General features: G+C 45.5%; 1 protein-coding gene across 1 annotated transcript; it reads left to right on the top strand.

Annotated features, from left to right (window-relative positions):
- Positions 1-24,211: 24,211 nt before the first annotated feature.
- On the top strand, positions 24,212-62,439 carry PMP22 (peripheral myelin protein 22). Its single transcript, XM_064271811.1, has 5 exons — positions 24,212-24,300; positions 26,331-26,441; positions 27,953-28,049; positions 51,613-51,753; positions 61,150-62,439. The coding sequence occupies exons 2-5, from the start codon at positions 26,364-26,366 to the stop codon at positions 61,311-61,313; spliced, it is 480 nt and encodes a 159-aa protein (XP_064127881.1). The 5' UTR covers positions 24,212-24,300; positions 26,331-26,363; the 3' UTR covers positions 61,314-62,439.
- Positions 62,440-71,774: the final 9,335 nt, after the last annotated feature.

Here is a 71,774-nt window from a genome sequence, read left to right as displayed (position 1 = left end):
TTCTTATGTATAACTTCCTAAGAATTTATTAGAAATGCAAATTCTCAGCAGGGGCTCCAACTGGATGAACTGGTTTGAAGAAATTTTCTGTGGTGACATAATCTGTATCATGCTGGGAGTTTGGGTTACGCAGGTGAATATAACTGTCAAAATCCATCAGTGGTACACCTTAGATGTGTGTGTTTTACTGTATGTAAATCTTAACCTCAAAAAACCAAACATATATTGAGCTTTCGTTAATGATTTACAGGGCAAAATATTTAAGAGCAAAATATACTGATGTCTGCAACTTACTTTTAAATGAATAAAAAATGAGATGGGTTGAGAGATGGATAGATATGTGCTAAAGCAAATATTGCAAATAGATAGCAATTATAGACTCTAAGTGGTAGGTATATGGGTGTTCACTGGGCCGCTGTTTCAATTTTTTTGTATGTTTGAAATTTTTTCATAATAAAATGTTGGGAGAAATAATAGTACCTATTTTCCAGGTCACAATTTCAGTACTTAGCACAATACCTGGAACATAGTAAGATGGTTATGATGATTATTATTAATGGTAATTAGATGGTGACAAAATGGTGGTGGAGAGATTATTTTGGTTTTTGCAATAATTCAGACTAGATAAATCAAACTAAACCCACTGCCGTTGAGTTGACTCTGACTCATAATGACCCTATAGGACAGAGTAGAACTGCTCTACAGGGTTTCCGAGGCTGTAAATTTTTACAGAAGCAGACTGCCACATCTTTCTCCCTCGGATTGCAGCCGAGCTCTTTAACCACTGCGCTACCAGGGGTCCTATTGTTGTTAGGTGCTGTTGAGCTGGTTCCAACTTATAGCAACCCCATGCACAACAGAATGAAACACTGCATGGTCCTGTGCCATCTTCACAACTGTTGCTATGCTTGAGCCCATTGTTGCAGCCACTGTGTCAATCTATCTCCTTGAGGGTCTTCCTCTTCTTCATTGACCCTCTACTTTACCAAGCATGATGTCCTTCTCCAGGGACTGACCCCTCCTGATAACATGTCCAAAGTATGTGAGACATAGCCTCACTGTCCTTGCTTCTAAGAAGCATTCTGGTTGTACTTCTTCCAAGAGACATTTGTTCGTTCTTTTGGCAGTCTATGGTATATTTAATATTCTTCAAGAACACCACAATTCAAAGAACACCACAATTCTTCAGTCTTCTGTATTCATTTTCCAGCTTTTGTATGCACATAACGCAATTGAAAACACCATGGCTTAGGTCAGGGGCACCTTAGCACTCAAGGTGACACCTTTGCTTTTTAACACTTTAAAGAGATCTTTTGAAGCATATTTGCCCAATGCAATACGTCTTTTTTGACTTCTTGACTGCTGCTTCCATGGGTGTTAATTGTGGATCCGAGTAAAATGAAAAACTTGACAACATTGATCTTTTCTCCATTTATCATGATGTTGCTTATTGGTCCAGTTGTGAGGATTTTTGTTTTCTTTATGTTGAGGTGTAATCCATACTGAAGGCTGTGGTCTCTGATCTTCATTAGTAAGTGCTTCAAGTCCTCTTCACTTTCAGCAAGCAAGGTTGTGTAATCTGCATAACGCAGGTTTTTAATGAATCTTCCTCCAATCCTGATGTCCCATTCGTCTTCGTACAGTCCAGTTTCTCAGATTATTTGCTCAGCATATAGATTCAATAGGTATGGTGAAAGGATACAACCCTGATGTACCCCTTTCCTGACTTTAAACCATGCAGGTAATACTTGGTTTAAAGTGCCTGCATGATTCAAAGTGCCTCTTGATCCATGTACAGGTTACTCATGAGCACAATTAAGTGTTCCAGAGTTCCCACTCTTTGCAATGTTATCCATAATTTGTTATGATCCACACAGTTGACTGCCTTAGCATAGTCAATAAAACACAGGCAAACATCCTTCTGGTATTCTCTGCTTTCAGCCAGGATCCATCTGACATCAGCAATGATATCCCTGGTTCCACATTCCCTTCTAAATCTGGCCTGAATTTCTGGCGGTTCCCCGTCAATGTACTGCTGCAGCTGCTTTTGAATGATCTTCTGCAAAATTTTGCTTGCGTGTGGTATTAATGATATTGTTTGATAATTTCTGCATTTAGTTGGATCACCTTTTTATTCACCAGGGCTCCTAGACAAGATAAAATCATGCCCCAAATACAGTAGTTGTGGTGAGAGTGGAGGTAAGTGGGAAAATTCCAGCCCTTTTCAGAGATAGGACTATAAACAGTTAGTGATGAATTCGAAATTGGTGTTGAGAGATAGAATCAGGGATAATGCCAAGATTCTGGCTTTGGCGACAGGTAGATGGTGCCATTTAGAGGTGCCTATCCTCTCTGGGGAAACCTGGGTGGCGTAGTGGTTAAGTGCTACAGCTGCTAACCAAAGGGTCGGCAGTTCAAATCCACCAGGCACTCCTTGGAAACTCTATGGGGCAGTTCTACTCTGTCCTATAGGGTCGCTATGAGTCGGAATCGACTCGACAGCAGTGGGTTGTTGTGTTTTTTGTTCTCCTCTCTGGAGCCCTAGTGATGCAGTAGTTAAGCATTCGGCTGCTAACCACAAGGTTGGTAGTTCGAATCCACCAGCCGCTCCTTGGAAACCCTATGGGGCAGCCGTATTCTGTGCCACATGATTGCTATGAGTTGGAATTGACTTGACGGCAATGGGGTATTATCCTCTCTGCATGAAAGAGAGTAGGCTTTAGAATGTACTGGGACCTAACACAGTTTTATTACAAAGGAGCTGCAGGCATATAGGGATGCAAAGCATTTGCATCTATTTTTGCAAACTAATGAAGACTGGAGAGACTGAGTAATGTTGTTTGCTTCTGGCCCATAGTTGCCACTCAATAAATATCTACTGAATGAATACTGGATTGAGAGATCTTCAGTTTTCCTTCTCCTCTCATAGTTGAGGCTAAGTTTTTCAAAATATTCTCCTCCCAGAGTCTGCCTCTGACTCTGGATAGCTTCCGATGCCAAAGACACTTAGTCATCTTCTATTTACACTTGCATCGGGAAGAAGCCAGCAAAGTCCAGCGGCCTTAATAAGAGGAACTGTATGGCCTTTGTCTCCTTTCTTCTTTTTCAGAAGACTTCCAGTTGGGGAAGTCCACGACAACCACGCTCACCCTGGATTCTCTGGAAGAAACTTTCCACTGGGGTTATTTAATGGTGTATGACACCCCTGGACGGTCCATTTCTCCAGAGGACTCCCTGCCCCTCTCTGCATGTACAAATCCTAGGCACATCCCTGGGTTTCTCTCCCACAGCTCTGACGTTTCTCTGTATCCCTCCTTTCTCTGTCCAGACCGGGGTCTGGGGAGTCCTTCCCAAAACCGTGACGGGGCCACTCCTTGAGTAGAAACACAATGTGATTCCTCTCAAAAAGGAGAATGGATGTTTGACAGGGAGGGCCCAAGTAGCTTTTTGGGAATCATGTGGTTCTTTCTCTGAGGTCTCCATGACCTCAGTCCTCCTCAAAAAACAAAACAAAACAAAAGCAGTTACCATGGGGTGGAGTTGACTCCAACTCATGGAGACCCTACGTGTGTCAGAGTAGAACTGTGCTCCATAGGGTTTTCAATGGCTGATTTTTCAGAAGTAGATCTTTAGGCTTTCTTCCAACGTACCTCTAAGTGGACTCAAACCTCCAACCTTTCAGTTAGCAGCCAAGTGTGTTAACAGTTTGTACCACACAGGGACTCCTCAGGCCTTGTCTGTATCCTCAGGCCACATCCACCCAGTTACTCAGGATCACAGCAGCAAGTCTCTTTGGGATTTCTCCTCTGTGTTGGCTTCTAGAGATGTTTTTTGTTCTCTTTCTGGGGAAAGTTCACTGGCCTGGGATCCTTAGCCTATGTCTCCTGCCTTCAAATCTGCTTTTTCATTTTCTGAAATGTCGTTAGTCAGTTTACCTCCCTTGGTAGAAACTAGAACGATAGAGTTGGAGAAGGTCATGTAGCCCAGTGTTTCCGAGAGTGAGTTTCATGGAACTGAAGTCTTGGAAAAAAGTTTTTGTTTTTAATTTTATTGCCCTTTGGGTGAAAGTTTATTGTGCAAATTAGTTTCTCATTCAAAAATGTATACACAAATTGCTTTGTGACATCGGTTGCAATCCCTGTAACGTGTCAGCACTCTTCCCCTTTTCACCCAGTTTTCCTGTCCCCTCCTGCCTTCTCATCTTTGCTTCTGGGCAGGTGTTACCCTTTTGATCTTGTATACTTGATTGAACAAAGAAGCACGTTCCTCATGTGTATTATTGTTTGTTTTATACACCTGTCTTATCTTTGGCTGAAAGGTGAACTTCGAGTGTGGCTTCAGTTCTGAGTTAGCAGGGCAGGAAAAAAGTTTATGCTGCATAAAATTTGGAAAATGCTTTGTAATGTAGTCCCCTCCTAGAGACTGACAAGACACAGTTACGTATTAAGTGAGTTGCATATAGAAGTGAGTCACAGGAATATGTGGAACATTCCCTGAGGAAGACTCTTGAAAATACCTTGCTGGGAAGGAAAATTAAAAAAAAAGACCTGAGGTTTCTCAATAATTCAGGAGCTCATGAGGTAGCAAAATTCAGATGTTAGTGTGCTTTTCACCTCACTACGGTTGCACCGGAGCCCTGGTGGCACAGTGGTTAAGTGCTTGCCTGCTAACCGAAAGGTTGGTGGTACAAACCCACCAGTTGCTCCATGGGAAAAAGATGTGGCAATCTGCTTCTGTAAAGATCACAGCCTTGGAAACCCTATAGGGTAGTTCTACTCTGTCGTATAGGGTCACCATGAGTTGGAATTGACTCAACGGCAGTGGGTTTGAATTTGGGGTATAGTTGCACCTGTCACCTGTCTGTCAGTTTGTTGTACTGTGGTGGCTTGTATGTTGCTCTGATGCTGGAAACTAAGCCACTGGTATTCCAAATACCATGGTAGACAGGTTTCAATGGAGTTTCCAGGCTAAGACAGACTAGGAAGAAAGGCCTGACAACCTAATTCTAAAAATTAGCCAATGAAAACCTTACAAATCATGCTTGCTTTGAACATGTCATCAGGTGGGATCTATTGTTGAAAGAAGACATCATGTTTGGTGAAGTAGTGGGCCATCAAGGGTGAGGGAGGTCTTCAATGAGGAGGATTGGCACTTGAACATGCCAGGCATTGTGAGGATGATGCAGAACCAGGAAATGTTTTATTCTGTTCACATAAGGTGACTATGAGCTGGAGTTGACTCAATGGCAGCTATCTGCTTACCCACCTGTCTGCCTGTGTGTCTATCCATCTAGCCTTCTCTTTATCTATCTGTGGTTGTATTCTATGACGTCTGGGCATATGAGAGAGAGAGAGCGAGACAGTGAGAGACAGAGAGGAACACAGACAGAGACAGAGAAACAAAGAATGAGAGATAAAATGAGAGATAGAAACTGGGAGACTGGTTCTGAAAAGAAGACAGTGTGATAGGTGAGAAACCACTGACTTTTCCTCTCGGTCCAATTGACCATGATTTTCAATACAATTTTATTCATCTGAACCACGTGTCTTGATCACAATTTTGCTTGTGTGTTGCAGGGATTCTCATGTTCAAAGTCACACATCTAAACCACTCAAGAAATGAGCTGTTGGCTCCTTCAGGGTCCCTCAAGGTAAGTGAGGCCCAAACCACTTTTTCTGAGTCTCCTGATATATTTAAAAAATCACAAAATAAGGTTGCCAAACTTTCTGTAGCCATGGAGGGTGGATGAACCCCTGAAGTTATTGCTCTGAGATAATCTTCAAACCTTAAAACAAAAATATCCCCTGAGATCTTCTTAAAGCTGAGTAGTTTTGATTACCTAGTAAAGAATATCTGTCTTGAACATTGTGTTCTTTAAAGATCTACCTGAACCAAAACCAAACCCATTGCTGCTGCATCAATTCCAACTCATAGGGACCCTATAGGACAGAGTAGAACTGCCCCATAGAGTTTCCAAGGAGCAGCTGGTGGATTTGGACTGCTGACCTTTTGGTTAGCAGCCGTAGCTCTTAACCACTATGCCACCAGGGTTTCCAAGATCTATCTATATGGGATTGAATTGACGATAGCAACTCAAAAGATTAGATAGGAAACTTAGGGGGCAGTAAGTTTATGTTAATGGAGGAGGAACAACTCAGAAAAGGAGGGTGAGAATGGTTGCACAACTCGAAGAATGTAATCAATGTCACTGAATTGCACATCTAGAAGCTGTTGAATCAGGGTATGTTCTGCTGTGTATATTCTCAATAACACCAACAAAATAAATAAAAACTTAAAAAAAGCCAAAAGAAAGATATTAAAAAAAAGAATTATATTAAATTGGAGTCAACCTGAACAACAATAAAAAAAGGAGTTAACCAAGCAGGCTTGGAGTGCTCCAACCCTGTATCTTCCAAAGAGAGCACTCACCCTTGACTGGCTCCTGGGAGACAACCTCTGAGCCTTTGGGCTATCCTTGCTGATAAGAATATTTTTGTATACCTGAGACCTTGGACCACCTGATAGTTTATGTTAACAATATGATTTAAGGGGATTACCAGTTTTTGTGTGCCTGGGACTTTGTATCAGTTTGATTTCTGCAGGGGAGGCTGAGGACTAAGCAGCTAAACTCAGTCATGGGTATTCCATGCCTACATGACTGACCCCCAGTATAAAAACCCTGGGCACCAAGGCTTGGGTGAGCGTCCCTGGTTGGCAAACCTTTTGAGTGTTTTGTCACACATCATTGCTGGGGGAATTAAGTGCTATCTACGTAATTCCAGTGAGAGAGGACAACTGGAAGCTTGCACCTGGTTTCTCCTGGACTTCACCCTATGTGCCTTTTCCTCGTTGTTGATTTTAATCTGTAATCTTTGCTGTAATAAATCATAACCATAAATATAAGAAAAATTACAAAATAAGGTTACCAAATTCATGGTCCTTAAAAATGCTTACATTTATTGTCTACTTGGGAAGATGTACAACTTATTTCAATACTGTCATACTTCTGCTCCTGGACTTGCAACTTCACTTGGAGACATTGTAAATGATGAAGCAAGGCCTGGCCAGTGGCCCTCCTGGTGCCACCCTGGCTAGATCCAGTGCCCATTTCCTCTTCTTAAGTCATAAAGTCACAGATTTATTATGATGGAAGCACTAGGACATATGAATCACAATTAGCCCTGTTATACTTTCAGTTCCATACAAACTCATTATTCCCATGCTATTTTAAAACCTGGACACACAGTATTTAAAGAATTCTACTGCATTGTATTAGGCCAGTTTTGCCATCTTTCAGGTTTTCCATTCATTTTTGTCACTGTGGAACTAGGGGCATGTCTGTTGTTGTTGCCATCAGGTTGAATCCAGTTCATGGCGACTTCCTGTACAACAGAATGAAACACTTCCTGGTCCCATGCCATTCTCAATGCCATCCCCTTGCCGTTGGTGGTATATTTGAGTTCATTGTTGTGGCTACTGTGTAGTGCTTCCCAACCTAGGGGCTCATCTCACAGCGCTATATTGGACAATCTTCTGTTGTGATCCATAGGGGTTTCATTGGCTGATTTTCAGAAGTAGATTGCAAGGCCTTTCTTCCTCATCTGTCTTAGTCAGAAAGCTCTGCTGAAATCTGCCCACCATGGGTGATCCTGCCGGTACTTGAAATACCAGTGGCATAACTTCCAGCATCATAGCAACACACAAAAAACACCACAACGTGACAGACCTGCAGATGGGTGGTGGTGGAACTTATCTAAGACTACATTTGATGGAGTCTAGTGGTTAAGAATGTGGGATCTTCATGGTCTCGGGGGATATCGAGTTCAACTGGCATACCGTAGTTTATAAAGAAAATGTTCTACATCCTACTTTGGTGAATAGTGTCTGGGGTCTTAAAAGCTTATGAGCGGCCATCTAAGAAACTCCACTGGTCCCAATCCATCTGGAGCAAGACGGAATGAAGAAAACCAAAGACACAAGGCAAAGATTAAAGGACTAATGGACCACAACTACCACAGCATCCACCAGACTGAGTCCAGCACAGCTAGATGGTGCCTGGCTACCACCGCCAACTGTTCTGACAGGGGTCACAATAGAGGGTCATGGACAGAGCTGGAGAAAAATGTAGAACAAAATTCTAACTCAAAAAAAAGACCAGCCTTACTGGTCTGACAGAGGCTGGAGAAACCTGGAAAGTTTGGCCCCGGACACCCTTTTAACTCAGTACTGAAGGCACTCCTGAAGTTCACCCTTCTGCCAAAGATTAGACAGACCCATAAAACAAAATGAAACTAAATGGGCACACCAACTCAGGGACAAGGACGAGAAGGCAGGAGGGGGCAGGAAAGCTGGTAATGCGGAACCCAAGGTCGAGGAGAGAGTGTGGACATGCTGTGGGGTTGGCAACCAATGTTACAAAACAATGTGTGTGTTAATTGTTTAATGAGAAACTAATACCCTCTATAAACCTTCACCTAAAGCACAATTTTTTTTTAAGAAAGAAGGTAGAAATAGAGATATCATATGATCTGGCAATCCTACGACTAGGCATATATCCTGGAGAAATAAGAGCTATGACACAAATAGACATATGCACACTCATGTTTATTGCAGCATTATTCATAACAGGAAAAAGATGGAAACGACCTAAGCTCCCATCAACGAAGGAACGGATAAACAAACTGTGGTACATACACACAATGGAGTATTACACAATGTTAAAGAATAACAATGAATACATGAAACATCTTACAACATGGACGAACTTGGAGGACATTATGCGGAGTGAAACAAGTCAATCACAAAAGGACAAACACTGTATGAGAACAATATTGTAAAAAGTCAAGAAAAGGCTTATATACAGAAAGAAACATTCTTTGATGGTTACCAGGGATGGGAGGAGGAGAGAAGGAAAATCACTAACTAGATAGTAGACATGTGGTAACATGGGTGAAGGGAAAGGCAACACACAATAAGGTAGATGTCAGCACAACATGACCAAGGCAAAGGAGGACACTGGGAGGTGTGCAACAGTGAAAGGTAACAACGGTAAATACTATTACACACATAATCCTGCAATAACAGTAATGACAAAACAATAATTTACGAGTGGATCCACAGGTAGATATGTAAGCTGAACAGATTTGTGTTGGAGTATGGGAGTATACCCAGAAGGATATACAGGTTTGGCAGACTTGTTTGCATGTGCTCCAAGATATCCATGTATACAGTAGAGCACAAAGTAGAGGGCAAAGTTATGAAAACTCAGCCATAACCAAACACTTTGTGGGACTGAGTCACTGGGCTTGATGGCTTAGGACCACAGTCTCAGGGGACATCTAGGTCAATGGGCATAACCGTCCATAAAGACAGTGTTCTACATCCTACTTTGGTAAGTAATGACTGGGGTCTTAAAAACTTGGGAGTGGCCATCTAAGATACAACTATCAGTCTCTTCCTGTCTGGAGCAAAAAAGAGTGAAGAAAATTAAAGGCTCAAGGAAACAATTAGTCCAAAGAACTAACAGACCACATGAACCACAGCCTCCACTAGCCTGAGACCAGAAGAATGAGACGGTGCCTGGCTACCATTACTGACTTCTTTGATCAGGATCACAAGAGAAGGTCCTGCTGGACAGAATGCGAGAAAAATGTAGAAAAAATTCAAATTCATAAAAAAGGCCAGACTTACTGGTCTGATAGAAACTGGTGGAACGCTTGAGACTATGGCCCTTAACACCCTTCAAACCTGAAACTGAACCCACTTCCAAGATCACCTTCCAGCCAAATAATGGACAAGCTTATAAAGTGAACAGTAAAACCCATGTTCCTCAGAACAATCAAGCATACGAGAGTAGACGTGTGCTAACATGGGTGAAGGGAAAGGCAATACGCAATAAGGTAGATGTCAGCACAGCATGACCAAGGCAAAGGAGGACACTGGGAGGTGTGCAACAGTGAAAGGCAACAACAATAAGTACTATTACACACGCAATCCTGCAATAACAGCAATGACAAAACAATAATTTACGAGTGGATCCACAGGTAGATACGTGAGCTGGGTAGCATTTGCCCAAAAACAAAGTTCAGAAGGCAGGAAGGGGCAGGAAAGATGGGTGAACGGAAGCGGGGACCTCAGGGAGAAAGTAGGTAGAGTGCTGTCACACTGAGGGGACTGCAGCTAATGTCATGAAACAAAATGCATATAAATTGTTGAATGGTTAAAAAAAAAAAAAAAAGAATGTGGGATCTTGGCTTTAGAATGTCGAAGTTTACATTGCGGCCCCACAGTTGGCCAACTAACTGTATGCTCTTGGTGTGGACGTTCTTCGTGGTGCCTCCAGGGTAATAACAGTTCTCCCTACATGTGGGCATTAAATGTATTAACTGCACAGTGCCTGTCACCTAGTAAGTGCTTAATAAATTATAGTTATAATATTTTGTACCTGTTTTTCCCCACTAACTATACATCACAAACTTTCTCTCATTTCATTAAATATTTTTCCTAAACATCGTTTTTAATATCTTTATTTGTTGTTAGTTGCTGTCGGGTCAGTGCTGACTCATGGTGACCCCATGAGCAATAGAACATGTACAGTGTTGTCCAATCCTGCGCCATCTTCACAGTCACTGGTACGCTTGGTTGCAGCCACTGTGTGTTTTGAATGTCTTCCAAGCTGGGGGTCTCATCTCTGAGTACTCCATCAGACAGTATTTTGTTGTGATCCATAGGGTCCTCACTGGCTAATTTTCAGACGTAGATCACCAGGCCTTTCTTCCTAGTCTGTCTTAGTCTGGGAGCTCCACTAAAACAAGTTCATCGCAGATGATCCTGCTGGTATTTGAAATACCAGTGGCATCGCTTCCAGCATCATAGCAACACATAAGCCATCTCAGTACAACAAACTAACAGATGGGTGGTGGATTATTTTTAATATCTACATAATATTTTACCTTACGACTGTACCAAGATTTACGCAATCATTTCCTATTGTTTCAGATTTAGGATGTTCACATTTTTCTTCATTATAAAAGTGATTTTATATATGTATATATATATATATATATATAGTGCTTTAGGTGAAAGTTTACAGCTTAAGGTTGTTTCTCATACAGAAATTTATACACACATTGTTATGTGACCCTAGTTGCTATCCCTATAATGTGACAGCACACTCCTCCTTTCTACCCCAGATTTCCTGTTTCCATTCAACCAGCTGCTGTCCCTTTCTGCTTTTCCATCTTGCCCATTTAGTCTCATATATCTACTTGAACTAAGGAGCACACTCTTCACCAGTATCAATTTATGTCTTACAGTCCAGTCTATTCTTTATCTGAAGAGTTGGCTTCAGGAACGGTTTTAGTTCTGGTTTAACAGCAAGTCCGGGGACCATGTCTTCTGGGGTTCCTTCAGTCTCAGTCAGACCATTAAGTCTGGTCTTTTACTAGAATTTGAGTTCTTTACCCCACTTTTCTCCTGCTCTGTCAGGGACTCTCTGTTGTGTTCCCCGTCAAGGTGGTTATTAGTGGTAGCTAGGCACCATCTAGTTCTTCTGGTCTCAGGCTGATGGAGTCTCTGGTTTATGTGGCCCCTTTCTGTCTCTTGGGCTAATATTCTCCTTGTGTCTTGGTGTTCATTTTCTTTTGCTCCAGGTGGATTGGGACCAATTGATGCATCTTAGATGTCTGCTTGCTAGCTTTTAAGACCCCAGATGCCACTCTCCAAAGTGGGATGCAGAATATTTTCTTAATAAACTTTGTTATGTCAATTGACCTAGATGTCCCCTGAAACCATGGTCCCCAGGCCCCGCACCTGCTACACTGTCCCTCAAAGTGTTTGGTTACATTCAGGAAACTTCTTAGCTTTTGATTTAGTCCAGTGCAATAAATACTTTTATAGTCAAATTTTTTGCATACCCATGACTATTTTAAAATAACTTTCTAGATTACTAATCTCTGTGTAAAAATTTTAAGGTAAACATTCTAACTTATGATTGCTATATGAGGCCCAGGCTTACCACTGAATTCCTCTTGATTAGATATTTCCTAGTCTTTAACAATGAAGAGTAGAAATTCTTACAGCTTTTTGAAGTTTTCCCTTGAACCTCTCAAAAGGATCTGACCTTTGGCTGTGATCTTCCCTGGCTGTAGCTGAGGTTTCACACTTGATAAGTGGCTTGGGACTGGAAGAAGGAAAAACATCTGCTTCTGAGTCCATTTTAAGTACAACTGCTGTTCCTTAAGTTGTGTGCTCCTTAGGCACACACAGAGTGGTGCATCACGGAGATTCTCCTCCCAGGTTGCAAGCCAGGACCATCTGCACTCCCCTTATTCTTCTTGCTGGAGACTTGGCATGGCCTCATCTGCCTCAATCAGGTGTTCCTTTGGGTCACAGTGGTCATTCTTTTCCACCTCCCTCAATAAGGACACCACTGCCCATCTGTCAGTTTGTCATACTGTGGTGGCTGGGGTGTTTATATGATGCTGGATGCAATGCCACCAGTATTTCAAAATCCATCGAGGTCACCAATGGTGGACAGATTTCAGCAGAGCTTCCAGGCTAAAAGTGACTATGAAGAAAGGCCTGGTGATTTATTTCCAAAAATTAGCAAATGAAAACCCTGTGGATCACAATGGAGCATTGTCCAACCCACCTGCTTTGGATTTGTCATCAGGAAGGATAAATTGCTATAGGAGAATATCGTGTTTGGTGAAGCAGAGGGCCAATGAGGGTGTGGGAGACCCCCAGTGAGATGGATTGGCATCATAGGTGCAATAATGGACTTGAACACACTGGTGACCACGAAGATGGTTCAGGGCTGGGTAACGTTTCATTCTGCTGTACATAGAGGTTGGAGTCAACTTGATGGCAGCTAACAGCAATAAGGACAACCTCTGACATCAAGCTCTGTCATGGATTGAATTGCGTCCCCCAAAAATATGTGTATCAATTTGGCTAGGCCATGATTCCTGGTATTGCGTGATTGTCCACCATTTTGTCATCTGATGTGGTTTTCCTGTGTGTTGTAAATCCTAATCTCTGCCTGTGGTTAATGAGGCAAGATTAGATTATGTTAAGAAGGATTAGGGTAGGATATAACGCCCTTGCTCAGGTCCCATACCTGATTCAGTGTATGGGGAGTTTCCCTAGGGTGTGGCCTGCACCACCTTTTATCTTATAAGAGATAAAAGGAGAGGGAAGGAAGCAGAGAGAGGGGGACCTCATACCACCAAAAGAGCAGTGCCTGGAGAAGAGTGCATCCTTTGGCCCCAGGGTTCTTTCACAGAGAAGCTCCTAGTCCAGGGAAAAACTGATGACAGGGACCTTCGTCCAGAGCTGACAGAGAGACAAAGCCTTCCCCTGGAGCTGACATCCTGAGTTTGGACTTCTAGCCTACTAAACTGTGAGAGAAGAAACTTCTGTTTGTTAAAACCATGCACTTGTGATATTTGTTACTGCAGCACTAGGTGACCAAGGCAAGCCTCAAATTGTCTTTCTTGGCATTTTTGTGCCTAGTTGTAGGGTCATAGAAAATTCATTCATTCCTCTTCCATCCCATCCATTCCCCTCCCATCCAACCCATTCCTCTCCAATCCCTCTCCTATACCACCTATCCCTCTCCCATCCCATCGATTCCTTTCTCATCCCATCTATCCCTCTCTCACCCCACCCATTCATCTCCCATCCCTCTCCCATCCCATCCATCCCTCTCCCATCCCATCCATCCTTCTCCCATCCCACCCCATCCAATCCTTTCCCATCACATCCATTTCTCTCCCATCCCATCCATCTCTCTCCCATCCCATCTATCCCTAGGTGGCAAGATTCCTCTGCCTCCCCACCTCAGTGAACCTATTTCCAGCTGGAGCAGAAAATTGCCTCTTAGGATTAAGAGGCTTGGGGAAATTTCAGGGTTTTCAATGCCAAGTACAAATCAGTTTCTGATGCTCTCTCACTCAAACTGCTCCGGAATCGTGTTTCTGCTGGCTCATGAGATGTCGGAGAAAAGGCTGCCTTCTCCCCCTCCACTTGCATTTATGGAATCTGGCTTTTCTAAGCAACAACGCACTGGGGACAAAGAATTCTTTATACTTCGTATTGTTCCGACACCACAGCATTCTGTTCTTTTTCTCTCCCACAGGTGAAGGAGCTAAAGATGTAAAGTATCTTGAGATAAACTAATAAAGATGCAATTTAGCGAATGGCCTATGGCAACTTGAGTTTATCAAGTGTTTATAGACTGCTCTCACTTGTTTCTGCGTTGATAATAGAAAACACCTTCTAGGGGGCTTGCCTATTTACAGAGGGGTCCAGTCACAGGGGTGACCCTGGATGGTGCAGATGGTTAATGTATTCAGCTGCTAATTGAAAGGTTGGAGGTTCAAGTCCACCCAGAGGCACCTTGGAAGAAAGACCTGGTGATCTACTTCCAAAAAAAAATCCTTTACCTGTGGGAGAGAACTGACCCCACAGCAACTGTTTTTTTATTTTTTAAGTCACAGAAGCCAAATTGGTTCCTTCTAATCTTTCATTTGCACCTTCTTCTTCCTCTTCCCTTCTCTCTCCTTTCCTCCATCCTTTGTCCTCCCTACCCTCCTTCCCTTCCCTTCTGCATTCTTTACTCTTTTTGCTTGCTTTTTAAATAAGCTGCTCTTGTCCAAGGTCAGGACAGCCTAGATGAAGCAGCAACTCAACTTCTGAGGACCTTTCAGACTAGCTGTGTCTAAGGCTCACCAACAACTTCTGCACAGACTACTGGCTACAAATAAGTGGGAAAAGCTTTATTTGGAGTTTAAATACTCATCAGATATTTAATGAGTGCCTGATGTAATAGATGCTCCAATGGCAAATTAATCAATCTGACAAATGCTAAATTAAGACTCTCTGTTTTTTCTTTGGGGAATCCCTGTAATGGAAAAACCACGGGTTTGGGAATCAGAAGAATTATGTTTGAGTCCTAGCCCAGGTGTTTGCTGGCTGGGTCACTGGGAGGAAACATGGTAAATTTTCCAAGCCTCAGTTTCTACACACATAAAATGGTCATAACGATGCCCTGTTGACAGGCCTTCCTATGGAAACACACAGTCTCGCCAGCAGGAAAGGACAGGACACTTAAAAGAGAAACCAATGTGACTGGTGCAATTGGTGAAGGTTTTAGGGCATTTTCTTACTTTTGCAATGGAAAAGGAAATGTGTATGTATTAACTTGTATACTGTGTTGGTACCTTTGGTGAGTCCAAGGAAGCAGCAGTGCCTTAGTTATCTAGTGCTGCTGTAACAGAAGTACCACAAGTGGGTGGCTTTACCAAATTTATTTTCTCACAGTTTAGGGTAGAAGTCCAAATTCAGGGTGTCGGCTCTAGGGAAATGCTTTCTCTCTCTGTCAGCTCTGGAGGAAAATTCTTGTCTCTTCTGAGCTGCTCCTGGACAATCTTCAAATGGCTTGGCATCTCTCTTCCCCCATCTCTGCCTTACTCACTTTTTAAATCTCTTTTATATCTCAAAAGAGAGTGGCTCAGGATACACCCTACGCTAATCCTGCGTCACTAATGTAACAAAGACAATCCATTCCAAATGGGATTATAACCACAGGCATAGAGGTTAGGATTTACAACACATTATTTTTTGGAGACACAACTCAATCCATAACACTCCATCCTCCGGTTCTCCAAAATTCATGCCCTTGCCACTTGCAAAACACATTCACTCCATCATATCATCCCAAAAGTCTTAAAGCAACTCCAAAATCTCATCTTCTGAATCATCTAAATCAACTGTGGGTGAAGTGTTAGACATATTCCATCCTGGGGAAGAATTTCTCTTCATCTGAGAACCTGCAAAATCTAGAATACATGTTATCTACTTCCAAAGTACAATGGTGGAAAAGACACAAGGTAGACATTTTCATTACAAATGGGAGAAACTGGATGAAAAGAAGGAATAACAGATACCAAGCAAGTCCAAAATCCACAGAACAATTTATATTAGCTCTCAAGGATTGAAAACAATCCTCTGTTCTTTGGGACCATTTGGGCAATGGCCCTGCCCTCCAGACTCTGGGTGTTGGTAACATGCTCTGGATTCTAGGTGGAGGACCCTCAGCCTTGGGCTTCAGCTCTGCCCTCCATGCCTGCTGGGATGGCAACTCTGCTCCCTCAGCTTTGGGTAGCCCCATTCTCCTTGTTCATCTGAGTGGCAACCCCACACACTTACCCCAGGCAGGCCCCGTTCTTCTGGCCCTTAGGCACAACAGCCCCACATCGTCAGCTTTGGGTGGCAGCCCCATCCCCCTGGCACACCTTAACAGCAGCTCCACACTCTGGAACCCAGTTGGCAAAGATCTGATTCTTTGAAACCTGGAGGCTGTGGCCCCACCCTTTGAGATCCAGGAGACCGTGGCCCCACCCTTTGAAACCAACAAGGCCCAGCTTCCCATGCTCCTTCCAATAGTTCTGCTGATCTCCAAGCTGCTCCAGGAATGACCCTTTTATTTTCTTGAAGGACAGCAGATGTAGCTCCTTTAGTCTGTTTCCTGCCTGTAGAATTCCAAGAGGAAGACAGCATTCTTTCCTTTTGTTCTTTCTCTGTCCCCATCAGTCTAAGCTGATGTGTTCTCTACAGTGGTAGTTGGTTAGTTCCATTAGTCACAGGCTTAATCTCCTTAACAAAAGACTGTGTAGCCATGTCCGTGGTGAACATTCTAGGACATGTGTTTGTACGACAGAATTTCCCAAATCTTTAAGTTTTGTTTTCATTTTGCACAGTTCAGTTTTAAATGTATTTCTTTCATCTCACATTTTACTATGAGCATCATGGAGAAACCATGTGGCCCCTTTAAGGTGTTGCTTAGAAATCTCATTGGCCAGATATCCAAGTTCATCTCTTAGAAGTTCTATCTCCCACCAAACATTGGAACATAATTCAGACAAATTCTTTGTCACTATATAAAAAGCATCACCCTTCCTCCATTGTCCAATCACATGTTCACCATTTTCTTTAAAAGTCTCACCAGAAGCACATTTAACATTACTTTTCTGGCAGCACTCTGTTGCTGATGCCATATATATCCTCTAAGATGATAGAGATCTTCTCTATAGCTCACCTCACTTCCTTCTGAGCCCTCATCAGACTCACCTTTGAGTCCATAATTCTATCAACAGTCTGTTCAAGGCAATCTAGACTTTTACTATTAGGTACCTTAAAACTCTTCCAGCCTCTACCCATTACCCAATTCCACATTTTAAGTATCTGTTAGGGCAGCACCCCACTCCTGGTACTAAATTCTCTTAGTCATCTAGAGGTGCTACAACAGAAATATGTGCCAGGCACCATTCTAAATATTGCACATGAATTGTTATGGATTCAGTTGAGAAAACAAATTTGTTAAAATTACCCACTTGTGATTTTAACAAATTTGGGTGATTTTAACAAATTTGTTTTCTCAACTGAATCCATAACAAGCAGTTAAGAGATCAATTAAATGGCACATTGTATTGGGAAAATCTCCTGCAAAAGATCTCTTTCAAGATTTAAAAAGCAAAGATGTCACTTTAATGACTAAGGTGTGCCTGGCCCAAGCCATGGTCCTTCCAATCGTCTCATATGCATAAGAAAGCTGGAATGAAAAATGAACACAAAAGAACTGATGCATTTTAATTACGGTGATGGTGAAGAATACTGAATATACCATGGACTGCCAGAAGAACTAACAAATCTGTCTTAGGAGAAATACAACCAGGATCCTCCTTAGAAGTGAAGATGGTGAGACTTCAGCTCCCTTACTTTGGGCATGTCATTAAAAAAGACCAGTCACTAGAAAAGCACACCATGTTTGGTAGAGAGTTAGCAAAAATGAGGAAAACTCTCAATGAGATGGATTGATACAATAACCACAACAATAGTCTCAAACACACCAATGATCACAAAGATGGCACACAAAGTCACTATGAACTACAGCTAACTTTATAGCAGCTAATAACAACATCTTGGTGAAAAGGGAAATTAAGTTATATAATGTCTATGAAAGCATAATGAGAAACCTGCTCTGAGCATGCTGGACACGGTGAGGAGCACAGAAAGATGCAGAGCAGTACAATCTTGAGCTCTGCAGGCAGGGTGCTTGGTTTTAGTCCTACCTCTGTTATTTCGTAGCAGCGCGTCCTTGATAAAGCCACTCTAGGTCCTTCTGTGCCTCTGTTTCCCCATTTTAAAAAATAAAGATGGTAGTAGTGCCTATTACTTAGGGTTGTGAGGATGCAATAATTTGATTCATGTGCAACATTTACAATGGTGCCTGGCACATAGTAAGCACCAGGTAAATACAAGCTGCTGTTATTATTAGTGACTTACTGCTACTGAGCAATAAGTATGCTGTGGCAGAAAAGTTCAGATGTTTGAGTTAGCCAGTCTGATGTGATTCAGCTGTGGGAAATAGTAACTAATAATCATACTAATAATGCTGTTGTGTGCTGTTAAGCCTATTCTGACTCATAGTGACCCTATAGGATGGGGTAGAACTACCCCATAGGGTTTCCTGGGCCGTAATCTTTACAGGAGAGGATCACCAGGTCTTATCTACAACAGAGGTTTCAGTTAGCAGGTGAGAGATGACCTGAGCAGTGCTGGAGTTCCTTAAATAATGTTGTTGACAAGGAAACGAAGTCTATCTGCACATCCAGGACACAGGATCCACAAGCTCTTCCCATTGCACCACTAAAAAACCCAAACCCACTGCTATTGAGTTGATTTCAACTCATAGCAACCCCACAGGACAGAGTAGAACTGCCCCATAGAGTTTCCAAGGAGTGCCTGGAGGATTTGAACTGCCGACCTCTTGGTTAGCTCTAAGGAGCCGTAGCACTTAAACACTACAACACCAGGGTTTCCATTGCCCTACTAGGGCTCCTTATATTAATAATAATAAATATGGTTTGGTGAAGGTTCTGTGTGATTGTGTGGCAAATGATCTAATGTGATGTTCTCCGAGGCTCTGTGGGAACATGGCTCCACATGGACGTCTGGATAGGGGTGCCCACTGGGCTGGGGAGAGGGGCATGAGAAGGAGGAATGAGGGGACCAGGAAGACTTGCTCCTCAGTGGACTCTATGGAGAGGTAGACAGCCTGTGCAGGTGGGTGGAGACAAGTGTGTTTGAACCTGTTGGGTAGGGATGGTGGAGTGCAACAGTGACCAGCTCAGGTGCCTTGAAGTCTCAGAGGCCACATCCAACAGCCAGATGAAGACAGGGGCTCTAGGGTGACACACAGCTAGAAGAGCAGGTCTGGGGGTGCTGCTCATGGAGAATGGGTGGGGGCTGCTCAGGGTGGACCTCCCTAGCTGTGGCTCCAGCCCCTTTCTTCCTCTGACTTAGCTCTTGGAGCAGAAATAATCTTCCCAGAGATCTCCTGGCTTACTTCTGTCCTGTGGGACAGCGGCCTCTGTCACATGGCACTCAGAGTCTGACGATGGGGCATCCAGGAAGGGGGTGGTCAGGAGGTAGTGAAAGCCACTCTCACTGACTCCCAGACTCCTTGTGCAGGGTGTGTCAGGGAAGCGTTGAGGGAGGCTCCTCTTTCTTTTCCCTTCTCTCTCTCTTCGTCAAGTACGTGTAGAATGTACTTGGTGAAGATACTGTCTCAGGTACTGTGCAAGATAATGCCTCAGCTCAGTATCTATGTCATCCATAGGTCATTGATTATAATAATAATAATAATAATAATAATAGCAGCTCATATTTACTTGGTGCTTACTACGTCTCAGGTGTCATTCTAAACATAGTACATGAATTTGGTATACGATGTGTGTACACGCACACACACACACACACACACACACTCTTGTTGTGTCTGGCAAGACTAAGACCCACAACACAGTCTCACACCGCAGCACATGGGGCATTTGCCTTCACTGGGTTCTGAGACAGAGGGTGCTGAAGGAAAGGGGGGACAATCTGACTCCATATGACATCCCTGTCTGTATGATGGAATATTAGCGGAATTTTAAAATTTGCTTTCTCCTGAGCTCCATCCCAGGCCCACTGAGGCAGTCTCTCTGGGCAGAGGCCTAGGCCTTGGCCCTCTGAAAAGCTCTCAGGTATTTCTGAGGAGCGGTCAGGGCTGAGAACCACAGCCTGGGAAAATGACAACTTAAACAAGGGGGGAAAGACTAAATTATATCTTCTGAACTGGAAAAGTGCCAGCTGGGAGCAGAACAGGGAAGAGAACCAGCAGGAGCCTCCTCCCCACAAAGGGGGACAACAACAGAAAGATTCCAAGACAGAGAGGGACTTCCCCAAACACTACCTTTGGCTCCAAGCTAGGGACTCTTATACATAGGAGATGGGTAAATCGCCAGAACCCCAGGAAACTTATCCAAAGAAACAAAGCCCTAGCCTCGCAGTTTATACCCAGGAAGATTTGCTAAAGACCGGGGACACTTTCTGAGCCCTTGAAGGGCTACAAACTACCACAAGCCTGAAGAATACCATGCCCTTATTTCGTGGAGGAACCTTGCTGGTGCAGTGGTTAAGCCATTGGCTGCTAGCTGGAGGGTCGGGGGTTCTAACCCACGAGCCGCTCAATGGGAGATCGAGGTGGCAGTCGACTTCCATAAAGATTTACAGCCTTGGAAACTCTACAGGGGCAGTTCTACTCTGTCCTATAGGGTGGCTGAGTAGGAATCCACTTGACAGCAATGGGTTCACTTGTCTGCTTCTCCATAACCTTCCAATTGTTCTTCCAGCCCATCCTGCCTGACAAGTCGGCAAGTTTTCAACAGAGGTTTGTTTACCTGAACTGAATCATCTCATGAAGGTCAACAATTAACAATGACTTGATTAAGGGCACATTCAAGATGGAGCCATAGGAAGAACCCATTTCCCTAGGTTTTATTCCAGGATGCCGCCAGTGTGGTAAGTTGGGGTGGGGACTCAACAGGCTGGGCAGTCAGCAGACACCTTTCATACTATGATGTAGAGCACTGCATGCCTGATTTCCCGGCTTTGAGAGACTGGGTTCCCGGGCGAAGCTGTGAGAGACGACCTGAGCAGTGCTGGAGTTCCTTAAATAATGTTGTTGTTGAGGAAACAAAGTCTATCTGCACACCCACAACACTGGATCCACAGACTCTTCCCACAGTCTAGTGCATCTTTGCAAAATTCACTGGGAGGTGAGGGGAGGGGCCTCTTTGACATTATACAGGCTGGTACTTCCAGAGAGAACAGCCTTGGCATCAAGGCTTCAGGCATACTCGAAGCTCTTTGCCTCTGGATTCCAGTTCTCTACGCCCGGCAGTGCCTCTTGGAATCCCTGTGTTCTCGAAAACACATAAATCTTGGCACTGTCTCTTTAAATAGTAGAGGCTGAGTGCACTCAGGCCACCATGACATATTCCAGCATTGGACCAGCCCCTGAATAAACTGGAAAGGCACCGCCTGATCTCAGTAACAGGGAGCGGCACCAGGGACCAGGGGAGTCTTGTTGGAAGCAGCAGGGCTCAGAGAGGGTCTGCCAGCTGCAGGTCCGCTACTCTGCAGGGAGGGTCACCTTGGCATCCCTTGCCCTAGACTGCACAGAAATTCCTGTGGAGGAAGGGGTTACGCTTGCTGTTTTGTCTGGTGAGTTTTGTTGGCAACATGGGCCTCTAGGTGGTATGCGTTTATGACTTAGAGAGCTGCCCAATCCTCAACATCTGCAAATTGCAAAAAGACTGGGCTGCAGAGAAGATGGCATGTTTGTGTTGAAATAGACTAAAGAATCAGAAGACTTCAGATCCGTTTGTAAAAAACCCTTGGTTAAGCGCTAGATATCTATATACTCTGGCTGGAGAGAAGGGAGCTCTCTGATGAGGCTTCTAGAGACCCTGACACCTCCAGGTTTGAAGGGACAAAGTGGACCAGAAGCTGGGTCAGAGCTCTTTGCACACAGATGCTTTCTTGGCAGACAGGTTGGGGCAAGCTCCCCCTGTAGCAGAGGCCTGGCAGGAGCGCTGGGTGTGGCAGCAAGGCTGTCGGCAGCATTTTGTGTTCCACCATCAGGGCTGAGGTGGGAAGCAGGAGGCAGTGAGGGGTGGACGGTTCACAAGCCCAGCAGCTTACCACGAGGCTGTGACCTGGGTGCTCAGGATCAAAGTTTGGGGTTCAAAAGAAGGGAAGAAACAAGCTGTGCCTTATGATTTTTGCACTTTTCTGTTTGTGTGTCTACTTCATTAAAAAGTTTACTTTAAAAAAAGAAAGAGGAAGAAAGAAGAGAAGGTTCTGAGTTAAACTGCTAACATTTTTGGAAAGCACTTAGGACAGGACCTGGTACCTAGTGATCACATAAATGTTGGCTGAATAATAAGTAAATCTGAATGGCATAAGACAAGGGAAACATTCCTAGGGGAAATCTGACCTATAAAATGACCAGTGGAGGAGAGAAAGCAACTCATTTCTTCAGTTAGTCATTCTACTCAAGTGCGTGCTTTCCGCACACGGTAGTGACATGCTGGTACTCTGTGTGTTAGTGCAGGGGTGGTGCAGCCTGCCTGGGAGGGCTGCTGTCTGGGTTAAAGGTGATGACAATGTAACAATGGCTGCGATTCACTGGACGCTGGGTTCTTATTATGTTCCAGACACTGTGCTAACTGGTAACTTTGCACACATTGTCTACTTTAATTGTCACCACGATCCTTTAAGGTAGGCATTCTTAGCCTTGTTTACACATGAGGAAACTGAGGCATGGCAAACTTAAGAAACTTACCCACATTCACAAGGCTTGTGAGCAGCACAATCAGGTTTGTCTGAGTCCACAGTGCCTAACCATTGTACCGCACTGCCTCTCCTAGACCCCCATGTGGAAAGTACCAAGTAAAAGACGTGGCATATAATGGGCATTTAATAAAATTTGTTCAACTATTTGTCCTTTTAATCTGATCATTTAAGAGTTTTAAAAAGACTGAATTGTGTTTGAACCGTTTTATAGATTTCTTAATTTTTAGCGAGTAAGAATACAATTCTTGAAATTAAAAAAAAATTTTTTTAATTTCAAGAATACAATTAGTTAAAATAGCTGCTACTTTGAAATAGTAAAATATTATGAAACTATCGGAATCATTTAGACTGATCTAGCAGGTGAAGGAGGGAGAGAGCGAGAGACAGAGACAGCCATCCGCATTTTATAGGCAAAGGCTATTAACACCCACATTCCGGCTCCCTGTTGAAGTCTTCCAGGGCCACCGGCCCAGGTGTCTTAGCTAGGCGCACCAGCACCTCCCCAGGAGGGACTAGCCTCTCTCCTTGCAACGCTGGGCGGATCAACTGATTTTCCTGGCTGCTCTCCCTCCACCTCAAATAGCCGACTCCCACCCCATGGCCCGGGAGGCCAGCCACGCCTGGGAGTTAGGTCAGGCTGCAGCCGGCAAACTTCGCCTGGGAGCAAAGTTGGCTGTGGTTTCGCCCAGGCTGCGAGGAGCCAGATTCCAGGGTACTCTGTCTCGGAGTCCGCCAGACTTCCCTCCTTCCCCCACCCCTGCCACCAACGCAGGGCTGCGCTTGATCAGTCCCCATCCATGCCCTGGCACGCACAATTCCTAGGGCAGGCACTGATAGCGCGGGCCGGCGTGGTGCAGGTGCGCCCCGATAAGATGCCAGGGCAGGCCAGAGGCGCCAGGACCCCAGGGGAGAGGGACCCGAGACTTACAGCGGCCCAGTGGCGTGGGGTGGAGGGACACGGCTTCCAGCCCTTAAAAGCCTGCTTCCCTTAACCCGGAGGGGAGGAATCCGTCCTCAGTCCCCCGAGTGGGCGCCTTCCACGTTCTTGTGTCTCGAAACCCAGCGCTGGGCACCCGTGGGGGCGACACCTGAGGGGACTTATCCCACGTGGGCTGAGGAGCGCGGTGGAGGGACCAGTTTATTGGTCATTGCTAGGTTTCTGTGCCCTTTGCAGAGCTGGGGGAGGTGGGAGTTGAGAAGGTTCAGATGCCTTAGTAAGAGTCGCAGCGGTTTTGCTGTGATAGACTTTTTCCTGGGGGCACATTTAAGACCGAGTAATTTAACTGTCTCCAAGCCTCCCTCCCTCCTTCCCTCTCTTCTCCTGGAGTCCCGCCCTCCCGCACACGCTGACCCAGGGACACACCCTACTGCAGCGACGCAAACAGGGCGTTGTTCCCGTTAAAGGGGAACGCCGGGAGCCTCCCCCTCGTCCCTCGCTTCGCGCGCGCGCAGCCCACAGCGCAGCTGTTTTTGGGGACGCCAGCAGCGAGCGAACGCACCCGAGTTTGTGCCTAAGGCCACTCTGCGGATCGGGGACGGCTGTTCCTTTGGGCTGTAAGTGTTTCGGTGGCGGGAGTGGAGGAGAAACGTGGGCATCTTCTGTCTACGGTGCCAGAAGGCACGGAGCGGGCGCCGGCGCTGGGGTGGCCAGGTCTGGAGCGTGCTATCAGGAGCGCGGGAGTCCCCTGTCTGTCTCCTATATTGGTACAGCGAGGAGTGCTTTACGGTTTGTAGACAGTTCAGGGAGCGGGTGGCAGTGCTGGTGGTGTCGGGACAGGGGGCAGAGGCGGAACATTTTCCGCCTCGCTAGAGAGCCGCCGGTTTGAGGGCGCATTGGCAAAGCCGTGCCTACTGTGGAGAACCTGGGTGTGGGGACTGGGCTCCTGTGGTCCCCAGTTCCTAACCACCTGCCCAAGCGCCCTTCTCTTGCCCCTCCTTGGCACTAGGAGTCATCTGATTTAAGTTAAACCCTCTGGGAGACATCAGAAAGCTTTGCTTATTTCTCCTTGTACATTCCAGGGTTTCTTGGATGTAGCGTGTGTGTGTGTGTGTGTGTGTGTGTGTGAAGAGGAACGGAGGGGCATGGGATTGGGTACTTTTAAGATTGACTTATTGAAATGCTGTCTCCCTGGTTCTAAGACTCTAAGCTAAAGTGATCCGCAAAGACTTAGCTGGCCTTTCACAGCCACTCATAGCCTCTAACAGGTCACCCCGGCTTCAGTTCCCTAAAGTCTGCAAAATTAGGGGCTAGGGCCACAGGGCTTCCGACAGAAGACTTCCTGCAGATTCTGATCAGGGTCAGTCCTCCTCGGACTCAGCTCTTCACCTTCTGCCTCCCCTGCCCGCTGGGCATCTGCTCCTCTCCGCCCAGCCCGGAAGGACCGCTGATGTGCTCTCCGTGCCTGGGGAAAACGCGCGGCGCTAGTGGGGAAAGCGGAATGGCCCCACCCGGGGCGCTGCCAGGAGACGCGCGAACGGTGGGCGGGGAGCGCGGGACCGGGCAACCCCCCCGGGCGGTTCCTTCCCCTCCACACTCCCCCAGCTCTGCACCGCCTACCCGGAGCCGGAGCCGTCAGGGTCTACGCCAGCTGAACTGGGCCTAGGACGGTTCCCTTGGCCGGCAAAACTGGGTGGAAATTTGGAGACTAACGCAATGTGGGGCGCGCTGGGGTCTGGGAAACCATCCGCTCAGCCGCGCTCTCGCCCACAGTGCGCCGCTGGGGTCCCCAAGCCTGCTTCGCCTCTCGCCGACATCCGGGTGCCTACCCCCTCACCCATGCCCCATCCCATGGGGAAACTCAGCCCTTGAACCCAGTCTCGGAGAACGTGCGCGCTCCTCCAGCCGCTCCTCCTGATGTCTCCTTCTCAAGTCGGGCTGCCCCGATATGTGCCTGGGCCCTTTGCCGGCCATTCTGGAAATCCCTCTACTCCAGGGTGACTGAGACGTGCGCGCACTGCTTGTTTTGTTCCAAATACGAAGACCTTCAGTCGCCTGCCGGGCGGGCGCAGGGGGCGGCTTGGCCGGTGTCTGCGGTCGGCTACTGCCCCCTGCAGGCGGTGGGGTGGGCAGGCGGGCACCGGGCCCGGGCACTCCTTACGCAGGGACCCTCCCTGAGCGCTGCTTCCGGCCGGCTCGTCCCGCCAGCGGCCGGCAGCCCATGCGCTCGGCCTACCCTCTCCGGGCCGGCTCGTCCCGCCAGCGGCCGGCAGCCCGTGCGCTCCGCCTCCCCTCTCCGGGCCGGCTCGTCCCGCCAGCGGCCGGCAGCCCGTGCGCTCCGCCTCCCCTCTCCGGGCCGGCTCGTCCCGCCAGCGGCCGGCAGCCCGTGCGCTCCGCCTCCCCTCTCCGGGCCGGCTCGTCCCGCCAGCGGCCGGCAGCCCGTGCGCTCCGCCTCCCCTCTCCGGGCCGGCTCGTCCCGCCAGCGGCCCGGCAGCCCGTGCGCTCGGCCTCCCCTCTCCGGGCCGGCTCGTCCCGCCAGCGGCCGGCAGCCCGTGCGCTCGGCCTCCCCTCTCCCGGCCGGCTCGTCCTGCCAGCTGCCGGCAGCCTGTGCGCTCTGCCTCACAGCCGGCCTCCCCTCTCCCGGCAGCACGTCCTCCGCTGAGCACAACTTGCGGACACCATGCTCCTCCTGCTGCTAAGCATTATCGTCCTCCACGTAGCCGTGCTGGTGCTGCTGTTCGTCTCCACCATCGTCAGCGTGAGTGCCGGGCGGGGCGGCGGGGTGGCCGGGCGGCGGGGCGGCGGGGCGGCGGGGCGGTGGGGTGGCCGGGCGAGGCGGGCCGGGCGGCGAGGTGGGCGGGCGAGGTGGGCCGGGCTGGGCCGGGCGAGGTGGGCCGGGCGGGCGACACCCCCATCCCCAGGGTTTTTGCCGGCGCTCCCCCAGCTTCAGGAGTATGTTGTTTTTTTGCCTACAAAGTTGAATTTCCAAAGTCCCAGGACGTTTTGCAGTTTCTGGCAAGCTGTCCATTTTTAGTTTTGGGGAACCAAAGCAGATTCAAGGTGAGAAGAAAGCAAGCTCTGGGCTAGGCTAGGTTCGCGGGTCGGTGTTGTAGCTGGGTAACTGCAGCGCGCCTCCAGGGCACTCCGACTTTATTGGAGAAAGATTGTTCAGCCTTTCCTTGGTGCAGGTTTGTTGAGGAAGTGAAGTATTATTTATGAAGGTTTGGTTTTATTTTCTTCAAGTGTCCAAAGCTAGAAGGGCGGCTTAGTTCATAAAACGCCTGTTTTAGCGCCCTGGTGGGGCTGTGGGAGCCCTGGTGGTGCGGTGGTTAAGAGTTCGGCTGTTAACCGAAAGGTTGGCAGTTCTTCGACTCCACCAACTGCTCCTTGGAAACCCTATGGAGCAGTTCTACTCTGTCCTGTAGGATCGCTATGAGTCGGAATTGACTGGACGGGCAACAGTTTTTTTTTTTTTTTTAGATTTGAAACTGGAAAGTTAAATTTGGCTTTTCAGGAAAGAGTTTAGGGTACCAGGCCTGTTTTGTGAAATTAATATGAACAGGTCACCATAATAACTTTTAATACAAAAGTATCAGATAGCAAACATTCCATTTTAAACTTAATTTTTTGGTGATAGAGATGAGTACAGACTCAGTAACATTGCAGTGGTTTTATGTCTTAGCTTCAGGCAGTCCCAGGCATTACATTCTCATCCATTTTAAAAGGTTGAGGGATAATTGTGTCAGAGTGAGAAATAACTATGTTGGGGATTTATGAGTTGGTCTTCATTTACCAGCCTCTTCACGACATCGTAATTGTACCTGATGGTAATCGGGTCAGATTCATAGGCACTGTCAGTAAGAAAATGGGCTCAGAGGGGTGGCGGATGGGGGAATGACTCCAAGGCAGTAAGAGGAAGAGAAGGCTTGGATGTGGTGTCCTGAGCTGAGACCATAGCTCCTCTGTAGGGCTGGCTTCTGCACACGGCAGCTAGGTGTGTGTGCAGCTGGTACTTTTCCATTTGCAAAGTGCTTTTCTCTTATGCAGTGTCGGCTCTCACCTCAGCCCCATGTCTGGGCCAGGTGGCCACCTTTCTTCTTTCTCTGACATGACTGTGGACTTAGCCAGGGTGTGGCCTCTGGCCTTCCAACCCTGGGCAGGGGCAGGCCAGGTGGACATGTGGATGAGCCCGCCCTTTGCCTTCTTCAGTCTCCTGCCCCCTTCCCTGCTCACTGCCTCCCCTGATTCTGGATGTCTGATTCTTTCTAGCAATGGCTTGTGGGCCATGAATATGCGACTGACCTCTGGCAGAACTGTAGCGCTTCCACAGGCAACGTACGCCACTGTTTCTTGACATCGGCAAACGGTGAGACTGGCTTTTTCCACCACGAGCTTGTCCGTGTATGTCTGTAACATGTTCTCAGTGCAGACCTGGAAGCCCTTGTTCTTGGAAGACACCAGCTAGAAAGTTGTTGCTGGGGTGGAGCGGAATGCAGCAGGGGTCAGTGAATCCAAGCCTCACTGTGGAAGTGAAGATCCAGGTGTCATTGTCCATTCTCCCACCTCGAGAAATGCTCTGCCTGCCTCCTGATAATTCAGTGTAACCTTTTTTGTGAGTAAAGAAATGTGGACGAGGACAAGCAGTAAAACCTTAGGCAGACCCCACTGGAACTTTTGATCCAACCTCTCTTTGTGGTTGGTGGTTGTTATTTTAAAAAGTCCTTCCTCTTCCTGCTGCAATGCAGTGGGATCATTTTGACAATGGCTGGGTTTACTTTTGGTCCTCCAGTGACAGGACGCCTTTGCAGATCCCAGGCCTCAGTGGTGCCATTTAGCATGAAAAGCTTTGAGTGTCTCCTTAGTGCAACATGGAGCCTTGAAGCTATTTGCAAAGCTCCAAATTGAGCCTGGGAGCCCCTAGGTGGTGCAAGGTTGGAGGTTCAGGTCCACCCAGAGGTGCCTCAGAAGAAAGGCCTGGAGACATACTTCTGAAAAGCCAGCTGCGGAAAACCCTATGGAGTGCATTTCTACTCTGACACACATGGGGTCCCCCTGAATAGACTACAAAAAAAAATTTTTTTTTTTTAACTGAACGTAGGGGTTCTTCATCCAGGATACTGTATGTCTCCTCTGTCCTCGGCATCTTTGCTGTAAGATCCTGGAATGCAGGTTTAATTAGAGTCAACTTAAGGAAGAGTTGTCAGAAAGGCATCCACTATACCCCATGTGCGCAGAGGTCTGGTGCTCACCAGGAGCCTCATGTCTTTGCACGTGGAAAAGTAGGGCTAACTGTGAAGTGTTGTTTTCGGGGCTGGGAGGTGCTTGTGTCAGCATGGCCCTGGAAGGGACCATAGCCATTGTTGTTGCATACACAGTGGGCCTATTGCCGCCAGGCCTTGTGTTCCAAACGATGTGTCCTCAGCTGGGGGAGGAAAGTAGCTGTAGGTATGGTAGAGCTTGACGTCCTAGGTCTAAAAGACCACAGAGTACAGCTTTACATGCTGCCGCTACTCAGAGATCTGATACCTCTGTGGGAGATGCTCTACCTGATGAGAGAAACCAGTTTAGCTCCAGCTAACCGAACTGGAGTCACCCTCAGAGTCAGCTAAGCTCCAGCTCACCAAGGCGGAGTCACCCTCAGAGACAGTTTAGCTCCAGCTCACCGAAGGGGAGTCACCCTCAGAGACAGTGTAGCTCCAGCTCACTGAAGTGGAGTCACCCTCAGAGACAGTTTAGCTCCAGCTCACCAAACTGTAGTCACCCTCAGAGACAGTTTAGCTCCAGGTCACCGAAGTGGAGTCACCCTCAGAGACAGTTAAGCTTCAGCTCACCGAAGTGGAGTCACCCTCAGAGACAGTTTAGCTCCAGCCCACCGAAGGGGAGTCACCCTCCGAGACAGTTTAGCTCCAGCTCACCGAAGTGGAGTCACCCTCAGAGACAGTTTAGCTCCAGCCCACCGAAGGGGAGTCACCCTCCGAGACAGTGTAGCTCCAGCTCACCGAAGTGGAGTCACCCTCAGAGACAGTTTAGCTCCAGCCCACCGAAGGGGAGTCACCCTCAGAGACAGTTTAGCTCCAGCTCACCGAAGGGGAGTCACCCTCAGAGACAGTGTAGCTCCAGCTCACTGAAGTGGAGTCACCCTCAGAGACAGTTTAGCTCCAGCTCACCAAACTGTAGTCACCCTCAGAGACAGTTTAGCTCCAGGTCACCGAAGTGGAGTCACCCTCAGAGACAGTTTAGCTCCAGGTCACCGAAGTGGAGTCACCCTCAGAGACAGTGTAGCTCCAGCTCACCGAAGGGGAGTCACCCTCAGAGACAGTTTAGCTCCAGCTCACCGAAGTGGAGTCACCCTCAGAGACAGTTTAGCTCCAGCTCACCGAAGTGGAGTCACCCTCAGAGACAGTTAAGCTTCAGCTCACCGAAGTGGAGTCACCCTCAGAGACAGTTTAGCTCCAGCCCACCGAAGGGGAGTCACCCTCCGAGACAGTTTAGCTCCAGCTCACCGAAGTGGAGTCACCCTCAGAGACAGTTTAGCTCCAGCCCACCGAAGGGGAGTCACCCTCCGAGACAGTGTAGCTCCAGCTCACCGAAGTGGAGTCACCCTCAGAGACAGTTTAGCTCCAGCCCACCGAAGTGGAGTCACCCTCAGAGACAGTTTAGCTCCAGCCCACCGAAGGGGAGTCACCCTCAGAGACAGTTTAGCTCCAGGTCACCGAAGTGGAGTCACCCTCAGAGACAGTGTAGCTCCAGCTCACCGAAGGGGAGTCACCCTCAGAGACAGTGTAGCTCCAGCTCACCAAACTGTAGTCACCCTCAGAGACAGTTTAGCTCCAGCTCACCGAAGGGGAGTCACCCTCAGAGACAGTGTAGCTCCAGCTCACTGAAGTGGAGTCACCCTCAGAGACAGTTTAGCTCCAGCTCACCAAACTGTAGTCACCCTCAGAGACAGTTTAGCTCCAGGTCACCGAAGTGGAGTCACCCTCAGAGACAGTGTAGCTCCAGCTCACCGAAGGGGAGTCACCCTCAGAGACAGTTTAGCTCCAGCTCACCGAAGTGGAGTCACCCTCAGAGACAGTTTAGCTCCAGCTCACCGAAGTGGAGTCACCCTCAGAGACAGTTAAGCTTCAGCTCACCGAAGTGGAGTCACCCTCAGAGACAGTTTAGCTCCAGCTCACCGAAGTGGAGTCACCCTCAGAGACAGTGTAGCTCCAGCTCACCGAAGGGGAGTCACCCTCAGAGACAGTTTAGCTCCAGCTCACCGAAGGGGAGTCACCCTCCGAGACAGTTTAGCTCCAGCTCACCGAAGGGGAGTCACCCTCCGAGACAGTTTAGCTCCAGCTCACCGAAGGGGAGTCACCCTCAGAGACAGTTTAGCTCCAGCCCACCGAAGGGGAGTCACCCTCAGAGACAGTTTAGCTCCAGCTCACCAAACTGTAGTCACCTTCAGAGACAGTTTAGCTCCAGCCCACCGAAGGGGAGTCACTCTCAGAGTCAGGCTTTGCACAATTTAGTCTCTTTGCTGGATTTTTCCCCCTGCAGGCCCTGTACCCAGTAGTACCCAAACATGTCACTGAAGCATTACAAACCAAATATCTTGAACCTCAGTACAAACAGAAACTGCTAATAGCCATTTGGCGGTTTATGTGGGGAGGATTGTCAGGGGATACTTTTTCCCTGTGAAAAAATGGAATAGAAAACCCTGCTTTATGCTTGTACTTCCCAGCTAAAGAGAGACCCCACTCCTAGTGATGTGAGCAGCCTTATCTTTTCTCTGAGTATGTGGAGGATGTTGAATTAAAACCGTCCTCAGGGTTGATTGGTGGCTTTGTCTGGCGAGTTGGCAACAAAGTCAATGAAATACTGATGAGTGTCTGAGCTGTGACCCACACATTGCTTCTCCCCAAAGCCACAGCATCCGGTTTCTCGCCCATGTGGTCTAGCTGCGGTTCCCTGCAGTCTCAGGATGGAGGCTCTCTACTTGCCACTGCCACCTGGTGGTCACAAGGGGGGACGCAGCCCCAAACGGGCAGGCTTTTCTTAAGCCAGGTGGTGTCTGCAGGCACGGTTTCCAAGTGGCATTTGGCCATGTGGGGCTGGCCTGAAACCCTGAACCCTCAGGCCCTGAAAGGGGGCAGCTTTGGCAGGCACAGTGAAACCTGGCTTTCAGCAGAAGCAAGGCATCAGAGGAACAGTTATCGAAACTGTGCTTAAAACTCCTGTTAGGAGGGAAAGTGATATTTGCCTCCCGACCTGGTATTGGCTTGAATTCTGCGTCTTCTGTGGTTGTGGATAGCTGTTATTCTGCTCTGGAAGCAGATCTCAAAGAGGCATTAAACACCTCTCCCGTCCCCTGCACCCAACACACACACACACACACACACACAAATCAGGCGCTCGGAGTCGGCTCTGATTCATAGAGACCCGATGTATCAGAGGAGAACTGTGCTCCACAGGGTTTTCAGTGGCTGATTTTTTGGAAGTAGATCACCAGGCCTTTCTTCTAAGGTGCCTCTGGGTGGACTTGAACTGCCAGCCTTTGGGTTAGCAGCGGAGCCCATTAACCAGTGCACCACCCAGGAACTCTAAAGAGGCACTTAAAACAAAAACGCAGGAAAACCACAAACGAACGTATTGCTGTAGAGTTGATTCTGACTCATGGCGACCCCATGAGTTACAGAGCCGACTGTGCTCCCCAGGGTTTTCTCGGCTGTAATCTTCATGGGAGCACTTCTCCAGGCCTGTTTTCAGCAGAGCTGCTGGCTGGTTTCCTACCACCACCTTTTAGGTTAGCAGCCAGTTGCAAACCATTTGTGCCACCAGGGACCTTAAAGAGATGCTTGTTGTGTGCTGTCGAGTCGGTTCCAGCTCCTAGTGCCCTGTAGCGCAGACTAGCACTGCCTCACAGGGCTTCCTGTGCTGTAACGTTCACAGGGGAGATCACCAGGCCTTTTCTCCAACTTTGTTGCTGGTGGGTTCCAACTGCTGGCCTTTTGATTAGCAACTGAGCACTTAACCATTGCACCACCAGGGCTCCTTGGGTTGCAATGGACTTGACAGCACCTCACGACAGCAAGTGTCATTTTAATCAGAAAACTTCTCATCACTCAGCTTGCTCCTTGAGTGCTCTGCTCTCTCGGGTTCACGTACAGTGACTTTGTGGGTCTTTAGAGTGGGTTCTGAACCCTGCTGGTTCCTTTCTGTGCAGATACCAGAGCGTACACGCTCTTCCACGTCTGTCCTCTCAACTTTCACAATAAGGGCATTCTGGGAAAATCTGGACATGCTCTTCAACATGCTGGGTTTGTTTCAACTCAGGTGTGTTGTAAGTTAGAAGTTTCCATTTAAGCCCCCCAAGTCGTGGTTTCCATCTCTGCTGGCATCTTCCTGAGAGGTTGGTGTGTGCGTCAGTTAACTTCAGCTCTGCAGTAATGAGTCCTGTGTGACTCCTTTGTTCAGCTTGGGTTTAACAATTGGTGTGACAAAACATTAAGGTGAAAAAATACATTAAAAGAAACAACATTTTTTTATATGTTTTCTACTAATTACAAGCCATTTACCCTGTCTGTATTTGCTCTCAGAGTGTTTGAAGCGTACTTTAAGGAATCAAAAGCAATTCGTTGTTGATACTGATTGGTGAAGAGTGTATTACAAGTATGTTACGAGAAAGATGTGTTGGTTTAATCACTTGCTGTGTTTTCTGGAGGAACTAGTTTTATGTGTGAGCCATGGCACCGTTGGGTTGTTCTCTGGAGGAGCGGTGGCCCCTGGTGTTGTGCAGGGCAGCGGCAAGTCTAAGAACCTCCAGTGTCTCTTACATAGTTGGAAGGAGACATACCAGATCTTTGTCCAAGCTCTCTCTTGATAGGAAAGTAGCTTTAGATTTCTTACTAGCTGCCCTCAACCCTGCCTGCCTTCTCATTTTCTGACTTTGTTTCTGGTCCCCTCCCTATTCTGGCTGTGGACTGAGGTGAAGGCGGTGTGGCGGGGGACACATTCATTGTGACCTTTTATCAAATGCCTTTTGGACCCTGGGGATATAAGGACCTGCAGAACATGGACCTTGCCCTTGATGGTCCTGAGGCTTGTTGGGGAGTCAGCAGATCAGCATGGAGGGGTGAAGGACGAGCCAGGCAGACAGCCAGTGTGCCCGAGTCCAGGGGAGGAAATGGAATGGAAGTTTTGTGTGGGAGGTGGAATTTGATCCATCCTCCAGAGAATGGGCAGGATTTAAATAAACACAGGCAAGGGCGGGGGAGGAGGCTATTCCTTGTTGAGGCAGTGACGTGACCTTAAGCAGCAGGAAAGCTGGCGATAATGGCACCAGTTTAGTGAGATAGTTTGTTTCTCCCTCGTTTAAAAGCAGCCTGAAGAAGGCAGCCCAGGATAGGCATGCGCTTCCTTGAGACTTGCAGAGTCCCAGGCACTTTCTAGCTGTTTTTTTTTTTTTTTTTTTTTGCCATCTGTTGGGACTGGCTGTCATCGTCATGGATGGAAAGACCCCTAGAGCTCAGCCATCTCACCCACATCCCAAGCGGTAGGGTGGAGAGAGGAGGAGGAGGCTCCCCCAGGTGGACTTTACGCTTTTGCTTCCATCTTTCGTCTGGAACTTAGTCACATGGCCACACCTCGTTACATGGAGGCCAGAAATGTGGTTGTTTGGCCTATATGGAAAGCCATCCTCCCCGTCCTGTGCACTTTGGGAGCAGGGCCTGGGTGTTCTGGGAGTCCAATAGCACCACTGTTCTTACAGTGACCTACAGCAGAAGCCGCAGAGTCATCCTACACTTCTCTTTCTCTCTCCCTCCTGGTTCAAACCAAACCAAACCCATTGCCTTCAAGTCGATTCTGACTCATAGTGACCTTATAGGACAGAGTAGAACTGCCCCATAGGGTTTCCAAGAAGCAGCTGGAGAATTAGAGCTACTGACCTTTTGGGTAGTAGCAAACACTAACCCTCCTGCCCATCACCCCCCCCCCCCGGTTATTAACAAACAAATAAACACACACATGCAAACAACCAACAACAACAACAAAAAAACAGACCTGTTGCTGTCAGGTTGATCCTGAGTCATAGAAATCCCATATGTGCGAAGTAGAACTGCTCCATAGGGTTTTCAAGGCTATGACCTTTTGGAAGCAGATCACCAGGCCTTTCTCTGTCACACTGCTGGGTAAGTTCAAACTGCCAAGCTTTAGGTTAGTAACTGAGCACAAACTGTTTGCAGCACCCAGGGACCTTTTTACCTGATGAAGTCTTATTATTTCACTGTGCCTCTTAAATCTTTTGCTTTATCCAGTCCAGACCTCTTTTCTGAAGTCCTGACCCATATATCCAGCTGCCTATTAGACACCCCAAGTCAGTATGTCCAAACTCAGTTTTCACTCTTCTCCACCAGATCTCTGCCTCTGCCAGTCTCTAGTGTTTCAGTGAATGGTGTTCCTCTGGCTAGCCAGCCAAACATCTAGAATCTGCCTTGATGTGTTTCTGTCTCTCTTCCTTCTTGAGACCATCGGCAGGTCCCACAGTCCGCCCAGTGTCCCATGTCTGTCTGTCTCTTGTGAGTGCCCTGCAGTTGCCTCCTGACTGGATTCCCTGTGCCTTTTCTGGCTGCCTCATTACTCATTTTTCATATGGAACCCAGCATAACACAAAAAAATATAAACCTGATCCTGTCACTCCCCAACTTAAAGCCTTTCAGAGGCTTCTCATTGGTCTCGATCTTCAGGTGAAAATCCGCAGTAAAGCCCATGGGAATCTACCCACACAATCCATTCCTGCATCCCTTTAAATCTCATCTACCATATCTCTTCCCCTCCATCTGGAATGTCAGCCTCTGTCGATTCCTTGAACAGGAAGGGCCACTTTCCACCTCGGCATTCCCTCCTTCCCTTCTTTCCTTCTATCCTTCCTTCCATCTATCCATTCGTCCTTCCATTCAGAACTGTTTGCTGAACAGCTGTCATATGTCTGACACCATTGTAGGTGCTGAGGAGACGAGAGTGAAGAGATGCCTCCCGTCTCACCAGGAGCTTTCAGTTTACTGGGCGACCAGTTAATAAACAGAGATGCTGTGGGGCAGGAGCCCTCCAGTAATGCAAATGGTTAGCAGGCTGGGCTGCTAACCAAAAGGTCGGAGGTTCGAGTCCACCCAGGGACACCTGTGAAGACAGACCTAGCGGTCTACTTCTGAAAAATCAGCCATCGCAAACCCTATGGAGCACAGTTCTACTCTGACACATTTGGGGTCTCTATGAGTTGGAACTGACTCCATGGCAACTGTTTTCTATTTTTTAAATATAGGGCAGTAATAGAAATAAAACAGAGTAAGGTGATGTGTGGTTGGTGTGGGGGGCTCTGAGGAGTGACCTGTGCAGGATAGCCAGAAGTTGGGTAAGATCAGCACCAGAGAGGAGGGGAACCTGGTGTGTTGGAGGGATAGAGGGCACAAGGGTGGAACGCAGATGAGTAGCTAGGCCCTGCTAGACCCTCGTGAGGAGTTTGTGCATACTGATGCATTTCCAGTTTTTAGGATTTCACTCTGACCTGCTCTATCTTGTATGTGTCTCAGCTGCCTTTTGTTCAAGTTAAAGTAACAGTCGACAGCGCTTAGAAGGCAGAATAGATCAGAGATCTTACAAAGTAGAAACGCACCAGTATATTTCCAGTGGCTGTCCTGAGTGATGGGACTCTTGTCGCATTTGTTGGTTTCCCTTTCCTGTGCTGCCCTATACATTTTCCTTGTTGTAAGCTTTTAATTTCATAATCATAGAATAGCCACCAGCGTTATGCCATGTTAGAAAATTAGTGTCTGCTTACAAATATGTCCTCTCTGCCTTGATAAAGATAATGGAATCCCAGGGCATGGCAGACAGGGTCCAAGAACAAGCGTCCACACAAGTACACTGGGGCAGAGATGAGTGAGGCCACTTCCTGGAACTGCGGTTTTCAAACTGATACCATTTGAGCAGCTCTGGTTGTGAGCTGGGGTAGGGTGGGGGGTGCCAAGCCTCCTCCTGAAGTCCCAAAGGGGCCTGTTTCCTGGCCACCCCCACCAATAGGGTGATTTTAATCCAGTGATCCAGAGCATTCCAGCAAAGCATGTGCCTTGCTGTTGAGTGAATGAGTAGTTTTTGCTTTGAATCTTCCAAATTAATAGTAATTCCAGGTACATATAAGAATTCTCCCATTCTGTCTGCTCTCTGTGGCCCTGGTGCAGATCAGACTGGGTCAGATGACTGGTGTCTGCACAGGATCTTGGGGAGCCAGGAGCTGGACAGGCACGGTGCTGGCCTTACCCTGCCCATCCGCCTGGTCTTCATAAGCTCCAGAGAATCAAGCTGAGGCAGGGCCTTGTCAGGGTTTATCTGCAGTGATGCCTCCCCTCGATACCTGGTACCCCAGTACAGAGCCCTTGCTTATCTCAGAAGAAAGAGAGTTGATCAACTTTTTCATACTGAGGTACCGAGGTGTTGGGCACATAAAATGTGTCCGTTCTGGAAGTGTGTTCATTTTTGAAGAGGCCTGTGTTCAACACCAGAACATGGAGGAAACCCATGTAATGCACATTTACACCCACACGTGCACACGCCAGTGAGTGCTTTTCCAGGGCCACCAGGCAAGCCTGCTTAGGCCACAGAGTGTGCATGTGGGCAGGCCCAGGAGAAGAACATGAACCCTCACTGCCTTTCTTCTCCATTCTAAACAACAACAAGCTCATGCCAGTCAACAGGATGTAGGCAGCATCCGAGCCATGCTTTGAGTTGAGAATTAGAAAAAGTATTGCCAGTCTCTGAGGCCAGGCATATGAGCCGTGCTATTCTCTTTGGTATGCGTCTTCAGAATGATTCCAGATACGGCCTGTTTATGCATTGGGTAGCATTGTCATTTCTGCAAGGGTATCAGACCATTTCCTCATCTGCGGCTGAGCTTTTGGACATATTATAGAAAATACAGGGGGCCCTCTGCATTTGTGGCTTCAAGTTTTGCAGTTTAACAGCTTTTTGGCTCCCTGGCCCAGCCCACAATCTCTTTCTAAGTAAGGGCTCTTGATTCTACAGGGTCTGTGGGAGGCTGGGGCCCTGGGGCCCTGCAGGGGAGGTACAGGCTATGGCTGTGGTATCCCAATGCCAATGTTTCAGACCTTAAGAATGTTTCTCTTCAAAGGCTAATATCCTGGAGGTGATACAGAATCCTTGTTTTTTCCTGGCTCTGAACCACATGACCCTGGAAGCTCCCAGTCTTTGCTTTTATTTTAAAAAGCATTTTAAGAATTTTATCTTACATTGCATCCCCAGGATTTTACCAGGCTGCAGATCATCCCCCGTATTTCAGGAGCAGTGATTGGCTGTGGCGGAGCCTGAGGTTGTGGTTGTTCATTTCTGGTGTCTGGGACCAAAGCTGCCTAGCGTGCAGTCCTCAGCCAGACATAGACTCCCAACGTTGGCAGGATCTGGAAGGCCATCATTCCTTCCCCCCGCCCCCAACCCATCTGAAGCTTCAGGCTCTTTTGCAATATACCCACCACATGTTCATCCCACCAGTGCTGGGGAACTCACTACCTTTCCTTTCCAAAGAGCTGATGTGATTCATTCATCTATTCTCCAATTATATCGAGCACATTCCGCATATTAGGCACTCTTCTAGAAACTTGGTGCACAGAGGTGAACAAGAAATACAAGGTCCCTCAAAATTTATTAGTGATCACCAGGGATGGAAGGGTGGGGGGAAAGGGGAACCACTGTTTAGGAAGCAGTGAATTTCTGTTTATGTTGTTGTTGTTGTTAGGTGCCGTCGAGTCGACTCCGACTCATAGCAACCCTATGCACAACAGAATGAAACACTGCCCGGTCCTGCGCCACCCTTACAATTGTTGTTATGCTTGAGCTCATTGTTGCAGTCACTGTGTCAATCCGCCTTGTTGAGGGTCTTCCTCTTTTCTGCTGACCCTGTACTCTGCCAAGCATGATGTCCTTCTCCAGGAACTGATCCCTCCTGACAACATGTCCAAAGTATGTAAGATGCGGTCTTGCCATCCTTGCCTCTAAGGAGCATTCTGGCTGCACTTCTTCCAAGACAGATTTGTTCGTTCTTTTGGCAGTCCATGGTATATTCAATATTCTTTGCCAACACCACAATTCAAAGACATCAACTCTTCTTTGGTCTTCCTTATTCATTGTCCAGCTTTCACATGCATATGATGTGATTGAAGATACCATGGCTTGGGTCAGGTGCACCTTAGTGTTCAGAGTGACATCTTTGCTCTTCAACACTTTGAAGAGGTCCTTTGCAGCAGATTTACCCAATGCAATGCGTCTTTTGATTTCTTGACTGCTGCTTCCATGGCTGTTGATTGTGGATCCAAGTAAAATGAAATCCTTGACAACTTCAATCTTTTCTCCATTTACCATGATGTTGCTCATTGGTCCAGTTGTGAGGATTTTTTGTTTTCTTTGTCTTGAGGTGTAATCCATACTGAATGCTGTGGTCTTTGATCTTCATTAGTAAGTGCTTCAAGTCCTCTTCACTGTTTATAGTGGTGGAAAATTTGGCAACGATTATTCGTGATGGATATACAGTGTGATTAAAATAATTAGTATCACTAAATTGTACATGTGAAAAACATTGAATTAGCAAATGTGTTACATATATATATTTCATGACAGTTTAAAAAAACACCAAAAAAGAAAAGGTCTCTGTTCCTGTGGAGCTTGTGTTTAGTTGGGGGAAACACAATAAATAACAAATAATTGTGCAGAATGGAAAGCGCTCTGCAGGAAACACATAGGGTGATGAAATAGAAAGTAACCGTTGGGGAAGAAATGGCTGGTTATGGAAGGCTTTTTTGAGAGATAATGTGCATTGAGACTGAAAAACAAAGAGGAACTAGTCATGTGAAGAACCAGAGGAAGAAAATTCTAGGAGTTGGTAAATAACTGTGAACATGCTCAGCTAATAACCAAAAAGTTGGAGGTTTAAGTCCAGCCAGAGGCACCTTGGTGATCTACTTCCGAAAAAATCAGCCATTGAAAACTCCATGGAGCACAGTTCTATTCTGACACACATAGGGTCACCATGAGTTGTAATTGATTCAGTAGCAACCAGTTTTTAACTAAATATGAAGGGCTGAGGTTTTGAGGCAGGAAAGAATGGATGTGTCCATCGATAGTGGGGGCCATTGTGACCGTGTGTGCTGGGCGGAGGAAGTGGCATGAAGTGAGGCAGGAGAGGGAGTGGGGAGCTGCCAGATCACAATGGCCTCACAGACCTAGGTACTGATGTGGGTAACCGAGACACCACTGAGGAGTTTAAGCAGACAAGTGGTGGGATTGGATTTGTGTTTTGCAGATCATTCTGTTATGTTGAGAATTCTGGGGGAAAGGCAAGAGAGAAAACCAGTGAGTAGTGGGGTTGTGGTGACAGTCCAGGCTGGGCATGATGGTGACAATGATGTGATGGTAAGGGTAGTAACAGGAATAACTCACGTGTTCTTTTCAGAGTTCTGCATTTAATCCTTATCAGACGTGTAGGTGGAGGCCTGGCTAGGGAGGTGGAGCAGAGCAGGGTGAGGACAGGATTTGCTGTGAGGACAGCATTTGTGAGGGATTGGATTTGGGCGGCTGGGGAAAGAATAACTGGAGATGACGCCTGGGTTTTTGGCCTGAGCAGCTGGGTCATGGATGACTTAATTGCTGCAATTTTTGGCCAAGATAGGGGAAACTGGGGAGGAACAGGGTTTTGGGGGGCAAGTGGTAGAAACTGGCCTTTATGTTTGAGCCGTCAGAGGAGATGTCAGCATAAAACCTTAGCTCAGGGGAGAGGTGTGGACAGGAAGTCAGTGTGTGGTTAATCCGTAGTGCGCCTGTGCGGGCAGGAAGTCAGGGTGTGGTTTGTTTGTAGTGTGCCTGTGCGGGCAGGAAGTCGGGGTGGTTTGTAGTGTTCCTGTGCGGGCAGGGTCAGGGGGTGGTTTGTCTGTAGTGTGCTTGTGCGGGCAGGAAGTCAGGGCGTCATTAGTCTGTAATATGCCTGCACAGGCTGAAGTTGGGGTATGGTTAGTCTGTGCGCCTGTGCGGGTAGGAAGTCGGGTCATTAGTCTGTTGTGTGCCTGTGAGGGCAGGAAGTTGGGGGCACGGTAGTCTGTAATGCACCTGTGCGGGCAGGAAGTCAGGGCGAGGTTTGTTTGTAGTGTGCCTGTGCGGGCAGGACGTTGGGGCCACGGTTAGTCTGTAATGCACCTGTGCGGGCAGGACGTTGGGGCCACGCTTAGTCTGTAATGCACCTGTGCGGGCAGGACGTTGGGGCCACGCTTAGTCTGTAATGCACCTGTGCGGGCAGGACGTTGGGGCCACGGTTAGTCTGTAATGCACCTGTGCGGGCAGGACGTTGGGGCCACGCTTAGTCTGTAATGCACCTGTGCGGGCCGGAAGTTGGGGCGTGGTTAGTCTGTAGTGCGCCTGTGTGGGCGGGAAGTCAAGGCATCCTTAGTCTGTAACGTGCTATGTTTTGTTGTCATGGTACTGAGTAAAGTCGCTTGGGCATAGAAGAGAGGAGAGGCAGAAAGGAGAAGAGGGCCCACAGCACAGTCGGGCACTCATTGTGGGTACAGGAAGTGGTTAGCAGAGGAAACTGGGAAGAAGCGGCCAGCGGTGTTGGAGCAATAACGTGAGATGTTATCTAAGAAATCACTGTCTTCAACCCAAACCTGTCCTCTTGTTTGTCCAGTCATTTCTGGAAGTTTTTATTCGTGCCTGGCAGCAGCGTTCTGTGTGCTCAGCTTGGGTTTTACCAAGTTACACAGCTTGTCCTCAAGGAGTGTAAGCCTTAATGGTGCCCCCGTGGCAACTCTGAAGGACTGCAGTTCGTTTTCCCTGTGACTCTTAAGATACTTGAAGGCCGAGTTCCATCTCTTCTTCTGTCTAGTTCTACTCTTCTCTTCTCCTGGTGATGTCGCCTCTTTTCAGTGGGTTCTCTGGAGGCCCAGCTGTGTGAAGTCCTGCTTCGAGGTAGCAGGCCTGGCCCCTGTTCTTGCCCTTCTGAAGTTGGGTGAATTGTTGGCTTGGTAGGCCAGGTAGGATTTAGTGAGCAGAGAATAAAGGGAGTGTCTCTCTCTTGGTGTCCCCGGATGGTACAAATGGCTAATGCACTTGGCTGCTGACAGAAAGGTTGGAGACTCAAGCCCATGCAGAGGCACCTCAGAAGAAAACCCTGGTGACCTCCTTCTGAAAAACCAGCCATGGAAAACCTTGTGGAGCACAGTTTTACTCAGACACGCATTGGGCCGCATGAGTTGGAGTCAACTCAATGGAAACTATTTTTCTTCCCTCTCTTTCTTCCCTTTTTACCATGCTGTTCCCTATCACATTCTTTTTTTTTTTTAAATTAATTTTTATTAAGCTTCAAGTGAACATTTACCATTCCAATCAGTCTGTCACATGTAGGTTTACATACATCTTACTCCCTTTTCCCACTTGCTCTCCCCCTATTGAGTCAGCCCTTTCAGTCTCTCGTTTCGTGCCAATTTTGCCATCTTCCCTCTCTCTCTATCTTCCCATCCCCCCTCCAGTCAAGAGTTGCCAACACACTCTCCAGTGTCTACCTGATTTAATTAGCTCACTCTTCATCAGCATCTCTCTCCCCCCCACTGACCAGTCCTTTTCATGCCTGATGATTTGTCTTCGGGGATGGTTCCTGTCCTGTGCCATCAGAAGTTCTGGGGAGCATTGTTTCTGGGATTCCTCTAGTCGCAGTCATACCATTAGGTATGGTCTTTTCATGAGAATTTGGGGTCTGTATCCCATTGGTCTCCTGCTCCCTCAGGAGTTGTCTGTTGTGCTCCCTGACAGGGCAGTCATCGATTGTGGCCGGGCACCAACTAGTTCTTCTGGTCTCAGGATAATGTAGGTCTCTGGTTCATGTGGCCCTTTCTGTCTCTTGGGTTCTTAGTTGTCGTGTGACCTTGGTGTTCTTCCTTTGCCTTTGCTCCAGGTGGGTTGAGACCAATTGATGTATCTTAGATGGCCGCTTGTTGGGATCTAGGACCCCAGGCGCCACAATTCAAAGTGGGATGCAGAATGTTTTCATAATAGAATTATTTTGCCCATTGACTTAGAAGTCCCCTCAAACCAAGTTCCCCAGACCCCAGCCCCTGCTCCCCATCGCATTCTTTATCTTCTGTGAACACTAAATCCAAGGAACGGCAGGAGGATAATTTAATTTGTTATATTCCAAACATGTTATTGAGATTCTCAGCAGCCTCGGTGAGTTGTTGTGGAAAATGAGGTGGAAAAACACATAGAGAGGGCAGCAGGAGTCCTTGTTTTTCTGCCTTGGGTCTGCCCCTAGAAATGTGTGACTGGGGTAGGTCTCCCGGCTTCCTGATGGCGGAGCGTGCACTGGGATAGACCCTAGAGTCAGTGTCCACCACATTGCAGGCCATCTGCTTCCTTTCAGAATATAATTGTGACATCTAGGGATCCTGGAAGCAGATAGCTTTTGAGCTGCACTTTGGGAATTGGTAGAATTTCAGTAGGTGAAGCAGAGGAGGGCTTTGTGCTTGGGGAAGGGCAGGTAATTTACTATAGTTCATGGGGGTGGGGTCTGAGAAGCAGTTCTTTCTAATATTGTTTTTACCATTATGCCTTTTTGCAAATTTGGGGGTATAAAAGGGGGAAACTCCGATTATTCTTCCATGAAGAGTTCCTTTTAAACCCAAAGATCTTGAGGGCAGGCCAGTCGTTCCCTGTTCCTTCTTAATCAACGCAGCTCATGATCAGGCAAGCAACTCCCCCTCTCCTCTCCACTGCCATTTTCTGTGGCAAACCCGACATTTCTGAGTGTGTCCTTTGGAATGTTCTTAAGAAAAAATTGTTCTTTGACAAAGTCAACTTGAAAAACATAGAATTTTAAAAAGTTAAACAGGAGTTTTTTTTAAATGGCAGGATTTTTCATAGCTCTTAATATTTCACTGTACATTCCGAATGTTCAAGGAGGGAGGTTAATGTATTTGACCATGGAACCCACTCCCCTCACCCTTTTTTTTTTTTTTTTTTGTATCAACTGGAGGAGTGAGTTTTCCATGGATAGTTATTTGGGAAACAAAGCCAAGCCTGACTAGGTTTCTAGCTTCCAGCAAGTGAGTAAACAAAGCTGCAAATAGCTTAACATTTTTAGGTAGTCTCAGGTACTTCTGTGACTGTGACATATTGCTTTTTCAAGTCCAAGGACTAGTTAGCAAATGAAGGCTATGAGTGTGAAACCCCATATATAAACTAGACTTTGGAAAACCAGTTCCTGTTCCTGACACTAAAACCAGTTGCCTGACTCCTGACTACCCCATATTGTGTCACAGTAGAACTGTGTTCCATGGGATTTGCAATGGCTAATTTTTCAGAAGTAGATCGCAAGGCCTTTGTTTTAAGGTTCCTCTGGGTGGACCCCTACCTAACCTTTCTTTTAGCAGCCACGCACATTAACCCTTTGTTCCACTCTTAATTTGGAGTGTGGTTAATTGAATGATTGCATCAGGCTTATCCAGAACACGGTGACATGAAGCCATTTGAGTTCACTAGTTGCCAGTTGTAGTTTTCACCTAGTTAAAATGCCTCCCATGATTGTGTGTTGAAAGAGCTTTCCATGTGGTCTCTGTCGTCCTTGGGAGCTCCAGGCAATGGGTTGTAAGCCCACGCATGGCTTTCCTGCCTGGCTTACTTTCTGCGTGGTCACAGGCAGAGTCAGCCTGAGACCCGACCCCCAGGTGGAGGCTGCCAGCTGGTCTGTATAAGAGGCTGAAGCCACGTGGTCTCTGGCATGCTCTAGCTGGTGAGCGGGGCATAAGGGCAAAAGCCACATTGTTTAAAACGGGGGCCTGCTGGAAATTCAGTTATTTCTGGAATGACATGTATCCTGAGAAATAAGGAAAATGACAAGTTATGTGCTGGCAGGGGGTTGAGGGTCTGGAGGTGGGGGTCCTGTCTTGGTGGTCATGAATTTTGACAATAGCCCAGCACTGTGCAAATACACAAGGTCTTAACTATTGCTGCTGTGATTCACCCCGCGGATGGCCTCCTTGCTCATCACTTTTTGCCTCATCGCCTCCTTAATTATGTTCTAATTCTCTTACAACTGCTATTTCTTGCCCTTTCAAGGGAACCTGTTCTCTTGAGTTAGAAAGCTTGTGTTAATTGCCCAGAGTGGGGCTCGGGTGTGGCAGGGGTGGGTGGCACCAGGCTGGCAGTGAAAGATGCAAAGGATGCAGATGAGCGCTACGTGCAGAAAGGCTTCATCCTTTCTGAGCCCTTAGCTCCCTTGGTGTAGGCCCCAGGCTAAGAATACAGCTGAGGGGGCTGATGTATTTCCTTCATTGCTTAGCTGCCACAGCAGGAATCTGACCTTGAAGCGGGCTTTGATCGTTGTGCAGTTCAAGCTTCCAGCTACCTACTGGGGAGCTGGGTCTGCTGCCAGGCGTGGCCCATGTCAGAAAGCTGTCAGCGGCCCATGTAGCCAACACTCCAATTAGAACAGTGGATCTGCAAGGAACTTTGGGGCTTTTCATTCTGGTGTTCAGCACCAAGGTTGGAGACTGGCTTAAAATGCCGCTACTGGGAATTCCAGAAATACTTGCCAGGGAAACTTGGGGCCACACGCTGAGCTAGGTTTGGAGAATGACAGTGGTTGCACAAACATACACTCTGCCAGTGATTGTAAACTTGTGATTCGGATGAAGGAAATTAGGAGGCATTGCTAGTTCAGGGGTCGAATTCTCACCTTCCATGTGGGAGACCAGGGTTCGGTTGCCAGACAGGCCACCTCATGTGTAGCCACCACCTGTCTGTCAGTGAGGCTTATGTGTTGCTATTATGCTGAATAGGCTCGAGCAGAGCGCCCAGACTCAGAAGAACTAGGAAGAAAGGCCTAGCAACATGCTCCGAAAATCGGCCAGTGAAAACCCCCTGGACACAGTGGTGCACTCCACAACTGGTCGTAGGAACAGCACAGGACTCGGCAGTGTTTCCTTTCATTGTGCACGGGGTTGCCATGAGTCGGGCCAACTCACTGGCAGCTAACAACAAAAACTACGGCTTGTGTAGAAGTTGACAGGTTTGCCACTTGGAATATTGGCCTTCCATTAGGTTCTGTCTGTATAAAGCCGGTTTGTAATTGACAGGTGTTTTTCATGCATCATAGTTCTTTCAACCCTAGTTACTTTTCTGTACAACTCATCGTTTTGCAGTAGCAGAGGACGGAAAACTATAGCCCGCAGGCCAAATCCTGCCCACTGCCTGAGTTTGTAAATAAAGTTTTATTGGAACACAGCCATGCCTGTTCATTTACACGCTTACTATGGCTGTGGCTACTTGAGTAGTTGGGACAAAGACCATGTGGCCTGCAAAGTCTAAAATATTTACTGTCTGACCATTAACAGATAAAGCTTGCTGACCCTTATGCTGAGGAATAGACATGAATTAATACCGAAGTTGTATCAAAATATTTCTGGAGTCCTGGCCTGTCCCCTAATAGTGTAGCTTGTGTAAACACTGTGGTACTCTGTTATAGCATTGCTTGGAGTGACCCATGTGGAGATGCCTTAAAAACTAAAGCCTTAAGTAGCAGTCGGTAAATGGTGTTTCTCCTGCCTCTCAACCTCAGCCTTTTAAATAGGGTTATTTTTATTTGTGCTACTCTTTCAACAGAGCTTTTAAATCTACTCCTGTGTTATATACCTCATGTTAGAGAAGAGGAATTGAAGGCCAAAAATTGCAAAGTGGCTGTTCTGCTGGAACCCAGGACTGCCTCCTCAGGGCCTCCTGTGGGGTCACACACCTGCCGTTCCCAGGGTGTGTGCTATCTGCTTTCCAGAACTGCCCTGGTCATTAGTCTGTGCCAGCTCTGAGGAATGATTCTGGCCTGGAGCAAAATCATAGGAATGTCAGAGTCTCAATAGGACACAGAAAGCTGATGCCGACGAGCGTTCTTGGGTCTTCAGCCAGCCTGTTGGGGCTGGGAAGGAGGCCCCTTTCTCCTGGCTTCTCTCTGTTTTTGGCTCTGTTCTTCCCTTGTTGCTCATAAGTGACGTCTGATTAGATGACATTTGAGGACAGGAAAGGCCCTCTCTCTCTTTGCATTGCAGAAGCCCGGTGCTGATTCCATGATGCCAGCAGCTCTCTGGCTTTTGGAATCCTAACCCTTCACTTACCAACTGCTGTGTTTTCTTTATTTTGTAATCTTTTAAACTGGTTTCAATTATTTTGAATATTGCGTTATTGCATAAGAATATTCTCTTTATTAAAAAAAAAAATCACACCATGTAGATCCACTGAAAGACCCTCAGTTGGCCATACTTGCTTTCATCCCTTTTCCAGTGCCTGGGGAAACCACTGATGGCAAGCAGTTTGACACATCTCTGTTAGATGTTTTTTCCTGTGAATACACACACAGACATTCATGTATGTGTAGTATTTTGGTGGGTGTTTGCTTAATGATACTATGTTGTATGTACAACTACACACCTTGTTCCCTTAAAGATCTTGTGAACATTTCATTTTCTAATTAATGATTTTTTTAAACTGCTGCAGAGTATGCCATTTTAGGGATGTGCTTTCTTTTATTTTCACCCATAGAAATAATGCAAAAATGAACATCCTTATTCATTTGAGTATATGTTCAAGTATTTATTCAGAATATAGCAGTTGAAATGTTTGGTCATTATGTATAGCCATTTAAAATTTTGAGTATGTTTTGCCAAATTGCTGGTCACAAAAGGATTATTATATATTAATTCCTGCCAACAATGTACACATTTACTATGCTGTTATCACTGGTCTTGATTTTTGCCAATCTTAGGGATAAAAATTGCTACCACACCCCTTACAGATTTGACTTGCGTCTCTCTGGTTACGAGCGAGGCTGAGCATCTTTTAATACGTTTGTTGTCTATGCGTGTTTCCTTTGTAGATTGCCTGTCCGTCTGGCTTTTACCTGTAGCTGTTTGGTCATTTGGGGTTTAATTTTGTGAATGATGTGAGCTCGAGATCTAATTTATTTATTTATTTGCCAAATGGTTAGGAACAGCACTTATTATCTATTGTATTTTTTTCTGATTTAGAATGATGTGTTTACTAAGTTCGCATGTGTAGTTCCATAATTTTAATTTATCCCATTGTTCTGTTTGCCTTTAATGGCTAATGCTGCGTCATTTGAATTGCTACAACTTTATATATAAATACAAGCATTCTGTGTCTATATATTCTGACATCTGATAGGTGATGGTGATGTCCTGTCTCATTATTTTGTTGTGCTGTTTTGTTTTTGTTCACTTTGTGTTTTGGTTTGCTTGGTTCAAAAATTTCCTTGGTTATTATTTTTCATTGTCTTTTAGATGCATTTTAGAATTATTTTGTTAAATATCGTAAACACATCCTGTTATGATAAAGAGTCAGGATAACGTTGACTTTGTAGATTATTTGGGGGAGAATTGGTACCTTTCTAATTTGGAGCGTTTCTCTCCAGGAGCAGTGTGTGTTTCAGTTTCTTCGGCACTTCTTTCATGTCCTTCGGTGAAGTTTGTCTACCGTTTTGGTGTTTTCTTTACGCCTCCCCAAGAATCGCTTTATTTTTGTCATATATGTAAATATTTTTCTATTTCAATAATTACTGCTCTTATCAGTATTAACTCAATTAATTTTTGGACTTATTTCATTCTTTGTCTGGCTTCTTGAGTTGAAAACTTAATTTATTCCTTTTTGGTACTTTTCTAGTGAATGTATCTACTACATATATTCTCCTCTGAATACTGCTTTGACCACATCCCTCAGGTTTGAAACAGAGTTTTCCCAATGTCTTGTCTTACTGAAGAGATTCTTACTTTTCATTTCAAGGGACTGTTTATAATATTATTTTTAAATTTCCAAATTTATTTTGACTAGTTTGTTATTTTTAATTTCTCATTCCTGTTTTCCTTTAGTTGTGCCTATGTAATTTCTGCTTTCTTTGAGAGTTATTGATTTTTTTTGTTGTTGTTGTTGCCTAATACATGGTCAGTTTGGGGAACTGTCCCATGTGTGTTTGAAAATAATTTATAGCCTCTGTTAATTGGATACAAATTTTTTGTATGGCTATTAGATTGAGTTTGTTAATTCTGTTATGTAAAATACCTATATTTTTCCTTATTCTTGATCTACTTGAATGATCTGTCTGAGAGAGATGCTGGAGTCTTCTGGTATGATTGTGGCTTTGTCAATGATCTTTTCCTTTATACTTTTTAAAGACTGTGTTCGTATGTAAATAATAATGACTGTTATGTCTGCTTGGTAAACTGGATCTTTCACCACTGTGTCTAGTTTGATGCTTTCCAGTTTAAATTCTGTTTTGTGTGATGCTCTTACCACTGCATCTGCTTTCTTTTTGTTAGTGTTTGTTTGGTATCTCTTTTTAAAATCGTTTTATTTTCAACTTGTTTGTTTTAGGTGTATCTTATGTATCATGGTGTAGCAAGGACGATTTAATCCAAGACGAAATTCCACGTCTTATAATCAATGACTTGAACCCATTCACATATATGGTGACTGATGATACAATTGGACTTACTATCTTAATGCATGTGTTTTAGCTATTGTGCTTATGGCTGAAAGCCTTCTTCTTCACCTTTGTATCCCTAGAGTCAAGCAGAGGGCCTGGTGTTAAACAGTAGGTATTTAACAGGTGCTCACTGAATAAAAACTTCCTTCCCCTAATTCTGATTTGACTTAGGAAACAGCTTGTTGCAACAGAGCTCAGTTGTAATGGGGTTGGGTCTAAAGTTCAAACTATCGATGAATGAAATTTCAAGAAGGATTTAGTTGCATTGTAAATCTAAGGAAATTCTCCCATTCATGTAGATTTCACATGTCAGATTTTGAGTTTTCTGTAAATATGAGGTCTGGTAGTGGTTCCTGCTGATAATGAAGGTGGAGCTGAGGACTGAGTAAAGTGATCTCAGACTTGGAGAAGAAAATCAAGGATATCATCTTCACCAGCCATGCCCATTCTGGCTGTGCACACTGAAGGACATTTTCTAACAAAAGTGCTATCACTTGGCTGTTCTAGCTCAGTGTTTTGTCTCATATTTCTTTGTGTTTCCAGCTGCACCTACCAGAGGGCTGGATAATTGGTCGATTAAAAACTATGGCAACATTAGTTTTATCGAAGATTGCCCTTCCAAAAGAACCACTACGCTGGGTAAAGAAAGACAGATTTAATTAAGGATATATAAAATAAAATCAGGATGGCTCACAACCCATTAGACATCTTTTCATAACTTAATTGACAGACATTGAAAAATTAAAAGAAGCGTATGTTGTGTTGTAGTGGAAAGAGCACAAGATTGGGAAAAGGGCCTCCCAGACTTGGCTGTGTTGCTTGGGATCATCAGAATGTGTCCGGAAATCTTTTTCTATACAAAGGAGCTGGATTAGTTGATCTCTCAGTTTCTTCCAACTCTAAAATACTTCCAACCGGTGTCTGAGAAATCTTATCTGAAACTCAAGTAACAGTTGACCTAACCACTGCCCTTAAAATTCAGCCATGAGCTACTTTACAACTAAAACCAGGTTCATCTTACTCAGTTATTGATTGTAAACTTTCCAGAGTTCATAGATTTGAATGCTGTATTAAGCATGCTGTGTGTTTCATTAAGCCATTATACATTAGCCAGCTACTGAGCTAAGAGGACAGAAACCTGTAGCTTCTCCAGTTGTGTTCCCTTGTTTAGGGAAGTGGCCACCTCGGTCATTCCTTGGCAATTGGAAGAAAGGATGTAGATGGCAGGGCCAGATGCAGACTTTCTAGGCAGGCACTGTAGATTTATTTGTGTCATGCTACATGGACCCAGTTTGTTTTCTCTTCTCCCTTCTTTCCTGGAATGACTACAATTTGTGGTAGATGATGAACTGGAGAGATGATGGGGTGCCATCCTTCTTTCCAGAATTTTGGTTGGAAACTTGGAGATTTGATCTAAGGTTCCAAACCAAAATCAAACCCATTGCTGTGGAGTCAATTTTTGACTCATGGTGACCTCATGTGTTACAGAGTGGAACTGCTCCATAGGGTTTTCTTGACTATAATCTTCACAGGAACAGATCACTAGGACTTTTCTTCCATGGCACCACTGGGTGGATTCAAACCACCAACCTTTAGGTTAGTGGTTGAGTGCAAACTATTTGTGCCACCAGAGACCCTGTGATCGTAAGGTTAAGGGTTCAAAAGATGAGAAATTCTAAGCCATGATCCTATCTTGAGGTTTGATCAAAAGAAAACTGCCCTTTGCAGGGCTAAGGTCAAGAAGTGACACAGCTTGGCCAACCAAGTGGACTTCCATAGTTCTACAAACCATACTCTTCCCCATCAGCATTCTCTTCCAACTGTGTCTAGAGTTAGTTTTGGCTCCAACACCATTTTCTTCTTCCCAGTCATCTCATGATTACTACACCATTAGCCTTGGGAAATGCGGATAATTCAAATGGTGGTTTTTCAACTATTCTTCTTGGGATTTAGCACTTCTAATAAGCCCTTCAAAGGCCTTTTGGCAAGAAGGCGAAAGGCCAAAGGGAGCTCTGAGCGAGACTCAGGTCTGCTTTAACATGCACACACCTCCGTGGCAAAAAGACTGGAAGGAAATTCAGTATAATTTTACCTGTTATTTACTCTCTGTGGTGGAACTGTAGATATTGTCTTATAACTCTTTTCTAATATTTGTACAACTAAACATGTACTGTTACATATTTTTTTTCAAAAGAAATCGTGACAGTGGATTGTCTGATTTCTGCCAGGAAAGAGGGCTCTGCTGCCTAGAAGGGCTGTGACTTCTCGCGGTCCTGGTGCATCTGGCCCCATGTTCCTTGTAGTGGAGCCCTCTCCTGACCATGGCTGACTTTGCTAACTGAATGTCTCTTCTCTCCAGAATGGCTGCAGTCTGTCCAGGCCACCATGATCCTGTCCGTTATCTTCAGCGTTCTGTCCTTGTTCCTGTTCTTCTGCCAGCTCTTCACCCTCACCAAGGGGGGCCGATTTTACATCACTGGAATCTTCCAAATCCTTGCTGGTAAGTGGCGGGCAGTAAAGTCCATGTGGAAACTAGACATATCCAAGGCTCCAGGCTGGTCAGTTAGTAGAAGAATGTGACCCCAGAATGGCCGATAATGTGTGTGTGTGTGTTTGTATTTGTACACATGTAACTCAGAATTTTGAGACTCTTCACTTATTCGTGAAATGAGGTGCGTGGGAAAGAAGGTGCATGGGACCTTTGGGAGGAATGTCCCCAACCACGCCAGACCTATCTCTAGAAATGAACGTATAATCTGGACAAATTATAAGTGATTGCTGAGGATATAAATAGAGCAGAGGCCAGTCTTGAGGGCTGTTTCTTATAGATTACTCTGTGCTCCAAGGAACCATCCCTGCGTCAGTGTAGAAAATGGCCCCTATGTGCTCAGAGCTGGCAAGGATGTTCTCAGGTATGTGTTTCCTACCTGTAAGCAGTGCTGAAGTCAAACAGACAAATTCCTGCTCTCTTATGTGCCAGGCTCTAGATCCACTGGGCTGTGACCTAATGTTGCCATCCTCTGATTCTTGATCTTGGCACCCATTTGGAACATGCCATCATTCCCAAACATGGGGCCACGACAACACACAAAAACACATGGGAAATCTCCTTCTTCTCCTCTCTAAAATGTCTTCAAGCTCTGCTTTGGGTAGGTTATTCTAGAGGCAGCTGTATCATCATATCCACAGTGCGAAGAGTCTTAGAAGCGTCCATTGCAGCAGAGGGTGACATCTTTCAACTTTTTCTTTTGGACAACATCTTGCTTCGTTGACTTACCCTTCTGCCCATTGACCACCGGCTGACTCAATCAACAGGGCATCGGCAGGAAGTAAGAGGCCAATATGGTGGTGAATTCTACAACCCAAGCATATAAATCAAACTCCACTTGTAACAGAGCACCTCTAGGTCTGGGAATGCTGGCAGCAGTAGTACTGTGAGGTGTTCCCAGTTCTGCCACCCTGAGTAGGCAAAGGACACAGCACCTCCTGTTTTAGGTGGTGTCTGAATTTACATGGTGCTGCGTCACCGCCCTGTGAAAACAGCGCATGCGTCCTTGATGGATGAATGGACAGATTTAGTGGCTCGGACAGGGTTTTATGGGGAGACACAGCTTGATGCTGAGTGTCGAGGACCTTTTCCAGAAGCCAGAGAGTCACCCTTTCCTATAGAAAGGATTAAACTGGAGAGCCACTTCTCACTAACAGTTCAACACACCATTTCAGTGTTCATGGCTGTGGGATTTCAAAATTAAACAGTTCTTTGCCCCTTGCACAGGTTTTATTATATGAAGCCAAGCTCCTGGTTGGTTGCCAGTGTTGTTAAATTACAAATAATGGAGTAACATGTCATTTCTAGGTACTTTAGAAGCAAAGGGTTATCATGATTCCCTTCATTTCCAGAGGTAATGCAGAAAACTGAAATGTATTCTGGGGTTTCTGTTTTGGCTCACTGTTTATAGATGAAAGTATTCATTGCGCTAATGGTTGTATCTTTAAGATAAATTAATATAGATTTATGAACCAGAAGTTTCATGAAGTATACTTAATCTCTGAGCTTGTTATTTCAAATGAGTAAACTAGGCTGGGAGAGGGTAAATGAATGCCCAGCGTCACTAGCTCACGGCAGGGACCATGTAGCCCTTCCATCCCCGGCACCCATACCATGTGGACTGAATAGAGAGAGATGCCTTTTTATATTTAAGAGATGCAGAATCCACCAACATTTTTAAGGAATGTAAAATCCAAGACACAAACCGATTTCTATATTATTTTTTACTGAAACAGATTTACAGTGAAAGAAATGTCAGTTTGTACCATTCACCATCTCTGAGGTTACAAGCATCTGTGCTGAGTCAGAACGTGTACTGTTGGAACAAGTCAAACTAAAAATATTGGACTAAGAAGAGCTAAGTTACCATGGAAGGGCTTTTTCAGAGCTGGTACCCGCTTCCTCTGCATCCTGCCCACTGAGATATCTCAGTCGTACATTCTCTACTAGTGTCTTTTTAGCTATGTCTTTTTAGACTTCAGAGCCATTGTCTTACACGTTGCGAATGCATCGTAGGCTCTGCTCTGGAGTGTTAAGTATTTCACGTCAGCCACAAAACCTTAGGTGTTGAGATTTTCTAATCTTCCAAAGGGTATTTGCTAATCTATACTTGTTTCTCTGCTTTGATTCTCCTCTGAGTTCATTACAAGCATTTTGGAACTCTGATATTTAAAAAAAAAAAAAAAAACTTCTAAATTTAAAAGCATGTGATTTGCTCGTTTGTTATCCCCTCAGATCTAGCTTATCTCTCACAAGACCTGGTTTTCAGTTAGTCAGTTTAGCAATCCGCATGTGAATGAGAGGGTACCCTGACTGGGAAGTGCTGAGCCAGAATATAGCTTGTAACTTATAAGTCCTCAGGATGGTGTTCTCAGTCAGCGTCATTTGAAAGTTAGTCTTCCCAGAACCTCCTATCTCTAGAATGTTTCATTTGACATTGTTGTAATTTTTCCACTAAAGCTTGAAAATAAAGAGTAGAGTCTTCCTTAGAGATTTCCTGACTTCTTTACTATTTAATGATTGTAAATCAACTGTGGTGTGTGCTCACGCACGTGTGTATGTGTGTGTTTCCCAAGTTAGAGCCTACGATGGAGCCAGCAACTAGGGAGAAAATCAGGGCAGGGCTGTTGGAGATGAGAGCTGGTGACAGCCTGAGAAGTGATACCTTAACATCAAGGAGCAGATCAGGAGAGCTCAAGGAAATAAGCAAACAAAAACCTGAGAGGAGAGGAAGAGAGGGCGAAGGAAGATGAGAGATCCTCCAGAAATCACCGTCTGTAAACCACAGAGTCTGCCGGCCACAGCGTGCTGCTTCCATGCAGGGCACGGGCACCTTCAAATCCTAAAGTGTTTTCAGTGGAAACCACCAGCATGTTTGCTGAGTCCTCAGAGTGGCTGAGTTAGACTGGATTATCTCTGCATAGCTTCCTTCTGGAAGGGCCAGGCTCTGGTCTTTATAGATCATAGACATGAACTTGTAAGAAAAGCAGATGAAAGGTGTCGGGTTCTTCTGGCTGACGGGGGGTTTAGGGTTGTTTCTGCCTCTTTCTAGATTACAGGTCTACCTGATTTGCTGCCTCATCCCCTTTTCCATTTCATAATAAAACACCAGTTCTCAAGTTAAAGAACTGTCTTTCCTTGATTATATACTTCATAGGTTGGCAGGAGACCCTGGTGGTGTAGTGGTTAAGTGCTATGGCTGCTAACCAAAGGGTCGGCAGTTCACATCCAGCAGGCGCTCCTTGGAAACTCTATGGGGCAGTTCTACTCTGTCCTATAGGGTCGCTATGAGTCGGAATCCACTCAACAGCACTGGGTGTGGTTTTTAGGTTAGCAACTCCCTGAAGAGGTTGAGGGGTCTCTTCATCTAGTTCAGTGAGTCTCATTAGACGCTCATCAGAATCACCTGGGGTGCTTTTTAAAAACACCAGTGCCCAGGCCTCATCCCCAGAGATTCCGATTTAACAGCTTTGGGGTGGGGCTGCTCCCTTTGTGACTCTAATGATCATCCAGGTGAGAACTACTCTGTAGTCATTAACTGCCCTCTCAGCCCACTGTGGAGCCCTGGTGGCACAGTGGTTAAGAACTTGTCTGCTAATCAAAAGGTCAGCAGTTCAAATCCACCAGTCGTTTTTTTTTTTTTTTGGAAACCCTGTGGGGTAGTTCTCCCTTGACCGATGGAGTTGCTATGAGTTGGTTTTTTTAAGCCACTGTAGGAGTCCCTGGGTGGTGCAAACGATTGAGCACCCAGCTGCTAACTGAAAGACTGGAGGTTTGAATCCCCCCAGAAATGCCTCTGAAGAAAGGCCTGATGAGCTATTTCAGAAAAATCAGCCTTTGAAAAACCTTACGGAGGACAATTCTATTCTGACATCCATGGGGTCATCATGAGTCAGCATCGACTCCATGGTAGCTGGTATGGTTCCCCATAGACAGCTGATCCCACTCATGGGCCATAGATTCTCCTAAACCCTTTCTTTGAGGAGGGCCATCCCCATCCTATATCTGGGTTTTGGAGTCATTCTCATTTTCAGAGCCTGTAGCCATATGTTCCCAGAGAGTAGCTATCCTCACCTTAGCTCTGTTGGTTTAGGTTACACTAGATGAAAAAACACACGGAATTCATGTAAATACAGACCTGAAAGGAAAGATTTATTTCACTACTTGCACCCAGTACTAGCTCCCTGCATAGAGGGCCACCTATAGAGGACCCTGATTAACTGTTTGCTGGATGATTGGATGGTTGTGTTCCCTTGGCAGACTCCAACTCGGGTCCAGTGTGTACTTCCTACTTATTGTAATCAAGAACAGAAAAGATAATAGAAGAAGACTCCTGAGCTTCGTTTTTTCCATTTGTTTTGTTCCTGTAGTTTTAGGCAGATCAATATATTCAATAAAAAAAAAAAAAAAATTTTTTTTTTTTTTTCCAATACTTAGAAGGAAAGAATGGGGAGGATTAATAAAAGCACAATACCCTACTTGTTCTGGATGGCTCAGACAGCTTGTGTTGGGTTCCACGTTTAGGCATCCATGTTAGGAGTGAATCATTGTAGGTGGTCACTGGCCATGCCCAGGTCAGAGTCCAGCAGTGTTGTGGTGACTTTGTGGCAGCACTGGGCACTTGGGGTGCTAGAATGGTAATGGGGCCAGTGGGAGCACAGGAGGGATCTGGGTAGGTCAGACTCAGAGCCCAAACTGTGCAGGGTGACAGGCCCTACAGCCTCTTCCTGTACCACCTGTTACCCTAAGGATGAGCCTGGAGTGAGGCAAGGCACTCACTCATCAAGCCAGGTGGTGACCTACTTGCCTTTTACTGGCTCCCTGGTCTCACTTTACATTCACTTTGTGGCCAGCTTTGCTCTGGCTTCTTCCCTAGGCTCTCAGATGAGACTGCTTTGCAGAGGCCACCAGTGTCCACTTCGATGTCTTTAATTTTCGGGATCACCTCACCCTTTTTAATACTGTCACCTACTCCCTGCTTGAACCTCTTTATTCCCTTGGCTTCTAAGATAGCATCATTTTCCCAGTTGTTAGCTGCTGTTGAGTTGGCACCAACTCATGGCGACGCATGTACGACGGAACAGAACACTGTCCGGTTCTCAATCAGACAGTGTTCTATTGTGATCTGTAGGATTTTTACTGGCTAATTTTCAGAAGTAGATCTTCAGGCCTTTCTTCCTAGACTATCTTAGTCTGGAAGCACCACTGGAACCTGCCCACCAGGGGTGATCCTGCTTGTTTTTGAAATAACCGAATGTTGGTGGCATAGCTTCCAATATTGTAGCAACATGGAAGTCACCACAGAACCACAAACTGACAGATGAGTGTTGGATTTCCCAGTTGCCCAAGTTCAAAAACCAGGCAGTCATGCTAGACTGCTGTCTCCCCATCACCCCATCCCTGATCTGTTCCTGATTTCTGCCATCAGGTAGCACCTGGCGTAGGCATTATCACCTCCATTGTTTCCTCTTAACCCACTATGCTGTGGCAGCTATTTAAAAGCCTCCTCATTCATCTTCCTGCCACTTGTCTCTTCTCTCAGATCCACACCACTTCCCTTTTTCACACTGCTGCTGAGTGATCTTTTAAAAACACACATCTGATCATGTTTCCCTCTGTTTAAAGTCCCTTAGAGGCTTTTCATCACAACTTCCTTAATACACCATTAAGGCTTTCTCTTTCCTGACTCTTAGTGAGCTTTCCAGCCTCATCATGTGAGGCTCTGTATTTGGGACCTGCTGGTGGCTTCCACCAGGCTTGCTCAGTCTTCTTTGCCTCCCTCATGCTGTTCCTTCTACCTGAAATTCCCCTCCCACCTGTCTTCACCTGGCTCACTGTCACACATCCTTTAGACCCATGTATCAAAAGGATGTCATCTCCCCCCGTAAGGCCTCTCCGATCCCCCAGTTTGAACTTGGTGCCCATCCATGTCCTCGGGGCACCTAGTGTGTTTCACTCTCTTTAAGTCACATCAGACTGTACTGAACACATCTGCCGACATGTCTGTGTTCGGGCGACACCCCTGAAGGTAGGGACCATATCCCGTTTATCTTCGTTCTCTCCACACCCAGACGCGTTGCCTGCACGTAGTTCTTGTTAGCTGCTGTGGAGTCGACTCTGACTCTTGGTGACTTACGTGTAACAGAGTAAACCATTTCCTGGTCCTGCATCATCCTGATAATCGGTGGCCACCATTGTGGCTGTTGTGCCAGTCCATCTCACCAAGGCTCTCCCTTACCCTTGTTGGCACTCTGCATCACCAAACATGATGTTCTGTTCCAGCGATTGGTCCCTACTGATGAGGTATCCAAAGCGAGTTGGACAGTGTTCTGTTGTGATCCGTAAGGCTTTCCATTCATTAAGTGCTTACTGAACCAAACTGAATGGACATAAAGACACAGAGAATTCTCTCAGTTTCTTTCTCTGCCTTTGGCCCCTTGGTTGCTCCCAGGGCTTTGAACTGACTTGTTCTGATTTGACCCCCCTGCCGAGAATTTGCTTTGCCACCCAGATATACTGAATCACAGTCTACAGTTTAATAAGATGCCCAGGTGGCTCTTATGTATGATAATTGCTCTGCAGTAGAGCAGTGGGTCTGAAAATTTATCATATGTAAGAATCACCTGGGTATCTTGTTAAAATGTAGATTATGATTCAGTATCACTGGGGTGGAAATTCAAATTATCAACAGGGGTTTGAACCAGAATGAACTGATCGGAAGCCCCGGTCTTGAGACTTCTTCTTCAAGAGGGCGTTGGGAAGACTTCTCAGGAAGCTGTTGCAGACCCAGCCATCTGAGACAGGTGGGAATGACTATGACTTCAGTGATCAGCACTTGGATGTTGTGTGGATAGGGCCAGTGTCCTTGTGACTGCAGCTGACCTACATTCCTGGACTTGGGCCCCTCCCAGGGTTTCCAGGCCACTACCGAAGTACAGATGGCTCATCTCTTGTGTCAGGAGCCTGGCTTCCCCCACCGTGGTGGACCTCTAGAACGCGTTCCCGCCGACTGGTTGCTAAAAAAGCAAGTCGCGGTACACGTACAGGGAGGAATTTGGCTTTTGGGGCCTATGTTGTATGTCATTAACTGCTCTGCCCTGAGTGGACCTCAGGGCTCATTTATTGCTTTACATCCAAACAGTCTTATAATAATATATTCCCCTAAAATGTCAGTCTCCTGACAACAATAATTATAAAATGTTGTCCTCTCTTTGGCTTTGCAAGTATCTAAACTTATTGCATATCACAGTTAAGTTTAAATTTATTCATTTCTGAGATTCTGTCATGGCAAATGTTGTGCAAATTAAACCATCCAGTTAGTCACTGCGCTGGTTTATCCTGCTGCCCCTGGCCTCTTGGTCAAAGTCAGAACCTGGTATTTTCTTCTTGCACAGCTATGGAGACATTGCTTATCCCAGGGCAGGTTAGGACACAGCCCTCCTTTGGAAGCTCTGCCATCAAGATAAGCCTTGTCCTACCGTTTTAGTTTCTGATTGATGGGAATGGCTAATTCACTCAGCTGCTAACTGAAAGATTAGAGGGTCGAGTCTACCCATAGGCACCTCAGAAGAAAGGCCTGGTGATCTAATTCTGAAAATTCAGCAGTTGGAAACCCTCCAGAGCACAGTGCTACTCCGACACACGTGGGGTTTGCCGTGAGTCAGAGTCGAGCTGACCTGACCAGATGGCGACTTGCTAAGCTGGCTCTACACCTTTAGCACTGTGTTAGCGTCTCACTTTCTGCTTACCCTTCCTTGGACAAGCTTCCTTTTTTATAGCTCTGCCCCCGTTCAGGTAGGTCAGCCATAGTTCAAGACACAGCTTCAATATTTCTTCAGGACAAGATAGAGCACTTTAGAGAGGTGAGACGTGGGACAGTGCGGGAAGATATTTGAGGTTCACAAATTTCAAGGCAAATAAAGTGTGTTCCCAGCAGATCGAAACTGCTGTTTTCTTGAACAACAATTCACCAGCCATGGTTTCCCTTCAGACACAGACATCTCTGCTATCTGCTGAATTTTCTGTAGGTAGCAGGTCCTGGCCCTGATCCCACTATAATCCCAAGCCTATTGTGTGGCTTTCTCAGTGGGGGCCGATTGAGTGGGAGTTTTCTCCTTTGCCTTGCAAAAGAAAAGTCTTATCAGGCTGGTTTATGGACCATATTCTCACTTCTGCACTTTGTTCAAACAAAGTTGCAGTGTCTGGTCAAATAGCAGCCCAAATAACAGGGAGGTTAGATGTAGGTGGTCTGGGCCGTGGGGAGCTTTGGAGCCTCACGGATCCCACATGGCATGCTGGCTTTATAATGGAGTCACTCAGAGCCTCTCAAAGGCCCTGCTTTTAGGAGGGAACAGACCAGGCTTTGTGCAGTTCACTGGGCCCCCACCCCCTGCAGAGAGACTGTCTTCTTGGTCACGGATGGTTGGGCTTGAACTTGGCTGCTCTACAAGGCCCAAGGTGGAGGCTTTTCTTCTCTTCCCACACCAAAAGGCTGCACTGGTGGGCAAGGGAGGGTGGCTTTACCTCCCTGTGTATTTGATGCCTTTTCAGCCCAGACTTGATGCTTGAGTTAAAGCCCTGGGGCACCAAGAAGTGTTGAAAGGGACACGGTGAACGTGCACTTGCCATTGACAGTCTCTCCCTCTGCGTCTTTGTTTCCTCCTCTTGGCATCTCCTTCCTTCCTCATTTCTTCCTCATGCTCTTCTTCCTGCCCACACTTCCCTTTGTATGCCTGGTGATGTCCATGAGCATTGCCCGGGGGGACCACAGGCCCAAGTGCTTTTGCCATGGCACAGCTCAGACAATGATAGCACCCCCTTCACTGTCCTTGGATTCTGTAATGCCCCCGTGCACTGATAGAGTGAGTGGCTCATGGGGTCCGAAGGGCTTCCACACCCAGCCACCCTTGGAGAGAGATAGGCAGTTTATCTTGTAACCTGCGTTCTTTCTATCCGCCTCTGTGGCTTGGAGGTTGGTGACAGTTAAAGGAAGAAGAAGTGGGGTGGAAAGCATGACGGGGGCCCTAAGACATGATGCCTGGATCACTTCCCTTGGTGCTGTGTTTTAGAGCCCCCTTCTCTCAGTTCTGGCCCTAGGAGCAGATTCCTTCCACAGCCAGAAGGCTCTCTCACAGAATCATGTATCCTTCCTGCTGCTTCTCCCCAAGAAGCCAAGACTGGGAGTTCTCCTGTGTGGTGTGTGTGTTTTGGAGAGTAGTATCATGGCTGATGAGAACAGCAGGGAGCACGTGGGCAGGGGCCATGGTCTAGTGGGTCTGGTGGCTTCATTGGGGATGGCGGAGGGGCTCCCCACAGTGCCCTCTCACCTCTCATCCCCTCCTCCCCCAGGTCTGTGTGTGATGAGTGCAGCATCCATCTTCACGGTGAGGCACCCAGAGTGGCATCTCAACTCTGACTACTCCTACGGCTTCGCCTACATCCTGGCCTGGGTGGCCTTCCCCTTGGCCCTGCTCAGCGGTGTCGTCTACGTGATTTTGCGGAAACGTGAATGAGGCGCCCAGACAGACCCTCTGAGTCTCTGAGCATACACAGGGAAGGGAGGAAGGAAACCAGAAAAAAAAAAAAAAAAAAAAAGCTATCCAAAACTCAAACCAAACCAAACCAAAAGTAGAGAAGGGGGGTTACTGTTGATTAAAGATGTATATAATATCTACGGTTTATAAAACCTATTTATAACACTTTTTACATATATGTACATAGTATTGTTTGCTTTTTATGTTGACCATCAGCCATGTGTTGAACCTAAGGGAGTATCTAAAGAACTTTAAATCCTAACAGTATAATCAAGCTCAGTATTTCTGTTTTGTTTTTTGTTTTGCCTGGAAATGACAAAATAACTCCATCTCACCCTTTCCCTTTTATTGGAAAGAAAAGACCTCCCTCCCGCTCCACCTCATTTAGAAAACCAAAGTGTGGGTCCAAGCCCCAGATGGCCAGATGCCCTTTTATTGTGGGTGACCCAGTGCATTAAACATGGACATCCACTGCCTGGACCTCTGTGTGAAGTCTTAACGCACACACGGACAAAATTCCCCCAAACTGGAGCTCTTGGCACAAACACAGCTGTGGCTTTGGGATCCTCGCCCTTCTGGGTGGGTGTTCCCACCATGCATCTAAAGGAGAAATCAGTGACAACAAACCTGTGAAATGGTGCTATGTATTTACCATTCCTTGTTATCACTAATCATCTAAACGACTCACTGGAAATTCAATTAACAACTTTACAACATAAAGTAGAATGGAGGCCTGCATAATTTTGTGTAATATAAATGGTTTATAACCCCCGTTGTACCTAGCTAGGCTGCTATTATTACTATAATGAATAAATAATAAGCAAAGCCTTGATCTCGCCCACAATTTTCTTACAGTCAGAGCTTCGGGACAAGCCTCTAGACCTCCTGAGGCCATGAGTTTCCCAGGCTTGGCTGGGTCTAGACTGTTCTCTGCCTCCAAGGACTGTCTGGCAATGACTTGTATTGGCCACCAACTGTAGATGTATATACGGTGCCCTTCGGATGCTAAGACTCCAGACCTTTTTTTTTTTTTGGCTTTGCTTTTTCTGATTTTATACCAACTGTGTGGACTAAGATGCATTAAAATAAACATCAGAGTAACTCACTGGTATCTACTGGATTTTTGTGGGGCCTGGGGCATGGTACAAATTATAGTATGGTGAAGAGCACCTGAGGACAGCAAGGTTGTTCTGATCTTGGCTGGAGCAGGATGCTGAGGGACAAAAAGCACAGCTTTCTTCCGGGCTACAGAGAGCACACCATGTCTTCAGAAGCCTGTACAAACGTGTGATGGTGGGAGGGGCGTGGGGGTTGGAGCTGAAATTGAAGTTATAGGGATTGGAAGGGATTTGGGTGTTCATTTAGCTCTGCCCTCTCTCACTGTTCTGAGGTGACCTATGTGGGGAGCTCACAGATATTTAACTGTCAGGAGGAAGGGAGGCATGACAGGTGAAAGCTCTAAATGATGTTGACTTCATAGGATGGTAGTTGCACCAGCTGAGCTCCTAAAAGCATCTTTAGGGAACAGATGTGTCATCCACTTGTCTTCTGGGCCCTTCCATCCATGGACATTTTATTGTGTATCTGCAGTATATTAAGCCAAGGATGCACTCAGTGTTCTTCAGTATTTACTGAGCACCTTCTCTGTGGTGGCACCAGAGATCAAAAAGGAATGACGTAATTCTTAACCTCAAAAGGTCGCATTGTAGTGAGAGACGCAATGTAAACAAATAACCATATTAAGGTAGGGTTAAGAGCGCGGACGTTAGACAGCCTTGGTTTGAGCTTGCCCTCTGCCGCTTACTGCATGAGGCTCAATAAGTTACTTAAACTCTCTAAGATTCAGTTTTGTCATTGGAAGAGGGGGATGCAAATGCCAAGTTTACAAGGTTTTGAGGATTAAAGGGAGATGACATATATGTAAAGTGCCAGCACAGGAACCACTACGTAGAAAGCACTCTAAATTACAGTGGATATCACAGATGTGACGACAGAAGCATAGCTGAAGTGTTGAAGGAGCACAGGAAAAGGAGTTACAGATTGTTCCGGGGATTCACGATACCAGGCTGCATGTTAGAATCCCCCCTGAGGGCCCACCCAGAGGTTCTGATGCCCCATGTGTGTGGTGGGACTCCCCCTGCCTTGATATGTTTAGAGAACCCTGCTGGTGATTGCAGTGTGCAACCAGGATGACAACCTCTGAGCCAGTTAGTGCTGCTCAGATAGTAACATGCTGATGAACCAGTAACCAACTGCCGTGGAGTCAGCTCTGACTCCTGCCACCCCCTGTGTGTCAGAATAGAACGGTGCTCCATAAGGTTTTCAAGGGCCGATTTTTCAGAAGTAGGTCTCCAGGACTTTCTTCCAAGGTGCCTCTGGTTGGACTCGAACTTCTGATCTTTCAGTTGGCAGCCGAGCGGGTTAATCATTTGTACCACCCAGGGACCCTAGCTGGCTTGATATGTGGCTAGTGAATCCCCTGGAAATCCTGTAAGATCTGATTCGGTAGGTCTGAGGTGAGGTCGGAGATTCTGCATTTCTCCTTAGTGCCTGGCTGGTGCTGATGCCGTTGGTCCACAGACCACACTTGGAATAGCAAGAGCTAGAAGAAAGCTGCCTTCAGGCACCCTCAGCGTCTTCTGCCTTTGAACATCTGTGACAGAGGGGCTTCTCCCTTAAAGAGGGCTGGGTTTTACATAGTCACCAGCTACTCCAGTCTCGGAGAAATCTGCTAAGGTGCCATCAATGGTGCAGAGATGCAGGAGGGACGTAGGTGACTGAGAAAATGGGGAATTTCGTTTCACGAACCTGTGCTTTGAAAGTATACTCTTGTTACCTACACTTTCTTTAAAAATTAATATGGATCAAAGGAGAAAACCAAAAATGGCCCAAAATCTCCCCACCTAAGTAGTTCTGTTACCGACATAGATTTTATGATTTCTTCCAGGAGAAAAGCAATGCCCACATATGTGGATCCGTTTATGTATTTTAGAATGTACACAAAAGGGACCATGCCGCTCACAGTGCTCTGTACCTTGTTTTTCTACTCACATAATGGTATAAATTGGAGGTATTTCTGTATCAGCACATACCTCATTCTTTTTAATGAGCTCTGCTTTATTCTTTTAAAATTCTGCATCATGTTTTACTATGTAGCTGCATAGATGATAATACCAAGCCAAAGGGCACGAATATTTTAAAAAATTTAGTAGGTATTGCTGTTTTAAAAAAAAAACCAAACCCACTGCCATCGAGTCGATTCCGACTCATAGCAACCCTGTAGGACAGAGTAGAACTGCCCCATAGAGTTTTCAAGGAGCGCCTGGTGGATTTGAACCGCTGACCTTTCGGTTAGCAGCTATAGCTTTTAACCACTACACCACCAGGGTTTCCATCTGTTGCTGACTTAGCCTCTAGAAGACAGCCCAACTCTGACCGGCAGTTGAGCCTGCCTTGGTATATGTAACTCATGGGGTTCACCAAGAACAGAGAAGTGTTCAAACAAAAACACTTGAGTAGATGCAACTTGGAGTCCCTGCGTGTAAATGGTTAATGCACTTGGCTGCTAACCAAAAGGTTGGAGGTTCAAGTCCACAGAGTTGCCTCTAAAGAAAGGCTTAGTGATCTAGTTCAGAAATGATCAGCCACCGAAAACCCCACAGAGCACAGTTCTATTCTGACATGTGGGGTCACCCTGAGTCAGAGCCATCTCAACAGCGACTGATGACGGGGTTAGAAACTGCTTGTCTGCTGCGGGCTTCTCTGAACACAGCTGCTCTTGGTCTCCCATCTCGGGCCAGCTTCATTGCCCAGAGAACCTGTCTGCCATAGGTATTCTAAGTGTGACCTAGAATTGGATACGTGCGTGGCAGACACTGCTGGGCAGTTGTGGGGTGAATCCCATTTACCAAACCACAGGGCTGACACTCAGTGCCTGCCCTGAGCAGAACCGGGCCGTGGCTTCGTCATCCAGGGCTGCTTGCTCCTTCACCACTGGTGTTCAGTTCAGTCTGAAAGGCGAAAGGGCAGCTGGCTGTCCCGGCTGTTCCCAATTCTCTTATTTCAGTCTGTTCTTTCAGTTTAAAGAGTAATGCACCTTTAATTTTTGTGGTTTTGGTTATTTTTAAAAAGGCACAGATTCTTATTCCTTCCGAGCAATATAAAGCAAAACGAGACGCTGTAGATAAATTGCTAACATATTTCTTCACTAACAGAATCTTGGGTTTTCCCAGGGGATTATTCTGATGACATTTATTTTCCATCCTTGAGCACTTCTGAGAAATATTTCAATCCTGGGAATGTACAGAATGGAGTTTTGCTTAGAAATCGCCCTCTTAGCAGTGGCTTTCTGCCCTACTTTGAGACTCTGGGAGTGGACTGCCTACAAAAGACAAATGCTTTCAGGGAATAGTAGCCTTTTTTCCATTTCTCCTCACTCTGGGATCTCGTAGCCCTGAGCTACAGTTTTCTCTCCCCAACTCCTTGTGGATGCTGGAAGCTCTGCTTAGCTTTTCCGCCCTTAGCATCTACTTCCCGAACGCCTTTCCAGTCTCATGGTGTGCTGCCTATTAATTGGGAATTCTTCAACGGGAAATTCAGAAGAGTGTTGGGCTCACCTCAATGGGGTTTCTTCTCTCTGGTCTCCTGGCTCCTCAAAGAGATTAAAAAAAAAGTTTATCCAGATTTTCTAGTATTTTTTAGTCCAAATAATTTATTTGCAATAGGTTAGTCTACAAGAAAGCTCTTTCATTTTGGAAACAAAATTCAATTTTTATTTTGATAACATTTATGTTAATTTTATAAAATAATTGAGGGAAAATCCGTTTCTTCCCAAGCAGATAATCAGTATCAAATTACCTAGTTCTGCATTTATACCTTAGCTAAAGGTTTTTTTTAAAAAAATCTAGTCCGTCATTTTTACATAAACTTTATTTTTAGGCATTTTACATGCTTTATGGCTTTTGTGAATTGTTTTTATTCCCTTGTATTTTTTATTGATTATTACGGGGATATAGGGTCACTATGAGTCAGAATTGCCTCGAGGGCAACAGGTCTTTTTTTTTTTTAACAGAGGAAACCTGTTGATTTCTCTAAACCAATTTTATACTTGGTTCCCTTGCTAAATTGTCTTACATTTTTTGGTCTTTCCCAATAAATTATATCGGTTTCTTATTATGTAGGTTTCACAGTGTTGGCAAAAACAGAAAGAAAAAAAAAAACGTGATTTGCTGTTTCTCCTTTTCCTGTATTTATAGTTCTTAGTTTTATATTGCCTTATGTGTCATTCAGAACTTCCAAGATACGCTGAATAATAAGTGCAGTGGTAGACATTCTTTCCCTCTGATTTTAATGGGGATGCTCATATTTATAATTTATTTTAAAATTATTTATTTCGATAAGTATGTATTTCTTGATTCTCAATTTAACAGGAATTTTAACCAATGATTTGTGTATGCTAAATGTTACCAATTTTTTTTTAGTCTTTATAAGTTTTTTTTTTTTCTAACTATAACCGGTTGCTATGGTGAATCTTATCAATAGATTGCCTAACATCGAATCATAGTTTTGTTAATAATTCCAGCTTCTTATGGTGCATTATTCTTTCAAATGTTGCTGGATCTTATTTGCTGGCATTTTATTAAGGCTTTGTGTGTGTCTTTATTTATAAATAAGATTGATTTTAGTTTGTGTGTGTCGGTGTGTGCGCGTGTGTGTGTGTGTGCGATCACTAGTAGATTTTAATCTTGGAGCCATTTCATGAGTGGAGGCTACTCTCTCTTTTATATGTGAGCTTACTAATATAGGTATTAGTGAATTTTTTGAGAGCTTGATAGCACTCAGTAGTTAAATCTCCTTGGCTGTTGGATAGTTAGGATAATTTTCTCAAATGTGTTCCATGATTTGTTTCTTATTTAAGCATTTGAACTCTTAATTTCTTTTGGTAATTTATATAGTTGCTAGAAAATTATACATTTTATTCAGATTTTGAAATTTATTTTCATAAAATTGCACAGGCTTGTCTCATAATTATTTCAAACCTCTGTATCAACTTTTTTGGTCTTAATTTTGCTTATTTGTGTTTTCTCTGTTTTCTTGATTAGTCTAGGCAGTGGTATATCCCTCTTATTTTCTTAAAAAAAAAAAAGCTGTTGTACTCATCAGTTCCACAGATTGTTTTTTCTACTTCTCTAGGTTTCTTTTACTTTTCTTCCTATTCCCTCCCTGCCTTCATCCAGTTTATTATTTTTGCACATTCATCCTTTGATTTCTAATAATTTCTTGTTTTGTTAATGTTGATGCTATGAAATTTGTCTCATAAAGGGTTAGGATAGTTGTGTTCTTCTCCAAATGATACCCTTTTTTAATCTAACAAAGCCTTAATTGTCCCAGTCAATTGTTTTATAGGATTTTATTTTGTATACATGTAGCCTTACTATCCCACTTTTTTCCCCCCTTTTCGCCCCCATCCCCGCCTCCCAGCACATGGTGACCACTAATAAACTTTGGTCTCTATGCATTTCCCTATTCTGGGTATTTCATGTAAGTGAGATCATACAGTATTTGTCCTTTCGTGTTTGGTTTATTTCACTTGGCATTATGTTTTCAAGATTCATCCATGTTGTTACATGCATCAGAACTTCATTTCTCTTTATGGCTGAATTATATTCCTTTGTATGGACAGATCACATTTTATTTATCCACTCTGTGGTGGTTACTTGGGTGTTTCCACTTTTTTGGATTTTGTGAATAACACTGCAGTGACCATTTATGTATAAGCATGGGTTCGAGTCCCTGTTTTCAAGTCTTTTGGATATACACCCAGGAATAGAATTGTTTGGTCATATAATAATTCTATGTTTCACTTTTTGAAGAATCACCAAAAAGTTTTCCACATGGCCATACCATTTACATTCCCACCAGCAATGTATGAGGCTTCCAGTTTCTCTGCATCCTCATCAATGCTTGTTATATTCATATCTGTCATCTTTGCCCTGGTTGTGCAGTGGTTAAGAGCTATGGCTGCTAACGAAAAGCTCAGCAGTTTGAATCCACCAGCTGCTCCTTGGAAACCCTGTGGGGCAGTTCTGCTCTGTCCTGTAGGGTCGCTATGAGTCAGAATTGACTTGACGGCAATCTACGTTTAATTTATTACATGAAGAATACAAAAGAATGCTGACTACATTCACATAGCTGTTTACATTTCACAAACTATAAAAACTCTTAATCCAATATGATATTCTTCCTATATCTATGCTAATGGAAAAAAAGCTTCATTGAAAACTGCAAAGCCAGAATGCTCCTCAGAAGCAAGGATGGCAAGACTAGACTGCGTCTCACATACTTTGGACGTGTTATCAGGAGGAACTAGTCCCTGAAGAAGGACATCATGCTTGGTAAAGTAGAAGGTCAGCAAAAAATAGGAAGACCGTCAATGAGATGGCTTGATGCAGTGGCTGCAAAATGGGCTCAAGCATAACAACAATTGTGAGGATGGCTCAGGACTAGACAGTGTTTCGTTCTGTTGTACATAGGGTAGCTATGCATTGGAGCCAATTCAATGGCACCTAACAACAATAACAACATATATATAAAAAACAAAACCCAGTGCCGTTGAGTCGATTCCGACTCATGGCGACCCTATAACAGAGTAGAACTGCCCCATAGAGCTTCCAAGGAGCGCCTGGAAGATTTGAACTGCCAACCCTTTGGTTAGCAGCCGTAGCACTTAACCACTGCGCCACCAGGGTTTCCAACACACATATATATATGTGTGTATATAGATACCCACTCCTCACTTATTGACAGTTAGTCCCCAAAGAACAGGTTATTATGCAAAAATGGAGGATGACCACTTCAGATTACAAAATATTATGGGGAACACATGTCCATCTAGACCCCAAAGGTGGAAATTGTAGGTAGGCGCTATATGTTCTGCTGGTCATGAAAGGGTTACTGCCTGGCATACATCATCAATGTGCAAAATAGATATTTTACTGTTGTCGTAAAGGCGAAATGTTGGATAACAAGGTAGTCGATAAGTGAGGAGTAGGGGTGTGTTTGTGTGCATATGTGTGTTGTTGGGTGCCACTGAGTCACTTTTCAACGCACAGTGACCCCATGTGACAGAGTAGAACTGCCCCGTAGGGTTTTCTGGGCTGTCATCTTTACAGGAATAGATCACCAGGTCTTTCTTCTGCAGAGCCACTAGGTAGGTTTGAACCACCAACCTTTTGATTAGCAGCCAAGCACTTAACCATTGTGCCTTCAGGGCTACTTATATATAATAGCAATCCTAGTAGGTGTGAAGTGGTATCTCATTAAAATTTGAATTTGCATTTCCCTAATGATGAATGTCACCATCTGTCGGTTTGTCATATTGTGGTGGCTTGAGTATTACTATGATGCCGGAAGCTATGCCTCTGGTATTTGAAATACCAATAGGGTCATCCATTGTGGACAATATTCAGGAAAGCTTCTAGACTAAGGCAGACTAGGAAGGAAGGCCTGGTATCTAATTTTGAAAATTAGCCAATGAAAACTCTATGGATCACAACAGAATATTGTCCAATATAGTGCTGGAAGATGAGACCCAAAGGCACTCAGAATACAAAAAGTGGCTGCAACATCTATAGAACACTGCACCCTACAACAACAGGTGTACATGGAACATTCTCCAGGACAAATCATATGCTATGCCATAAAACAAGCCTTTGATAAACTTGCCGTTGCTGTTAGACTTGATAAACTTAAAGATGACTGAAATCATATAAAGTATGTTCTCCAACCACAATGGAACAAAATTAGAAATTAATAACAATTGATTTGGAAAATTTATAAATACGTGGAATTAAAAAATACACTCCTAAATAAACAATTGGAAACCCTGGTGGCATAGTGGTTAAGAACTATGTCTGCTAACCAAAAGGTCAGTAGTTTGAATCCACCAGGGGCTCCTTGGAAACTCTATGGGCCAGTTCTACTCTCCTACAGGGTCGTTATGAGTCAGAATCAACTCAGTGGCAGTGGATTTGGTTTGAGGTTTAAATAAACAATTAGTCAAAGAAGAATTCACGAAGGACATTAGTAAATACTTTGAGTTGGATGAAAATGAAAATGCAACATACCAATGCTTATGAGATGCAGCCAAAATAATCCTTAGAGAAAAATTTACAGCTGTAAATGTCTAGATTAAAAAAGAATAAATAAATAAATAGCCTAACCTTCCATCTTCAGACACTGGAAAAAGAGCAAACTACATTTAAAGCTAGAAGAATGAAGGAAATAGTAAAGATTAAAGTGGAAATTTATGAAATAAAAGTTAGAAAAATTAACAAAAGTAAAACTTGATTCTTTGATAAGATAAGAATATTGACAGCCTTTAGCTAGATTGATGAAGAAAACAAGAGCGAGAGATAAATTACTAAAATTAGAAATGAAAGAAGTGATATACTATTCACCTTACAGAAATAAAAAGGATCAATGGTATGCCATTAAATTAGACAATTAGATAAAATGGAGAGATTGCTAGGACACGAAAGATCAAAACTGACTCAAGAAGAAATAGAAAATCTGAATAGACCTGTGACAAGTAAAGAAATTTAAACAGTAACCGGAAAACTACACGCAAATAAAAACCCAGGTCCAGATGGCTTTACTGTGAATAACACCAAAAAAATTAAAGAAAAATTAAAATACCAGTGCTTCACAAACTCTCTTCCAAAAAAAAGAAAAGGAGGAAACATTTCCAAACTCATTCTATGAGGCCAGTATTACCCTGATACCAAAACCAAAGGCATTTCAAGAAAAGAAAACTATAGATCAATATCCCTTGAGAATATAGATGCAGAAATCCTCAATAAAATACTAGCAAATTGAATCCAGTAACATATAAAAAGGATTATACACCATGACCAAGTGGAATTTATCCTGGGAATGTGAGGTTGGCTCAACATCTGAAAATAAACTAATGTAATAAACTGTATCAATAGAATTAAAACACACACACACAAGATCATCTCAATAGATGCAGAAAAATCACTTGACAAAATCCAACACTTTTCATGATAAAACACATACACACACTCAAAAAACTACAAATGGAAGGAAGCTTTTCTCAATCTGATAAAGGGCATCTATAAAAAACCCACAGATAACATCTCTCTACTTATTGGTGAATTGGTGGATGCTTTCCCCTAAGATCAGGAACAAAACAAGGATGTCTACTCTCACCACTTCTATTTAACATTGTTTTGGAAGGTCTAGCCTGGACAGTTAGGCAAGGAAATGAAGTCACTCAAATTAGACAGGAAAAAGTAAAACTATCTCTATTTGTAAATGACGTGATCTATGTAGAAAATCTTAAGAAATCTACTAAATAACTATTTGATCTGTTAATGAGTTCAACGAGGCTGCAAGATACAAGATAATAAACACACATCA

This window comes from Loxodonta africana, chromosome 18 (assembly GCF_030014295.1).
Source record: "Loxodonta africana isolate mLoxAfr1 chromosome 18, mLoxAfr1.hap2, whole genome shotgun sequence".
Lineage (NCBI taxonomy): Eukaryota > Metazoa > Chordata > Mammalia > Proboscidea > Elephantidae > Loxodonta > Loxodonta africana.
Note: the sequence above shows the minus strand (reverse complement) of the source record. Positions and strands in the feature narration are given on the sequence as shown.

Coding starts and splice junctions, on each gene's coding strand:
- PMP22 (XM_064271811.1), top strand. CDS start 26,364: ATGCTCCTCCTGCTGCTAAGCATTATCGTCCTCCACGTAGCCGTGCTG. Junction 28,050..51,612: donor TTTCTTGACATCGGCAAACG/GTGAGACTGGCT, acceptor TCTTCTCTCCAG/AATGGCTGCAGTCTGTCCAG. Junction 51,754..61,149: donor AATCTTCCAAATCCTTGCTG/GTAAGTGGCGGG, acceptor CTCCTCCCCCAG/GTCTGTGTGTGATGAGTGCA.